General features: G+C 41.1%; 3 protein-coding genes across 8 annotated transcripts in view; 2 read left to right on the top strand and 1 right to left on the bottom strand.

Moving 5' to 3' along the window:
- The window catches only part of LOC120557817, an 81,740-nt gene extending 76,993 nt beyond the window's left edge, over nucleotides 1-4,747 (top strand). For all 4 annotated transcript variants that reach the window (XM_039798444.1, XM_039798443.1, XM_039798447.1 and 1 more), the window contains 2 exons: nucleotides 2,831-2,898; nucleotides 2,980-4,747. In XM_039798444.1, coding sequence (XP_039654378.1) covers nucleotides 2,831-2,898; nucleotides 2,980-4,327 — 1,416 coding nt within the window. In that variant the 3' untranslated portion in view covers nucleotides 4,328-4,747. The remainder of the gene's footprint in view (nucleotides 1-2,830; nucleotides 2,899-2,979) is intronic.
- A 5,362-nt stretch (nucleotides 4,748-10,109) lies between these two features.
- pdrg1 (p53 and DNA-damage regulated 1) lies at nucleotides 10,110-30,472 on the top strand. 2 transcript variants are annotated; one of them, XM_039798465.1, is made up of 5 exons: nucleotides 10,111-10,248; nucleotides 21,859-21,934; nucleotides 22,121-22,195; nucleotides 22,298-22,378; nucleotides 29,399-30,472. In XM_039798465.1, the coding sequence occupies exons 1-5, from the start codon at nucleotides 10,165-10,167 to the stop codon at nucleotides 29,479-29,481; spliced, it is 399 nt and encodes a 132-aa protein (XP_039654399.1). In that variant the 5' UTR covers nucleotides 10,111-10,164; the 3' UTR covers nucleotides 29,482-30,472. The 2 variants fall into 2 exon arrangements, with proteins under 2 accessions (XP_039654400.1, XP_039654399.1); XM_039798466.1 differs by lacking the exon at nucleotides 22,121-22,195 and having other exon boundaries at nucleotides 10,110-10,248.
- Nucleotides 30,473-50,609: 20,137 nt separating this feature from the next.
- Nucleotides 50,610-70,520, bottom strand: LOC120557827 (endothelin-3). 2 transcript variants are annotated; one of them, XM_039798460.1, is made up of 4 exons: nucleotides 70,304-70,520; nucleotides 69,454-69,685; nucleotides 62,048-62,200; nucleotides 50,610-51,616 (listed from the first exon to the last, which is right to left on the bottom strand). In XM_039798460.1, the coding sequence occupies exons 1-4, from the start codon at nucleotides 70,371-70,373 to the stop codon at nucleotides 51,532-51,534; spliced, it is 540 nt and encodes a 179-aa protein (XP_039654394.1). In that variant the 5' UTR covers nucleotides 70,374-70,520; the 3' UTR covers nucleotides 50,610-51,531. The 2 variants fall into 2 exon arrangements, with proteins under 2 accessions (XP_039654394.1, XP_039654395.1); XM_039798461.1 differs by having other exon boundaries at nucleotides 69,454-69,682.
- Nucleotides 70,521-72,089: the final 1,569 nt, after the last annotated feature.

Here is a 72,089-nt window from a genome sequence, read left to right as displayed (position 1 = left end):
CAGATGGAGGTCAACGCTTTTCAGAGCTTTGGAGGTGAAGTCCACGTTTGCACCCCAAGTAATTGCTTCATGTGCCTTTTTGCACAATGTGTGTATGGACAATGGTGACACACTGGTTCCGGATGAAGACATTTTAATGGACGACGCCCAACCTCCCCGTGGACACATGGCATACAATGAAACCTCTGGGAATGATGCAAGACACAGACTGGCTGCCTAAGTTTCAGGCAATGTGCAAGCCCCATGAACATGACCAGTGTATACATTTTATAGTTCTTTTATGTTCTTTTATGTATGTGTACTACTTAGGTCTGTTTGCAATAAACATTTGTATACACAATGCATGGTGTTTTGTATATCTGTGTCAGTTATCATGGTTTTGAATGTCACACATGTTCAGAAACACATTGATTTATTTGACTATTGACTCAGATTTATTCAACTACTAAGTTATGGTTAGTCTCTGTGGTTGTTGTAACCACTGCTTCAGTTAAATGATGTGCTTAAGTAATAAGAAAAAAGTGTTCTGTTGGCATGATTCTATTTGCTTTTATGAAAGGCTCATGATACGCCTTCACACAATATGATTGAATTACTGTAAGATAACACATTGAATAGATTGGGATGAGATGTGCAAAGAAGCGTGTGTTACAATGTGTTTACAGTTATTTCACTCACCAGCTTCATCAGCCGCTTTACATCAGACTTAGCACAATTATTGTCTCTCAATATGAGTCAGTATCCAAACAGTGCTTAGGAATTTCCCCAGTGTGTGATTAATAAAATCTATCTTATCTTAATACATCTCAGTTAGACCTCCCAAAATAGTTAATTAAAGTTTGGATTGCACAAATATGACTTGACCAATGAAAGTAAATGGGCAAAACATTATATAACAATATAGCTTTATTGGCCAGAATAAAAACAGGACATTAGTCAGTGCAAAAAGTCAAACATATACAATAATTGAAAACAGGGAAGGAATAGTGCAATATCGAGTGTACTGAGATTTAAATATGTAAATATGAATGTAGTGCAAGGCAGTTCAGTGCAATGGCAATAATATTAACAATATTGGAATAGTAAAATATACATATGTAGATGACAGTAAAAAAAAAAAGGCACTCAAATGTATTAAACAAAAAAAACTTTGCAAAAGGCAGCCAAAAAAAATAAAAACTATACATGAGGTAGATGACTGTTAAAAAAAAAAAAGCCAGTCAAATGTAGAAAACTCAAAAGAAACTTTGCAAAAAAAGTTGCAAATGGCAGCCATACAAAATAAAAAAACTACTACTACAATTTCTCAACAATCCTCTCAAGGAGGGACAACAACTACCGTGTGTTTGCCTTGTTCTCGGCCTCGCTCTCCTCGTGGCGCTGCTGCTCCCTGTTGGACTCCTCAGTGAGGAAATCCAGGATGGCATTTCTTTTTCTTTTCTTTGCGGGCGAGGGACTTGGCAGTGGTGACCTGCTGACTGCAGAGCTGCTACTGCTGGAGCTGCTAGCTGGGGATGAGGGCTCCTAAAGGAACAAGATAGATCTTGATTTACAACACAACAAACACCAAAATAATGCCTACAACCATACAGTATGCATTCATTGCATTGTATTGAGATTGAAGATGCAGTTTTTTTTTCTCAACCGAACATCACATACCTTGTATTTCTGTTTAAGATTCTCCCACTTCTTTGCTGCCTGTTGGCCAGTCATTTTTCCCTCCAACCCAATTTCTTTCACCAGCGTCCTGTATCATAACCAACAACAATGTACATGTAAATGAACAGGAATGAATTACAAATGATTACAATATAGTAACAGTTACAAATATACAGTACCAATACAATAATGAATGCATGACTCACTCCCAAAGTTGCTTTGCAGCGTATTTGGATTTCAGAAACAGTGGTTCCTTTTTAGACCTAAAGTGGATCAGCTGCCGGGTTTCCTCTGGCGTCCCTGTGTGACACAGGATGGTAGATGTACAGTAAAACGACAAAATAATATTTACGCCTCCCCTTCCCCACATCGTAGCTACAGTTGTCTCTCTCCCCCCCCCCACAACAAAGCACATAGCTAGCTAATGGCTACGGTTACGTCTCCCCCCAAAATAAAACACATCGTGACTAGCTAGAGTTTTCTCTCCCCCCCAGAACAAAGCACATAATGTTAGCTAGCTAGCAGGACTGGACTTGTACAAAAAAGTCCATTCATATGAAATGTGGGGCTGTTGTGCAAATCAGCAATGTAACATTAGCATTAGTAGTTATAGCATAGTTTTTATGTTTTAAAAAAAGGATCTTACTCTTTAACAGAAAGGTTGACCTCCTTAGAAATCCTTTCCATAATGTTGTCAGACACTTAGAATATTAATCTGAGTCTGTCAGCGGCAAAACGAGCACTTTTGTGAGGGTAAATACAAGCAGGACAATTGTCCTATTAACTTACATTGTAGCTTGTTTCTCCGCTGCCGACTGCAGCGATCTCGCTTAATACTGGACCAGTGTCAGAGATTGTTGTTCCCATCAGTGACTCAGACACAAAAACATAGGAACATAGGGTCCAGGTTGAAAATAACGCTAGTTACCCTTTAAGTTTAATATCAATCTGAACTGAATGTTTGGAACTTTTGGTCAGACAAAACAAGTAATTTGAAGACGTCACCGCGAGCTCTAGGAATGCAGTGGGCATCCTAACAATTTTTCAGATGATTCATTGATTAATCAAAAGTGGAATACATTATGAAGTATGTGATGTAATGATGTGTTTAAAGAATGAATATGTATTAGTGATCAGTAGAATGCTTCATAGTGTCTCTCTGTTCTCACAGAGGCCGCAGCAAAGAAGAAAGCAGAAACCGAACACTCCCTCGACCAAACGCCTTACTTCTCAACACAGGTGAGATTCCTGCTTGTGCACATTTCATGCCATTCTGTGCTGCCCGGATGCTAACGTAATATAATTTACTTTTCCCTCTAGTGCTCAGGGAACCTCAGAGTCAAAGGCCCATCCACTGTACCCTGCAGAAGACAAGATGGAGCCAAAGGTGCAGCTGGCTGCTCAGCCCTGCAGCCACGGGGAACACAAGCCCACAAGTTTCAGAGTGAGCAGGCACACAGCTGCCTTTTCCTGCCACCGCCTGTCTGATTCAAGTCCTACTCTGCAGGAGAGCCTGTCACCAAAGGCAGAGGTAGGAGGTCTGGCTGGCCATGGAGAGGGCGACAGCGACACAGACTTGTCTGAGTCAGAGAGACTTCCTGTGTCGCCCTCTGGTGGGGTTCCTCCACAGCTCCAGCTGAGGCCAGAGGTCATCGAGGCTGAACACTGTCCCTCTCGCAGCCACAGGCCCAGAGGACACAACCATGGTGCTTTTGACTTTCCAGACTTCCTCCCTCCACCTTTTAACTCCTGGAGCCTCAGTCAGCTGGCTGTCTTCTACAACATGGAGGGCCGGGGGGGCCCTCAGCCCAGGCCCGTGGGCCCTTTGGAAAGGTACCTTGATAGGCTGCTGCAGCTGGAGTGGCACCAGATTCAGACAGTGCAGGGGGAGGGGGGGAAGTCAACGGGGTCAGATGTCCTTTCCAGCTGCCATAGGTCCCATGCTGCTGCCTCGTCACGCCTCAGCTCTCCAAAGTGCATCCTCCAGTGTCAGCGTGCCTTCTCCCTCACCTTCCTCTCCTGCCTGGCCAGTCACTCTGCCCTGCTCTCCGGCTGTGCCTGCACTCTCTGCCGTATACGCTACTCCACCTGTAGCACATCGTGCTGCCGCTCCTCCCACCACACCCATCAGTCCAGACTGAGTCCCATGCTGGAGCGCATGGGGCCCACGTCGCTCCCCAAAAGGAGCTACAGCGAGAACCGGGTGAAGTCCTCAGACAGGAGCACTGCACCCCGATCTCAGGTGTTCAGCAGCCCTGTGCGGACCAACAGCCACCTGAGGAGAATGCAAGCCTCAGGAAATATCCGCAACCCTGTTAAAGTTGCTAACACCAAGCCTCATTCCACTGCCAGAGGCGGGAGTGTCGGGGCTGGGACGGATCGCGTGGGAGCGTTGGGCGACGTGGTGGACTATAGGACAGGAGGGTTTAGGAGGAGGAGTGGCTCAGAGCAGAGAAGAGGTGGAGTAGAAAGACAACAAGGTGCATCAGAGAAACGACGAAGTGGTTCTGAGTATAGAAGAGGAGGAGCTGAGCGGAAGAGAATAGCTGAGCTCAAGGAACGGGAAATAAAACCAGATGTCACTGCAATAATGGACAATTTACCTGGGCCCAAACATTCTCCAATAAACAGACCAAACAGACAGAAACAGGTGGAATTTGTTACATAACAGCAGGTTGAATACTGTAAGTGCAATCTGTCTGCCACAGCTACAGTTTAATATTTGATTATGAATGTATATTGTCAGTCATTTTTGTGTTATTTGAGCAGGCTGACAGAAGGTGTAGCAAGCAATTGTAAATGTATTTTCTTCATTAGTGGATGGATTTCTCTGTTCTTAGCCAATTATAGTTACATTATTATGTTTTATCCAATGCTGTGATTGCAGTCAAATAAGATATTGCAACAGTGGATGTTTACATGCACTATTGATCATACATAAATCTTATTTTTTATTTAACCAAGTAAGCCTTCGTCGGCACAAAACATACGTACGGAGGTACATGCCGCCAGTTTTACTGGTGATTATGTTTTGGTTTGTTGACAAAAGAGCTGCATAATAAAGGTGATTAAGTTTAAAGTTGTCTAATTAATATAGTATTTCTTCTTTAATATAACACAAATCGCACCATGGCTGTAATGCATGTTTCATTTTAAAATAATAAAGTCCTGTTTAAAAATGCTAGAATCTAATAGTTCAGTGGTTCTGCTTTTTCAATAAAATACTTAAAGGGGTGATAGAATGCAAAACCGATTTTACCCTGTCATAGTTGAATAACGACAGTTCAGTGGGTAAATAGGACATACATAGAAGCTCAAAATCTTATTGACACCCCTTTACTATGAAAATCTCATATTTTGAAACTGCCGCTGAAAACGGGCGAATCTCAACAAAGCTAGTTGCTTACGTAAGCATCTCAAAATCTGGAACCTTTGTCAAGGCCATGGGTGTATTAAGAGAACAGTCACGCCCCAACATTTACATAGGCTACACAACTGACCTGAGATCAGGTAGTCTTCTGAATCTAGGTCGCGCAGATCTCTGCTATTCCATTACAAAATTCACTTCTGAAACTTTTTTATGCTAGAGATATCAACTATGTAAAGCTCAAATGTGGGCCGTTTTACACAAATGGATGGCTAATTGCAAATTTTGTCCAACTGTGTGTCGGAATTCAGTGGCCGGTGCTGCCTGTGTTGTTGCCTCACCGCCTGGCCTGCCTTCCTTCACACACCCCGGCCTGCTGTGAGCTCTATTGAGCTCCATTACGGCTGGCAGCCCACAGCACTCCATACCCGCGCAAAGTCACAGTTTTTTTGGCTAATGGACTACTAAATGCCGCTGCTCTGACAGAGCTCCAGGGCCTGCAGTTCCCCTTTTCCTAATGCCAGGTGTGTGTGAGTGAGAGCTCGGTCAGCGAGCTTGTTACACCAGCAATCTGTTACCATAGGTTCCAGTTAATCTTTTAATGTGTGTAATTATGTGTTGAGTTATTTAAACAAATGATTGGGGAAATAAACGCTGCGTGTCCGTGAGTCTCATTGATAGAGCCTGCGGCTGGATGTAGCTCTATCAATGAGAGCTAGCTAGCCTCTTCTTAGAATTCCTCTGAAATTCACAAATATTCATTAACTTGAAATCAGACACCGTTGTTAGCTTTATAAGACCTTTAGGGAGATGTTGTATAAGTGGCGTGACAAAATTCAAACTGTAAATATACAAATTATGCCAAAAATGAAGCTAACTATCCGTGATTTTTAGCTAGCTACACATAGCTAGGATTGAAGGGGCAGTCATAGCTAACGAAACCCCCACTGTTCACAAAAATTCATTAACTTGAAATCGGACACCGTTGTTAGCTTTATACGACATTTAGGGAGATGTTGTATAAGTGGCGTGACAAAATTCAAACTGTAAATATACACAAATTACGCTGAAAATGAAGCTAACTATCCGTGATTTGTAGCTAGCTACACATAGCTAGGATTGAAGGGACAGTGATAGCTAACGAAACCCCTAATCTTCGCAAAAATTCATTAACTTGAAATTGGACACCGTTGTTAGCTTTATAAGACCTTTAGAGATATGTTGTATAAGTGGCTTGACAAAATTCAAACTGTAAATATAGCTACTCTAGTTATGTTGACAGCCAGCCAAGATTAACTGGAACTGTTGTAAGAGATTGCTGGTGTAACAAGCTCGCTGACCGCGCTATCACTCTCACACACGGGCCATTTAGCTAGCAGGAAGAGGGGAGCTGCAGGCCCTGGAGCTCTGTCAGGGCAGCGGCGTTTGGTCAGCAGGCCGGGGTCTGTGGAGGAAGGCAGGCAGGCCGGGCAGCGAGGCAGCACCGGCAGCTGAACTCCGACACACAGTCTTACCAAATTTGCAATAAGCCATCCATTTTCGTAAAACGGCCCATATTTGAGCTTTATATAGTTGATTTCTCGCTCAAAAAAGTCCCAGAAGTGAATTTAATAACGTAATAGCCTGACAAACAATGTATAACTTTGCAGTGAGACCTGCTGTCGAGTTTCCCATGTGTTTCTATGTAGTTTGCTCAAACCAATCAGCGCGCTGAATATTCATGAGCATACCATATTTGGAAGAAAAGCTCTTGTTCCAAATAGAGCCATATTCACAGGGTAGATAAGGGCCTAATAAAATAGCATTCGGGCAATTTTCAGCCCAACCAATGTTACATACCCCATTAGAAGACCTTAAGGAACAGTGTAAAATACCCTATATAATCATTCTATCACCCCTTTAACACCACCCACAGACTGTAACAATGATTGGACGTAGCAGCAGTGAGGTCACCCATTGATTTGTGGATTGCCGTTTTGAAGCCTTGAGTTTGGCAAAACGGCCGTTGCCATCATGTTTTTAAAAAAAAACTGATATGAGGATACAAGGCATTTTGGAGGAGAGGGTGGAGCTGGGGAGGATGATACAGCCAAGCACAACGTTTATGGTTGCAATGACGGTGCTTGAAGCTAACAGTAAAGGGGAAAAGTTGCTGATTTTCAACCCTTCTGAAGCGAGTCATCCTGCAGAGATTTACCGGCGGGTAAACACAGACCTCTGGGTACTGGAGCCATTCATCTGCATGTACGGCAGAACACAGAGCTGGTTGAAAATCTGCAAACTTTTTCCTAAGTTACCAGCTAACGCTAGCATTAGCTAGCTTGGCTTGCAGAACGCTGAACAACTTTGCTGAAGTGAAAACACACAGTGAGATGGTCAAAGTTTAAGATGAAAACATGGACAACAGCCAGAAACAAGTTGAGGTTTTAATGTACCCAGTGTTAGCATGGTTAGCATCGCTAAGCCTCTGTCCTAATGCATCTTCTGCTTTATTGTCTATTTTAAAATAAACAAGACCATCATTTACTAAATGATCATCATGTTGTATTGAAGAAGACTTGAAACTAGTGATGGAGACCATAAACTCATTATGAAAATGTTTACTGAGGTAATAAATCAAGAGAGAAGTAGGCTCATTTTCTCATAGACTTTTACAGAAACATACTTCTTTTTGGAGCCAGTGGAGTCGCCCCCTGCTGTAAGTTACAGAGAATGCAGCTTTAAGGAGCTTCAGCATTGGCTTCACTTCTCAGGCCTGGAAGTTGGTGCTTGTTTGAAACTCTGTAACCTGATAGGCAAACTTAAATACGCCAAGGTCACTCTTTTTTTTTTCTCCACCTCTTTCTATTTTATATGTCATTGTGTTATGATGCTTACTGAGTCTGATAAAAAAAAAACTAGTTGGTATTATACTATGCCACAGTTGTTTGTTAAGAACTCACAAAACATAAGGGAGCAAAGATCATAGAAGGCATAAGGAAAAGGAATGAGATGCTAAGACAACACATAAGATAACACAGATGTTGTTAATTGTAACTTTCAGTGGAAGAGCTGCGGTGATACATTGGAAATATTGGCACTTATGAATAATGTATGGAAAGATGGAAGGTTTCCATCAGACAGGAAGCAGCAATTTTAAAGCCAGGGAAAGAGGCAGCGCAGCCAGGGTCATATAGACCTATTGCACTGACAACAGTGATGTGTAAAATGGAGTGGTGACCGATAGATTGGTGTATAAACTGGAGAAGGAGGATGCTTAGCTGGATACAGGACTTTTAGGGTGGGAGAGGCGTTATCGAATGGCACATGCATTGAGGATGGAACACCACAGTGAAGCCAAATCTGTCCAGTGATATTCAATGTCCTGATAATGGACTGGGGAAGCAAGTGTGGATTTAAGATATCAACAGAAAAAACAAAATATGTGTATTTGGCAAAATGAAAACTGGAAAGTTTAAATTATTGGGAGTATTTTGTGACAGCATTGTGAGCAAGTGTGAAAAAGTAATAAAAGTGATGCCGTCCTTATCAGGAAGTATGCGGTGTGCTGGCCAGGATACACAATAATGATTTACAGGGCAATAGTCATATCGAGACTAGTTTATGGGGTTTTATGTTATGGGACAGCAGCTAAATCCATTCTCAAGAGACTGGATGTAGTGCAGGCAAGAGCACTGAGAGCCGTTTGTGAGGCCTTCCGTACCATCCCAATTCCGGCCTTACTTGTAGAAATTGGGGAGATCGCATTGGGAATTAGAAGATCCAAATTGGCAATTGTTGAAGTTAAAAAAGTTAAAACCATGTTTACATTTTGAAAACAATGTACTTTTGGTTATGCAGCTTGCAGGTAGATCTAATCAAATAACTACACTAATCAGCATTTGACTGCCTCACCCAAAACCTAGCTTCTTAAGAATTAATCAGGTCATGTCTGACATTTAGCATATGAAGAAGACTCATTGTCCCCACAGGAAAGGTAACTATTGTTTCTGCTTTTGGGGAGCCACTCCCTGCTAGGCCAGATGTGATTAGAACAAAGAATGTGTATTCATATAGTTGGATTGATTGGGAACGTACACCTTTATTTTGAGAGACCTCTGACCAATAGGGGAAGATTTCATTTGAGGAACCACCCAGGTGGAGGGAATAAATGTGTGATCCGGAGACTGTCTCAGGACTTCAATCTGTGACCCCGCAAGGGAAGCAGTTGGAGTCCGCTGTTTACAGTGTATTTGTTTTGTCATGTCGCATGGCTGCAATCTGTGTCCCGACAAGGGGAAGCATGTTTGCAGTCTGCTGCTGACAGTGTTTTCATGTTTTATGTTTAATTGTGTTTTGACTGTTTTCACCGTGTTGTTTTATTAAACCTCTTGCTTAACTTTCAATCCGAACCCCAGCTTCTCCTTCCTCCAGAAATCGAACGATCACGTCTTTTAGAGAATTCTAACACAATGCAATATATATCTAAACTATGGGGACACCAAGGGGAGAACACAGAAAGCTAACTCTGGAAAAGGCTTAGAAATGGGCAGGAGCAAAAGTGAAGATGAAATGTTTTATCTTTGAAATAAATAAGGAGATGGAGAGGATGGAGTTGGACAGGAGGAGGGGGTTGCCCCTAGTTCACTGACCAGCTATATCAACATGGATTTTATCACCATGGGTTTCAGTCCATACAACAGATTTGCTGGCTACATTATGGGCTCTGCAGTGGCTAGAGTATGGGAAAGCAGGGTGAGCAGTGATATGCTCAGACGCTGCAGCATCAGTTCTGATGACACTGAGGGATGGAAAGTTTGGAGCCAAGAAAAGAAGGCATACATACTGGTGGAATGTAACAACAACAGACAGTGACACATCTACTAATGGAATGCACTGGCTCCACAGAAGAAAGAGAAAGACTATATGCGGCAATAAAAAGTCTGAACCACCCTGGGACTATAAAAGCTGTCCTAGAATACATCAAGGCAACCGCATGTATGGCAATAGGATAATAAATGGGAATATATTTTTGCCCTGTGGGAGGCAGCAATGTGCCGTAAAGCCATCCAGTGCCTGGGTGAGAAGAAGAAGAGAAAGAAGAACGTTGTTTCAGACCGGATGTATTTTTATAGCACACACAGACACACACAGCTGACATGGACGCTGTATCCCAGCTTGTTTTGGAGAATTTGACAGAAGTTGAGGAGGCAGCTGAGGATGTTCTGACAACTAAACAACAGGTAAGGTTACCAAATACTTACCTGACAACAGTAAGCTGCGAATAGCTTGCAGAGCACGGCTAACGTTACCTGCGAGGATATGTAACGTTATAGGTTATAGCCGCTAGGCTAACGTTACATTGGTTAACGTTAAAGGGGTGATAGAATGCAAAACCGATTTTACCCTGTCATAGTTGAATAACGACAGTTTGGTGGGTAAATAGGACATACATAGAAGCTCAAAATCCCACTGACACCCCTTTACTATGAAAATCTCATATTTTGAAACTGCCTCTGAAAACGGGCGAATCCCAACAAAGCTGAGTTGCTTGCGCAAGCATCTCAAAATCCGGAACCTTAAGAGAACAGTCACGCCCCAACATTTACATAGGCTACACAACTGACCTGAGATCAGGTAGTTTTCTGAATCTAGCTAGGTCACGCAGATCTCTGCTATTCCATTACAAAATTCACTTATTTTTTTATGCGAGAAATCAACCATATAAAGCTCGAATATGGGCCGCTTTACGAAAATGGATGGCTAATTGCAAATTTTCTCAGACTGTGTGTCGGAGTTTAGTGCCGGTGTTGGTGCTGCCTGGGTTGCTAGCTACATCGCCGCCCTGACCGCAGTGTCAGCGAGCTTGTTACGCCCGCAATCTTTTACGGCAGCCCGCAGGTTCCAGTAAATCTTATAATGGGTATGTGGGTGAGTTATTTAAACAAACAATCGGGGAAATAAACGCCTTTTGTCCGCGAGTCTCATTGATAGAGCCGCGGTGAGATGGAGTCCATCAATGAGAGCTAGCTAGCCTCCTCCTAACTCTGACATTCACAAAAATACATTCAATTGAAATCCAAAATCGGACAAGTGTTAGCTAAGCTTTGTAAGACCTTGAGGAACCTGTAATATTCATGCCATGACGAAATTCAAACTGTAAATATACTTTAGTTATGCGAAAGTGAGCAAGCTGCGGTATTTCCCCATTGTAATGAATGGGACATATAGCAAGCAGCTGTTCGTCCTACAAAGACGCCTTGTGTTCATAAAAATGCCTTAAAATCAAATCGGACACAACGGTTAGCTTTATAAGACATTGGGGAATGATGTTGTATAAGTGGCATGACGAAATTCAAACTGTAAATATAATTTAGTTATGGCGACAATGTAGCTAGCTAGCTGCGGTATTTCCCCATTGTAATGAATGGGACATATAGCAAGCAGCTGCTTGTCCTACAAAGACGCCTCGCGTTCATAAAAATGCCTTAAAATCAAATCGGACACAACGGTTAGCTTTATAAGACATTGGGACATTCAAAACCGTAAATGTATTATTTATAGATATAGTTATGCCGTCAGCTGGCCGCGGAGCCCCGTATGCAGTATCCACAAAGGGTGACTTTGCCCTGGGTATGGAGCCCAGCAGGCTGTCGCTTTCTCGTCAGACTGTGTGGAGCTCCTAAAGTCCGACACGTCTTACCAAATTTGCAATTAGCCATACATTTTTGTAAAACGGCCCATATTTGAGCTTTATATAGTTGATTTCTCGCTTAAAAAAGTCTCAGAAGTGAATTTGTTAATGAAACATTGCAGTGTCTGGAATATGAGATTCTGTCGCTTCTCTAATGTATGTGTATTGGGGATTCGCTCAACCAATCAGCGTGCGTCTCTAATGTCTGCGTATGGCAAGTCACTCAACCAATCACCGCGCAGCTCATCTAAATATTCATGACCATACCATATTTGGAAGAAAAGCTCTTGTTACAAATAGGGCCAAAACACAGGGATGCATAAGGGCCAGTAAAATATCAGCCAGGCCGTTTTCAGCCCAACCAATGTTACATACCCCATTAGGAGACCATAAGGAACAGTGTGAAATACCCTATATAATCATTCTATCACCCCTTTAACGTAACGCAGCATGGTGTGTGTTCATTGTAGCCTATGCCTCATGCGAGCTATAAAATAGTACTTGTAGTCTATTCTTTGATAAAAGCAGTAACGCTACAGTAACTTTTATTTATTTATTTATTTATATATACACATATACACTACCCGTCAAAAGTTTGGGGTCACTTCGAAATTTTCAATCCACTCCATTACAGACAGAATACCAGCTGAGATCAGTTACATCGTTTTTTTTTAAATTATTATCAGGGCAGCAGTTTTCGGATTACATTATGTTCTTACATAATTGCAAAAGGGTTCTTGACTGTTGTAGAAAGAAGTGGCTGATCTGATCTTTAATGCAATATACATTGCCCATTATCAGCAACCATTCATCCAATGTTCCAAAGGCACGTTCTTGTTTACTAATCTGATATCATTTTAAAAGGATAACTGAGAAAACATATATATATATATGTATGTATGTATGTATGTATGTATGTATGTATGTATGTATGTATGTATATATATATATATATATATATATATATATATATATATATATATATATATATATATATATATATATATATATATATATATATATATATATATATATGTGTGTATATGTTTCTCATGTTGTAATTGCTGGTGTTTTATTTTGTCCACAAGGGGCGCACTGGGTTAAACCCATAGACTGTTACTCATATCACTAAAGATGAATAAGCTCATTCAAAAATATCAATAGCTGCTTTGCTGTGTCGGAGTTAGATTTCAGAACAACTTTACATCAGTTTGGATGGAATGATTCGATTAGACACATTACAATGCTTGGTTAATTCGCAGCCAAACTCAAGTAGGTTAACACTGTATTACAAGCCGTTGTTTTGCTAATTCTGAGGTATATATTAGGCTATTATATCCCATACCATATAGGTTACACAAAAGGAGAGACAGTGACTGTAAATCATGAAGACCATGCATTCAAACTGAGTCGTGTAGTAGGCTACACGACGCAGTTTGAATGCATGGTCTTCCTTTCTGTGACACGGTGGTAACTGTGTATATCGACAATATTAGACCACGAGTTATCGTTACTGTTAAAAAATATGTATCAGTCCCAATGTGTGGCTTAGTAGGTGGCTGTGATGAAGTAGTAGTAGTCCATATGGCCGTAGATGTGAGGAAAGAAACGTGAAAACTATCATCGGGTATTTCCTCAACTAAGCCCAGGTAACCAGTTGTTTTGGATCAGCTCAAATCAAAATGTTACCTGGTTGATGACGTAGCTGATAGATACGTGACTGGAAGCGGCTTCATATGCCCTGTCCCAATACCCGCACTTGCGCCCTTGTGCCCCTCAATGCGCGTTCTCGCTAAGGGGTGCAAGACCGTAGGGTGTCCCGATCCTCTAATGGTGTTCTCCAGGGTGCAGGCACACTACGTAACCTTTCGCGCAAGTCTGCATCAGACCTACCTTTGCTTGTAGTATATTACCCAGAATCCTTTGTAGTGTTCGTGACGTTTGAACAGCTAGCCAATGGGGAGCAAAACGGTTGCGCGTATGGACGCCGGAAAACTCAGAAGAAAAAGGAAGAATTATTCGGAATTATACTGCCTTTTGGAAGAGGAAAACCAAGGAAACCAGAGGAAAACCAAAATGGAGAAGAAATTTATTTTTAAGTGTAAGTGAAAATAGTTTTTTTTAATCAGAATATGAGCGATACATAACATAATACATGATGATACAATGATTTCACATTCTTTTTGTCAGGGTCCGACGAGCTGACATTCAGTTTTATGAAGTTCAGGGCAGAGAATGAGCGGCTATTCACGGGGCACAGAAATGCCTCTAGCCAGGGATATGAGTAAGTTAACATGAGCAGAGACAAGTTCAGACAAGTTTGTTGCTCATCTAATGGATGAATGTGTGTGTCTTTCAGGGAAATTAAATTATGGGTCTAGAGGGGAAAGTGACCCAGCAGCAGTGTAAAAAAAAAAAAAGTGGGAAAAAGTACAAGGTAACTGCACTTTCTTGTGTTTTGTAATGCTTATATTGTATTGGTAATATAAACCAATACAATATAGGATATAAACCCATGTATAATAAGAATATAAACCCATGTAAATAATGTTAATTTCCCCCTTCATAACTATTACAATTTACAAAGGACTTAACACTGCCAAAAACTGGGTCAGGGACAGATGCAGGAGAGGTCACTGCTGCCTCGTGGATTTTCTATGCAGCTATGCATGAAGCCATTGGCCAGAGACCCTCAGTCAGGCCATTATATCTCTTCTCATCTGGAAACAGCAGTGTAGAGAGACCCCAGACACCTGTCAGTGAGGTTGAGGATGAAGCAAATTCTCCAACAGAGACAGGAGCAGAGACATCAGCAGAGACAGCAGACCTCCAAGCAGGAAACTCCACAGACCCTCAGAGTGATCAACCAGGTACATCAACTGATGTCAGACCAGGAAAGAGAAAGAGGAAGTGTGAGAATGTAGATTATCTTAAAGACTTCTGTGAGCGGCTAGAGAAAACACAGAAGGAAGAAAATGAAAGGGATAATGCTTGGCTCCAAAAGTCTCAGCAGCAAATGGACAGGATGTTAGATTTATTTGGAAAGCTGGTTGACCACATGACAGAGAAGTAATAACTTTCTGTCAATAAGTTCTGTTATGTTCTGTTTGTTTGCTGTTCCTGCATAAGTGCTCATTGTGTTAACACCACCATTGAGTGATCGAATTTATATTTAAAGTTTCAGAGGACTTTGGCTGTATTTGCTTGGTTTGGACAAGACATTTGGAAATTGTAATTCTGTATAAACGAAATTTATTATTGTTATTTATTATTATAATTTCTGTTTACCAGTAAAAGTCTGTGTCACAAATAAAGAGAAACATTTATCATTTAGAAAAATCACTTTTTTTACTGAAACAAAGTACTTTAAGACAAGTTTATAACAAAATAAATGAGCTGACAATGCAGAGCAATACCACCAGGTACAAGTGTAGGCTTATAACCATAGATGTATTAACATTTTCAGGACAGATACATTTGGTATTTACAGATGCTAGGTAATTGACCACATTTTTCATTTTACAAAATATATACACAGAACTGTAATTAAACAATTTCAAGCAAAATCGGTAGGTACATGTTCATGTGCAATGTCAGAGCAATGGAATAATTAAGTTGTTAACGTTCTACACTCGTGACAAAAATGTGTGTGTTGGAGTATGAGGTACTTTTAATTAAATTGTGTAGTCATGTTCCAAAAGGTGCCCTTGAACATTAAGGGGTGCAGATACATGTGTCCGGAAGTTCGCCTCGGAGCTGGTTGCCACTTGTCTCCTGTCCAGAATCTGGTATTGGTGGTTGTGGTAAGGCATCATAAGCTGGCTCTTGTTCCAGGACATCACTATGGTTAAGGTAGACATTGTGTAAGAATGCACAGGCAGTTACCACCTCTGTGCAGAAGCCAACCTTTACTTCTAAGGCTTTGAAGAGTGTTGCCCTCCAGAGTGCCTTCATCATACCAAAGGCTCGTTCGATAATTGAACGCGACGCGTATGGCTTTGATTGAAGCGTTTCCTCGACCCTTCCTTGAAGTGGCACTTTGTAGGGTGTGATGATGGTTATGGGGAGACTGTATGCAGGAATATCCTCCATCACCAAGAAGAAAAAGCCAGGTGGGGGTACTCAGAATTGACATAAAGTGGGCTGTTTTTAGAACACGGTTTCATGTACAGAGCCAGGAAAACCAACAAAGATGTTGATGAAACATCCCTGAGAGTTACAGATGGCTTGGCATTTGGATAGACTAGAATTGTTTGTAATTAAAATAGTCCTGTTTGTTATGATTTGGAGGCTTAATACCGAATATGGCATCCATCTATTGCCTCTACAGCCTTATCAAATGCTGTATGCCGAAAGCAAGGCGTCCAAATCGCAGACGACTTCTTCAAGTTCATCATGATGTGGATAGCAAATCACTTTACCTGCAATGTCCATAATTTTGTGAGCGCAATACTGTGCAGCACCACGGCACACAGTGGATTTTGGCACAGAGTCTCTGTAAGAGTCCATGTGCAAGCCAATACACAAATATTAGGACTTCCAAATAAGATCCCCAGCCATGGTCCTGGTGCTTGTGCAGAATATCCATCAAGCCATCCATCGATTTTCTTGAAAGGCGGTAGTCGGGTCGAAGGTCTCTCTCAACATCAAAATACACCAGAAGGACAGGCATGGTATGATTCAGCCTGGCATACCTGATCAGTCTGCCAAACTTAAAAAGACAAAAACAATTAGAATGACAGATTTAGGAAAACGTATCACTACATGAAAAAATATTCATTCATTTTATATAATATTTAAAGATTAAATTCTTTAAAATATATTTAAAATTATATTACCTATGTGTTTCACATTCATTTTCTGACATGAGAACATCCCTACAACTTCTCACAGTGAACATCAGTGTTTTACTGTAGCGTAACATCAGTAGTGTAACATCAGTGTAAACCACAAGGTTTAGGGTTTCAGGTTATCCTACATTAGGGTTATTAAACAACAGAAACTGAATAATCAAATGTAAAAATAAAGTACTGCTTAGTTTTCACTGTATGAATGAAATAATTATTAAAGCTACAAAAGTGGTGAGTGATTTCCTCTCTCTTTTGTTCATGAACCCAGTTATTGCAAGCCATTGCGATATGCATATTGCCATATATATATATATATATATATATATATATATACACACACACACACACATTTGCCATATTCCCTAATTTTATAATTGAATTTATTAGAGGGAGTTTATCTATTTTCATTTTGGACACTCACTTGTGGTGGTGGTGATGTAAACTATACTGAGAGCTACGGTGGCCGACAGGGGCAAACGCCCTGCAACTTCAGGAAACACATGCAAATAGACAAAACACAAGCAAATTAAGAAAACAACTACATTAATTTGACAACACATGCGCAGCATTCAGCAAACACGCTGCAAATACACACAACACAACCAAATATAAAAGGCGCTGCATTTAAAAAAACGATGCAAAAAGAAAAGCAAACCCCCGAAAAGAAGCGGTGCAAAAAGAAAACAACTTCATTTAATTGAAAACAGCACTGAAAACACTACCCTAATACATAAACTTGAAAAAAAGCGTGCGAATTAAAAAACGATGCAAAAAGAAAAGCACACAAAACCCCGAAAACAAATGCAAAGAAAAGCGCTGCATCCAGATTTCACAACGGAAGTTCTCCAGACCTCTAGAGGGAACAGCTGATCAGCTGGATTTTCGACCCCTTTTCTGCCTTTTTATTAGTCGGGTATGGCTGCATAGTAAAAGAGAACTCCTGTCTCATGTCCTTATTAATAACATAATATAATATTAGTAATATACAGTCTCTGCTCCCGTCTCAGCAGGGACGGCGCCGCGGCTCGCGAGCTTTCAAAATAAAAGCTCGCGCGTTTGGTCGGCTCGTCTTCCTTTGGTGTTTTGGATGTTTTTGAACTAAACAGTACTGGCAATCATGCTAATGAATACAATAACTTTTCAGGGATGTATTACTTACAACACAATGGAGCAAGCAAAGCAATTTTGTCTTTATGTGCAGGCGGGATTTAGGCTATTCAGTTTGATAAATCCTACGGTAAATTGGCTGGTTTACTAAACAGGGGGGGGGACTATTTTAAATAGTCTATTTTTTGTATTTCAAGCGTATTGCTCCACAATATGAATACAGATTGGTCACTTATTTTGTTGTATAATCACAATATTACACTAGCAGTGGAACAGCTGATTTTTTTGGGGGGGCTGGGGGAAGAGCATAGCCTACTTAGTCTATGAGAGAGAGAGAGAGAGAGAGAGACGTTCAATCTCAGAACGGTGTGCAACGGTGAGATCATAGACTGTAAATATTTAGTCTATGTTTGAGATATGTTTTCTCTCGGTTGGTGGGTGTGTCTCGGCTCGGGTCACAGCTGATAGGCCTACTCTATTTGCAGAGTCTGTAAACGTGTCCGTAAACTCGTGGTAATAAAACATTTAAAACTGTTACAGTGTTTAACGCTGACGTTTGTTTAAGCCACATATGAAAAGGGTTTAATTTCCAGGTCCGAAAGCACATCACTGAAGTGTAGACCTCCTCAAGTGTAATATTGTGATTATACAACAAAATAAGTGACCAATCTGTATTCATATTGTGGAGCAATATGCTCTTGAAATACAAAAAATAGACTATTTAAAATAGTCCCCCCCCCTGTTTAGTAAACCAGCCAATTTACCGTGGGATTTATCAAACTGAATAGCCTAAATCCCGCCTGCAAATAAAGACAAAATTGCTTTGCTTGCTCCATTGTGTTGTAAGTCATACATCCCTGAAAAAGTTATTGTATTCATTAGCATGATTGTCGTACTGTTTAGTTCAAAAACATCCAAAACACCAAAGGAAGACGAGCCGACCAAACGCGAGCTTTTATTTTGAAAGCTCGAGCACGGCACCAGCGTCCCTGCTGAGACGGGAGCAGAGACTGTATATTACTAATATTATATTATGTTATTAATAAGGACATGAGACAGGAGTTCTCTTTTTACTATGCAGCCATACCCGACTCTAATAAAAAGGCAGAAAAGGGGTCGAAAATCCAGCTGTTCCCTCTAGAGGTCTGGAGAACTTCCGTTGTGAAATCTGGATGCAGCGTTTTTCTTTTGCATTTGTTTTCGGGGTTTGTGTGCTTTTCTTTTTGCATCGTTTTTTAAATGCAGCGCATTTTATATTTGGTTGTGTTGTGTGTATTTGCAGCGCGTTTGCTGAATGCTGCGCATGTGTTGTCAAATTAATGTAGTTGTTTTCTTAATTTGCTTGTGTTTTGTCTATTTGCATGTGTTTCCTGAAGTTGCAGGGCGTTTGCCCCTGTCGGCCACCGTAGAGAGCTGTTCTTGATACACACACTCACCAAATTGACAAAATATTAGGAACAGCTCTTAGTATCATCACTTCATAGTTTAGGTTATATCGCAATTTATCTTAGCCACAAACTATTTTAATATGAACAACATTGACAGAAAGGTTAGTAGCTAAGAGTAAAAAAAAAAAGAGATTCATTTTTTCATTCAAATGATTGTGTCATGTTACAGCTATTAGTACCAGCACACACACATTAGCCAAATAAACGTAACGTAAAAAAACGTAAACGTAACGTTTGATGAAATAAAGTTAATTTACCTGTTGGTCGGGCATCAGCATACATGTTTGGATCCGGTGTAGAAGCCTTCTTCTCCTGCGGATCCTAATTCTTCTTATAATAAACTGGTGGTGAGTTCTAATCAATTGTAGCAGGAGTACTGCGAATACCGCAACTGCGGCCAGCGCCATGTTTGCTCTCCTGTAAACAGAAGTGACGTAGAAGTGACGTATATAGTGACGTGTGCAAAACTGTCCCAATTCTGCTCTTCACAGCTTCGAGTCCTTGCGCACTTACTCCCCTAAGTGCACTTTCAACAAGTGTCCACTTCGAGGAAGACCTTAGGGCGTAGTGCGGGTATTGGGACAGGACCATACAGAGCTTCAATAGCTCGCTGCGTAGAGCTGCGGACTCAGGTGTTAACTATTATATTTATGCCACAAGATCGAAACCAGCTCGACCCGAACTTGAATGATTATATTGTTTTTAGATTTTTTTTTTTTTTGGAGGTGGCTGTGATGTGGTAATTACTTAGACAAACATTTTTGCGACAGTAGATCTGGGAAACTATTTGAAAATCGGCAGTAATATGTTTGTGATTGTGTGACGAATCTGGTGACACAGGCGGACCACATCGGCAGCTGTTGGGTAAACACAACATACGGAAACCAGTTAGGGTAGAAACCAGTAGGGCTATAACACCGGCGCGATGCCATAAAATGACGTCACAACAGCTGTCGTTTCCAGCGCAAAGGCTCCGCAATCTTTCGCAGTGCATCGTGCACCTCTGAATTTTTGTAACTACGTGCCCACTGTGCTTTCAGTTCGTGGTCGGCTGGGAAGAGCAGGTTCGCCTCTACAAACATCTGTGTGATTCTTCATGTACAGACCGCAGAGAGTCAAACAGCCTTAAATATGTGGTCAGAGAGACACACCACACTGGGAAAAGAAGAAATTCCGCCGGATGTCCCTCATTTAGGCCGGATGTCCGTCCCCTTCCTCTTTCTTTGTGTTGGCGTTCTAAACTCCGGTGGATTGATGAGGACTATGGTTAACTGCTCCTCAGATCTCTGCAGGGTAAATCCAGACAGCTAGCTAGACTATCTGTCCAATCTGAGTTTTCTGTTGCACGACTAAAACAACTTTTCCATCAAAACAAGTTCCTTGCCAAGGCTCTTCTGAAGAGGCACCGTTGCACTGTCCGGTGCTTAGCACCACTCATGACGATTGTGATTGGTTTAAAGAAATGCCAATAAACCAAAGCACGTTTCTCTCCCATCCCAGAATGGTATGTGGACTAGCCAGACCCTCCTCTAACAGCTACAGTAACGGGACTACAGATGAAAACTATATTCTGGCATTTTTAACCCATGTACTGTATAATCATGCGTTTTGTCATTTGCACTGTCCCCTTCTGAAATAAATTACATTTTCAATTAAATTTTATTTATAGTATCAAATCAAAGGAGGAGTTATCTCGACACGTGACCGATAGAGTAGGTCTAGACCACACTCTATAGTTAAAGTGAATTGAATTTAAAACGGAGCAATTTCACCCTTAAACACTGCATGATATTGCATATTAATATTCCACTGTTTTGTTTTACCTATCAAGCCAGCTAGTGACTTGACTAATGACTTTTTACATTCCATAGTGAAAATGCAAAGTGATGTCGTTATGTATGTGCCTCATTCCTGAGCGAGTAACTGTATGTTTTGAACACAGAGAACTATATTTTGAAGCACATTACACTACATTTTGAACAGAAATTAACACTCGCAAAAAGTAATTTTGTTTGACCAAACAAAAACCCATTCCGTGCTCAATAAATGTATTTGCATGTTTGCTATTATCCATATTAACGTGCAATAATAACCCCTCTCATGCGGTTTACTCATGTGCCCTCTCAAAACCTCTTTCTCTGCGCGCAGGTAGACGCTGCTGCGCTCCGGTAGACGCTGCTGCGCTCCGGTAAACGCTGCAGCGCTCCATTATAGACACTGCTGCGCTCCGGTAGACACTGTTGCGCTCCGGTATAGACACTGCTGCGCTCTGGTAGACTCTGCTGCGATCCGGTATAGACACTGCTGCGCTCTGGTAGACTCTGCTGCGATCCGGTATAGACACTGCTGCGATCCGGTATAGACACTGCTGCGATCCGGTATAGACACTGCTGCGATCCGGTATAGACACTGTTGCGCTCCGGTAGACACTGCTGCGCTCCGATCATGTCTCCCTCACTCTCAACACGCTCAGCTCTTGACACACTCGCTCAAATTTTCACAGCGTTACAAGTGTACCACAAAACCAACCAATCGGAGAATTAAAGGTATATTCTGATTGGCTGTTCGTCTCCAATTAGATCGCAAGTAGCAGGAAACACAAACCTAGGAAGAACAGTCTTTTTCAGTCAACACCTGTTGGTCTGTTAAAAATGTAATGTAATGGGCTTGCAAAATATAGTTCTCTGTGCTCAAAACATACAGTTACGCACATATATAACTATTGTGACGTGGTGTTCTCTGTGGGTATTTCAGATAGTTGACCTGGACACTAGGAGGAACAGGAACAGAGAGGCGCTGAACGCACTGAAAAATGAAATATCAGATTCAGGTGAGTGACAGAATATTGTCAGAGAAGAGAAAAGGCTCTGTAGTGTGGACGTGTCAATCAAACAGTAATATCATAGACATATTGGCTTAGCCTACTGAAACAATTGTCCCGTTGATTTCACAGTGGACATGAGTCAGGTGCATAGTGGTAATACTGTTGTTGACTAAACACTTCTGTCATTTGTAGAGAAAGTGAAGGTTTGTTACGGAAACATGTTCATCAAATTTCCCAAATCAAAGACAAAGGAGATGATTCAGAAAGGTAGAAAAAAATCTAAATGTATTGGATACATTTTCATCATAAAGTAGGATATATGTAGATTTGTTTTGAGATCATCCTTAACACTTTGTTTGTCACCTGTAGACCAAGAGCAGCTCGACCAGGAGATAAACGAACTTCGCAAAGGACTGAAAGCTAAAGTCAACCGTCTAAATGAGATGCAAGGTATGGTTGGCCCACTGCAGCATGCTCATTTACAGGAATAGTCCTATGAAATGCCATTTTATTAAATGTATACATAAATAAAGATGCCTATGAAATACATCCTGAAATAAATCAATGAGTCAATATCAGACATGAAAATCACTCACATTTGGCGAAATTCAACGTTTTGAAACCAAAATAGGTGGCCTACATGAATCGTGTAGATTCGATGAGAAAATGTTTAAGGGGGGGAGAGGGGGTGGGGGGGCTTAAGTACTAAGGCCTGGTGCCCGATTTCTAGCGAATTACTATTTTAGAAAAATAAATAAATTAAAAAGTCCACATGGGATTTGTTTTAATGCGCTGGATTTAACCAATCATCGAACTTCCACCAACCAATGAAACCAGTTATAGCCAATCGGATGCAAAGTAGGGCGGGTCTTTGCCGAAATGTCAGTGTCGTTTTTGGTATTAGTGTTTTTTTTAACGCAATTCGGTGATGACGTCATGTTGGGGAGACGTGTATATCAGCCTAGTACTAGAACTATGGTGACTGACTGGGATGAGGAAGAAGTGTTTTTACTGTCAGTGAATAGCACCAAGTGAAAGTCACTGTTTTCTTTATATCTAGTGACAGTGATCATGTCGTTAGTTCAGCTAAGTACCGACAAACTTGTCTAGATCTAGAAAATAGAAGGCATCATGCCAGCTATGGGCTAACTTGCCAGTCCCACCTGTGAAATCCCCCCGACGGTTGTAAACATATTGATTAGCTAGATATCTCACGTTTTGATGGTAGCTTACTAGCTCCAGTTACAACATATTACTAGCTAGCTGTCTAAGCTAGCTAACGCTACGCCAACGTTTCGCTAACGTTAGCGCAACAGCGTTAGCCTAGACGGCTAGGTAAATATTTCGACTGCCTTCGGAGTTTCCTATATCTGCGTCCACGTCGTCAACATAAGACCTGTGGTGTTAGTGCTCCCTTTGTACCATAACTTTATTGAATGAAACGTTAAAGGTCCAATATGTAATATTTGTACTGTAATAAATCCAAAAATGACACCAATGCCTCATCAGATATTAAGGAAACATGTTAAACTGAAATACTATCTTTTCTGACAACAATGCTAATTTCAGTATTTTTCTTTTTGAAATTTACATTCCGTGACGGAATTTATGTTTATGTTTTGATCTGTGTGTTGTTATCAACGGCCCAGTTTGACAGCCAGGCTGGGTTGCCAGATATACCTGTAAAAACGTAAACCCAGCACGCTACAGCTGTAACGGTAGTACAGCCATGAAAGCAGCAAACAAACGAACAGGATCAACAGAGATAGATTCTACCCGACCTAAAAAAAAAGAAAACAGCATTTTTCTAACAGTTGCGTGACCAGAGACGTAATAACCCCCTGGTAAATATTGGAGATGTATTTGAAAGATGGAGACAGCTTAGAGACCAAAAGGACGCAGAATTGGCTTATTTCCTCCTGAACCGGTAAGCATTAGCTTCAGGCTAATTTATCACAGCTACTAGGGGCATTTTTTGTCATTTCAACATTTGTGTACTCACATTGAATTATATAGCTAGAGTACCGGAGTTGGTTACTTGCAAAAACAATTGAGACAGTAAAGTGATCCCGACTGGTCCTGGCTAACGCTGCCTTGCTAACCCTGCTTACTGCTAACGTTACCGGGGGACCAGGCAAGCCCATGGCTGTTTACAGCATGTAGCCTCTTCAGCGGCTGGAGCCGACAACGGTGAGTTATTTTAAACCACGAGAGGGGGGCTGTAAATCGGAAAGAGAGGACTGTGAGTTTGCAGTGTGTTTAGCGATTGTTGCCGTAATTCTAAGCCAATGAAGTGTGTTCTGTCGGCAAGGTAGTGGTATTTTTAGCGTTTCGTATTGTAATTCTAAGCCGAGGAAGTGTGCCTGACTGGCGTGTGGAGAGGACGGTGAGGTTGTTGTGTTTTTAGCGGTTCATACTGTAATTTTAAACCGAAAAAGTGTGTCTGTCAGTTGGTTACAGAGCCCCGAATGAGCACGGGCTTTTATGACTGTCAATATAGCCAGAATCTAACGTTAGCTACGCTGTGCTGTGGAGTAATGTCTGGCTATGTGAGACTAGCATCTAACGTTAGCTACTCTGCTGTGCTGTGAAGTAATGTCTGGCTATGTGAGAAAAGCATCTAGCAACATTGTTGTGAATGCTGCGGTCTCAGCCTGGCAACCTCCGTGAACTTCGAGTCTGGGCAGGAGGGGGCGGGGGAAACGACTCTCCAGTATTTTGAATTTGTACTGCAGTAACTATTTTAACCGCTAGCTGCCAGTATTACACACAATATTACATATTGCACCTTTAAACTTCGCTCCTACGAAATGGGTGAGTTTTTGTTAGTTACACACAAAGCTAACTGGCTATAGTTAGCATGTATGTATGCTAGCGGACATTAGCTAATGTTACATAGCCAGCCAGCAGCTTCGGCAGTAGTTTCGGCGAGCTAACCACTACAGCTAACACATCCATGTGTCTCCATTTAAAACATCACTGCAGATTGACTGCTTTTAGCAGCAGAGGTTGATTGTAGGCGACATACTGTCTTGGTTAGCTCGCCGAAACTACTGCTGATTGCCGAAGTTGCTGGCTGGCTACACAACGTTAGCTAATCCCGCTAGCATACGTACAGGCTAACTATAGCCAGTTAGCTTTGTGTGTAATGTTACAAAAAAACACCTATTTTGTAGGAGCGAAGCTTAATATTTCATTCAATAAAAGTACGACACAAAAGGAGCACTAATGCCACATGTCTTATGTTGACAACGTGGACGCAGCTCCGAAGGCAGTTGTAATACCGGTATTTAACTAGCAGTCTAGGCTAACGCTGTTGCGCTAACGTTAGCAAACGTCGGCGTAGCGTTAGCTAGCTGTCTAAACTTGTGAAAAGCCGAACAGCATCCCCGTCCAAGCTGTGTTTCACTTTCCCTCCAATATTATTACATCATAAAGACACATTGACTCAGTTGAGACCAAAAGCCATATTTTGCCAGACCAGTGGCAGAAACCGTGACCGTGAACCGAGACGGGGCTTTCGCCTGGTCGTCTCCCGAACGTGACGTCATGCAATGCATTGTGGGGGAAAGGAGAAACCGCTGTAAAATAGTACTACCTTTTCGTATTTTATTCAGTTTTGTGATATGCATTGTATTTGATGTTGTTGGGTAAAAGTTTAAATGTTTATTACCAACAAGCAAATTGCAAAAATTTGTTAGAAAATAAACCCTGCAACATGGGCTTTAAATTGAGGGAGCCGGGTGCTTGCTTCTGCAGCGCATGTTCAAGGAAGACACTGGACGGCAGCAGCGGTAAGAAAGTGCTTGCTAGTTATTAGATGCTAGTCCCAAAGCTTCGGTCCGTGCACTCTGTCATACAAGTACGTTACCGGCAACGACCTCTACCGTTGCGACTGCGCCTTTACTGACCGACCGTGATACGTGTGTGCACGTTCATAGCGGAACATGATTTGTAAAAGCTATCTGAAGTAGAGGTCGACCGATAGTGGATTTTACTGATACCGATAGCTAGGTTGGGCCGTATTTGCCGATAACCGATTAATCGACCGATAGTATTTAGAATTGATACTGGATAAAGGTCAGACAAAATACACTTTTGCCAATAATCAATAATAATAATGTCATATTTATTGATATTACACCCACAGCAATGCTACACAAGCATGTGTGTTGTCTAAAACAGTTCTCCTACATATTTGGAGTCATCCAGTGCAAAAATAAACATAATGAGCATTATAATTATATAAGAGAAATATATACATTTCTAGCTCAGTGACGCCATTCTTCTCTGTAGAACGGTTTAGAACTAGCCGGACGAGGTCCTACTCAGATTCTAGTCAGAATGGGAGTCTGAAACCTTCTACAGAGAAGAATGGCGTCACTGTTTTGAGATTTGGCATACATTTGGGCCTTTTTGAAGAAATGTAAATAGTTTGTCCTTTATATGAATTATAATGCTCATTCACTGGATAGACCTACAACCAATCAGAGCAATGGAAAGCAACTGTCAACAGAACTCAACACTGTGTATCGTCTCCATAGCAACCACTCTTTGCACAATGCATTCGTTCTAACTTCTGACTTTTAGACTTTTTTGAAGCTGGATATATCATTTGTTACGTGTAAATAGAAACGTGGATAAAGTTAGTGATAGTGACATGCTTGCTACAGTCGCATTTCTAGAGCTGAATCGGCGAAAACACGTTTTATTTCAATGAATCACAGCTTTGTTCTAACGCCGCTGGGCGCTCGCTCTCTTCACTCACACTCTATCTCGCTCCACCATATAACGCTACCGTGCTTTCGGGCAGTTGTTGATGCTCCTCCGCTGAGGATTTTAAAATAAATGCGCTGTCGATTCTACACATCTCAATTCTCCAGCGGCAGCCACTAGACGGATCGTGGACGATTTGGGTCAGACTTGCGTTTATTTTTGTCAATGTTTAACCGCTTGAGGTAAGTTAGCCTACTACTAATGTTTAGCGTCATCTCAGCCTCGAAAGCAAACAAACATACTGTTGTGCTGTTCTTTCTCTACTAACGCAGCATCTATTCAACAAATTAATAACTTTATAATGATATGACAAAATGTACTGTATACATACCTTTTTGCTGTCGATGCTTTAAACGCGCATCTGATATCAGCCTTCTCCGCACAGCATGTGCTCTCCGTGCAGCGCGCAGTAACGCGTGTCGAAAATAAACAACACGAGGCATCAGTGATGGTTTTTATTTTGCCTCTAGAGGCCGCTATTGTAATGCATGATGCCAGCAGACCCTTCTCAGCTCTTGTGTACTGTGTAATGAATGACAGCGCTTCTCAGCCGCTCCAGCAACGGACGCAACCAGGAAAAACTATCAGTATGGATTTTTGCCGATAACGATAGTTCCACCAATCAACTATCGGTGCCGATTTATTGGCAAAACCGATGAATCGGTCGACCTCTAATCTGAAGCCCAAACTGCCTTGGCAAAGCTGTCTGTTTGGAATCAGCATGGCAGTTATTTAAACATAACGGCCTTGTCCCAGAGTTTAGACATCTAGCTAGCTATATGAAAAGATAAACAATGCAACGTTTTTAATAAATGTAAATAAAGCAGCTAATATCAACATGGACAAAATCATGAATATATATATATATATATATATATATACTCACCTAAAGTATTATTATGAACACCTGTTCAATTTCTCATTAATGCAATTATCTAATCAATAAATCACATGTGAGCTGCTTCAATGCATTTAGGGGGTGTGGTCCAGGTCTAGACAATCTCCTGAACTCCAAACTGAATGTCAGAATAGGAAAGAAATGTGATCTAAGCAACTTTGAGTGTGGCATGTTCGTTGGTGCCAGACGGGCTGGTTTGAGTATTTCACAATCTGCTCAGTTACTGGGATTCTCACCCACAACCATTTCTAGGGTTTAAAAAGAATGGTCTGAAAAAGGAAAAACATCCAGTATGCTGCAGTCCTGGGGGGCGAAAATACCTTGTTGATGCTAGAGGTCAGAGGAGAATGGGCCGACTGATTCCAGCTGATAGAAGATCAACTTTGACTCAAATAACCACTCATTACAACCGAGGTATGCAGCAAAGCATTTGTGAAGCCACAACACAAACAACCTTGAGCCGGATGGCCTACATCAGCAGAAGACCCCACCGGGTACCACTCATCTCCACTAAAAATAGGAAAATGAGGCTACAATTTGCACGAGCTCACCAAAATTGGACAGTTGAAGACTGTAAAAATGTTGCCTGGTCTGATGAGTCTCAATTTCTGTTCGCCTTCAGAACAGCCTTAATTCTTTGTGTCATTGATTCAACAAGGTGCTGGAAGCATTCTTTAGAAATGTTGGCCCATATTGATAGGTTAGGGTCAAACACAGTATTAGTATGGTGTTCCTAATAATCCTTTTAGGTGAGTGTATATATTAGGGCTGTCAAACGATTCATTTTTTAAAATCGTGATTAATTGCTGAATTTCTAATAGTTAATCGCATGTTTTATCACATGATTAAAATTCTATTACTTTGCATTTCAGAACTGTTTTTAAGTACATATTAACAATGGAAAGCAATCCATACCAGTGTATATTGATTGGGAATCAAATGAATGCAAAGAAAGTGACTTTATGAACTTGATTTTAAGGTTTGTATTTTTTTTTTACTATGGTAACTACCGTTTTTTTCAACCTGGACCCTATTTTCTGCATCGATCTCACTTAATACTGGACCAATGTCAAAGATTGTTGTTCCCATCAGTCACTTAGACACAAAAATATAGGAAAATAGGGTCCAGGTTGAAAAAAAATGGTAGTTACCCTTTAATGAGAGGGGCTGTAGCTGGTGCCGGCTATTTCTTAGCTTAATTTACGTTAGACCAGCTGCTGCTTGGTTTCATAAAGTAATTTGCAATATTTCCCTGTTTCGCCATGACTTGGGCTTTGACCTTCCCGCTTGCTTGTCGCCGTTTGTAGTTTGTAAACCTACGGTAGTCTAGTGAATTCAACCATAGCGCATACAAATAAAGTTTTTCCCTTTATCGCATGCGCTACGGTCTACAGTCATTTAAATGAATAAAACATGACTGTTCATTGTTTTAATAGACCAAATGATATGGAAATCCCTGTGGCCTATTTTAACACATTTCAAATTGAAATTCTTTCCACCGGTCATTCTGTTGATGCTGTGTGAACTCTGAATGTCTCTCAGTGGTTCAGTGACGGCTTGCAACTCAATACTTATTCCTTTGATACACCAGTTGAAAAGGGGAAATCCTTTGTGTTATTTTTGTAAAAAGACCTCCATCACAATTAAATCCAGTGCAAATGGATGGTGTTGCTTTTATTCACTGAATGATACCTCCTTAGAACTTGATGGTAACGGAAGTCAAAGCTGGTCTGTCAGTACTCTGAATGTCCTCCCAGCAGTCTGGGCATGATGCAGGTGTGTTTGTCTGTTTGCAGGGAAAACTGAGCTGAGAGGCTACAATCTTTCTCCTCTGTCCACTGATGAAATCAAAGCTATTAACGGCCTTTTAAAGAGATGACATCAGATCTGAGGACATGAGGACAGAGCCTGATGCTACTGTGACGTGCTAACCTCTGGATGATCTGAAGGCGCTACAGTAACTTCCTGAATCATTTACATCTTCATCACCTGCCTTTTGGACATTTTAGAAATTCATGTCAAACATTGTATCTTAGGTCTCTCAGTAGGGTAACTACAGTTTTTTTCAACCTGGACCCTATTATCCTATGTTTTTGTGTCTAAGTGACTGATGGGAACAACAATCTTTGACATTGGTCCAGTATTAAGAGAGATCGCTGCAGTCGGCAGCAGAGAAACAAGCTACAGTGTAAGTTAATAGGAGGACAACCTTTCTTTAAAAAAAAAAAAAATCTTTTTTTTTCACCATTTGCTGTTTTTCTCGTCCAAGTACTTTTGTTTAAGCTATTGGCTTTATTTCCAACCTGTTTGAGTGACTGCTCATTGGACATATTTGTAGTGATGTCCCCACGTTCACAGATCTCAGGAGTTCACTTTGGTGTGTACAACCTCATAACGTATAGAGCCGAGGACCAGAGCTATGAAGATAAACCCCAAGTTGCAATAAACTGTAGTTTTCCTTTAACCAATCTTTAGAAGTAACATAAATACTCATTGCTCTGTGAGACTGGACAGGAGGAGCGTTGGACAGGACAGGACTGTCTAATCACTATATGTGGTCTGTGAATGGCCACAAGGTGGCAGTGCAAGTGTACGGCACTTAGCAGATGTCTAGTGTGTTTTTCAGTGCATTATGTGAAATGTTTGTTTTCATGGTGTTTAACTTGTTTTGCAGGTTTTTGTCCATTAACTTTATTTACCATCTCTCTATAAATGCATGTTTATGATTTTGGGTCATTTGTATTTATGTTCAGTTACTATATGTGTTTTCAGTATGCCTTTTTGTTTTGCCTGACTAAGACATACCTACATGAGTAGCCAGGGTGCTGTCCTCAGGAATAAACTGTGTAAAATAAAGTATTTGCGTGTAATGGTCTGACATGCTGTTGAGCTTGAGAAGAAATAGACAGCCTCAGGTGTGTGTGTGTGTGTGTGTGTGTGTGTGTGTGTGTGTGTGTGTGTGTGTGTGTGTGTGTGTGTGTGTGTGTGTGTGTGTGTGTGTGTGTGTGTGTGTGTGTGTGTGTGTGTGTGTGTGTGTGTGTGTGTGTGTGTGTGTGTGTGTGTGTGTGTGTGTGTGTGTCCTCAGACATTGGTTGCATGCCACCGCTCTCAACCTAGAACCATGAGTGATGAATTTATGAGTCAAAGGATGGGAACCTGCTGATCAACTCAAATGTTAGACAATTATACCCAACAAGGCACGCAACAGTGCTATGTTGAGAAAATGACTCACTGACACACAGCGTTTGTCTTCCAACTGTGAAACTACAAACTGATGATTGATTATACAAGGTTTGCCTCTACTAGACTACAATAGCTAATTATTTCCTCCCAAGAGCAATGGCATACATCCATAAACTGTAATTATAGTGGGTTCAGCAGTGTAGAGTGGGGAAGTATTAAAGACCATAATGTACATTGTACAATAACATTAACCCCACTTTGAAGGTATGTGTTAATGCTGCAACAGCTGGATTGGCAAGATGTATAATTAACATATCCATCACCTGTCACTCGTTGGGAGAGAACTTGAATTTATCTGCAATTCTTCTAAATCTGGGTGTGGGTGGGTGGTGAGATTGAATTGTTTAATGGCTTTCTAGAGAAAATATCTAATTTGCCTGTCATTCCCATGCCATCCCAATCTGCAGAATGGAGTGATGATTTACTGTAAAGTATTGGCTGTTTGTGAGTGTAGAAACCTCTGCTGTCACTGAGCTGCAGATGTAAATGTGAAGTCAAATCTTGACGTAGTTAGGGGAATTCATTTCATGTGTGGGGCACAGATGCTTATTTTGACACACTTGGCTGTTAACTTGAATGGTGGAGGCTTTTTTACCCCAATCTCTTTATTGTTTTTTCCAAGTTAGTGACATTTGCATAAACAAAGTGTTGTACAGATAAGTGGTAACAAAAGGATCTTCAAACCCATGTACTGGACACACCTGTCTTCATAGCCCACCCACAAAAAAGAAAGCAAAAACCCAGCACTCGCACGCACACACACCAAGGGTCCGTTTCAGAAAGCAGGTTTAGTGAACCCTGAGATGAGGGAAACTCTGGGTTTTCTGTTTCAGAAAGAGAGGGTACTTAACCTCAGAGTCAGTTACTATGGTAACTGAGCCTGTGAACCTAACCTGGTCGGGAGCAGGTATTTTTCAATAGACCTCGAGTTTCTCTCAGTCTCCTCCCTCTGACACAGCACTCTTTCATTTCCTCATTCATTCAGTCTATAGCAGCCACATTTCAGGGCAGTTCATGTTTTTTCTCAAAACATGGCATTTCCTTTAGTTGACGATCCCCTTGATGAAGAAGCTGTATTACTTCGCAGGGTGTTAAACATATGTCGGGAGATGATATTGAGACCCTAGCCTACCTATTTGAGCGGTAACGTTTTTCTTTCCAGTCTATCAGTTATGTAGCCTACATAACTGATTTTATGGATCCCATGCAACTTCTAGGCAAGTCCTGCCCTACGAAGAACCCCGATTGGTTGGGATTAGGCATTGACCTTGAGTAGTTAAGGTTAGGATAGCCGACTGGTCAGGGGATAGGACCTGAACAAATACCTTACATTGACCAGGAGGAGAATCAAGGCTCTCGTTGCAACCACTAATTTAGAATCCTGGCCCATTATTAAAATCGTTATCATTATTATTATTCCAGATCAAATCTGAAATCAAAATATCAATTTATTTTCTATTTTTTAACTGTATAATAATTTCAAGGTCACCCCACAAACTGAAATGCACATGCTTTAAGAGTAGTTTGTACAAGAGGATTTCAACATAAATGTACCTCGTAGATGATATCCCCCCCTCTCTATCCTTAAACATTTAAAGAATGTATTAAGTATAAATTGTGCAGTTTTAAATTTTGACAATGTCCATAAATTTCAACGATTGTGAATTCCACAAACAGATGTTTAGTGTGCTCATGATACCCTGCATGATTTATTATGCTGATTGCTCTTTGTTTGCAATGTAAGGTGCTCTTGTAGGTGGTTCCCCAAACTTCCACACAATAGAAGCGATTGGGAATATCCCAATGCTCCTGGCCATCTTAGTGCACAGATATAGTATATAACAGTAGTCAAGTACGACACCCAGTTTTCATAGACTCTTTCAATTATTTTATTATCAGTTACTATTTTAACTACTATCTGTGTTTATTGTGCAATTTCCAAATAACATTCATTTAGTTTAGTTCAAGTTTAAAGATTACTTTTTTTAAGTTTTAATTTATTTATTTCTTTTGTGACCATTTTCAAGATGTGCTGTAAGTCATCCCCACAACCAAAAAATGTGTCATCTTCAAAAACAATACATTTTAGTAAATTTGATACTTTACAAACTCATTAAGACCCCTGTGGGATGCCACAGGAAATGCTGAGGCGCACTGTTGTGGAAGTTTCCTTTGCAGCAGGGGGGGAAATTTCAGAGTTTAGTGAATTGAAACAAATAAGACAGACTGAGACTAAAACCAAGTTGGGTTTTTGTATTTTTTTAAAAAAGATATGTTTGCAAATAGGATCAACATGATTTCACAAAAGGCCGCAGCCCAGTGTGGAGTCAGTTTCTCAAATGAGTGCACAAGAACACTAGGCTTTTATGCATCTTCAGAGTGACAACACACACGCACTTGGATTATTATGACGCTACAATTTTGACAGGCAATCTGATACACATGAAGACAATCAGAGGAATACAAGAGACATCTTGGAGACATCTCACCTCCTCCTCCCTGTATGACTTTCACCCCCCAGTTACATCTTAACTGGCATGGGAAAACATGAGATAGTTTTAGGGTGACCTTGTACCTTTATCGGTTCAGGCTAACAGTGCTCACATAATGTTCCACTGCATGTCTCACAAAGTTAGAATATAAATCTGCATGTGGGAAATGAGATAAACTCTTTCAGCATTTGTGAGAGCAGGAAAGTACGAATTAAACATAAAAATATAAGGAATTGTGCTTAAATGTAGTTTTCCCATTACAGCACTGACCGTGATGACACATTTGAACAAACCAGTCATAGGCCACACCTCTGATGCCATACCTTTCCATTTTTCCAGTATCAATAGCTTTTTTAAGACCAATGAAACTCCCCACCACGTTTTTATTTTCAATACACTTTGTTCATCTTTCTACTAACTTTTTAGTATGAGTGCAGTAGAGTTGATGTACCTGATCTGAACACATACTGACTGTCCATCAGTAAATTATTTTCATGGATGAAGCTATCCAGCCTTGTGACACAGACTTGTTCAAATATTTTTGAGAACTGAGAAAGCAAAGATGCCGCTCTATAGTTATTGAAAATATATGAACTCTAAGATCACTGGACTTCAGAAACCAGACAAGAGCTCCCTCTGGAAGAAACAGGTATTCCAGAAAGCTAATAGAATCATCGGTAAATATTCTTTCTTGTAAATTCTCTTTAATGCCATTTGCCACACAGGTTGCCACAAATTTGGCAACCTGTGTGTGTTTTGCTGCTCTTGCCTGGGTTACCCATGTGTTGACCGGCTGCTATTGACATGTTGGTTGATTGAATGATTACAATGGTGTTTCTTCTGCTCTGTTTGTTTTCTATGTGACTGATTGACTGGTCAAATGAAGCTTTGTGAATCATTGTCTTTATTTTCTGAGCTCACTAGATGGCGCTCTCTGTTCAAAGAAAAAGGTTAAAGGAATGGTAATTCAGTGTGTTTTCAACCCTTTGTTGAAGAGAGAGCCCCATCAAGTGGGCTCAGAAAAAAGGGAAAATGGTTCACGAAGCTTCATTTGGCCATCACTACCCTTTAGTAGGATAAATAAAGTTGTTTGAATTGAATTGGACCCCAGATTTACGAATCTTCATTACTTTCAACCCATTTCCAGGACAAAGGTCATGGCACGGCAGTTCTTCTATGCAACAAGTAAACTAGAAGAACCAATCACAGTTGAAGACGATGTCCTGACCTTTAAAGGAACACGCCAACTTATTGGGAATTTAGCTTATTCACCGTAACCCCCAGAGTTAGACAAGTCGATACATACCCTTCTCATCTCCGTGCGTGCTGTAACGCTGTCTGACGGCTCCAGCGGCATCAGCCCATAACAGAACAGGCAGGTGAATGGTTCCAGTAATGCTACTGCTCCGAATAAGTGATAGGCAACGCTAACATGTTCCTATTTAGCATGTTATGTTTAGAGTTCGCAGGCGTGTACAAAAAAAACATAACATGAGATACAGATTATTCTAACGTAACAGAACGGGAACTATATTCTCAGGCGGAATAATATAGTACTTGGGCGGAGTGATATACTCGCAGCAAGCCTGTCTGAGAATATAGTTCCCGGTTTGTTTACGGATAGAAGATGGCTGTGTCTCATGTTACATTGTTTTTTGTACACGCTGTGACTCTACAAATCACAACATGTAAACAGGAACATGATGGCGTTATTTTGTCACTTTTGTCACAGTTCGGAGCAGTAGGCTGGTTGGAACCAGTTACCTGCAGGATCTGTGCTGGGCTAAGCTAATGCTGGAGCCGTCAGACAGCGTTACAGCACGCACGGAGATGAGAAGGGTTTGTATCGACTTGTCTTACTCCGGGGGTTACGGTGAATGAGCTAAATTCCCAATAAGTCGGCGTGTTCCTTTAAAGAAATCAAAAGCTAGATCCCAGTTGAGTATGCCAGAGACTGGTGGCTTGGTATGGTGCTGTGTGTTGATCTGAAGCAGCATCAGGTAGAAACCAAACAGACAAACAGGACCAAGACATCCTGATCAACTAGTGGTTGATTTGGCCCATGTGCCATCAGTGGAGCCATGCCCAGCAACAGGCAGAACATACTGTCTAAGTCCAAGTGACATGAGCAAAGCATCATCAGCCAACAACCAGTGGCTTCCAAATATCTTCAGTCTGTCACATCTTCAATTGACTTTTCATGACACATATTTTTTATTTACGATTATTTTTGGGTATTTTAGGCCTTTATTTTGACAGGACAGCTGAAGACATGGGGAACGACATGCAGCAAAGGGCCGCAGGGCGGAGTCGAACCCCCGCCCGCTGCGTCGAGGAGCAAACCTCTACACATGGGCGCCCGTTCTACCAACTGAGCCACCTGGGTGCCCATTGCATGACACATTTGAAATGACCACTTTTTTTATTGATCCTCTAAAATTTAAATACTCAAAAAAGTTGCAGTAAAGTAATAGTTAACCTAAAACCCATGTCTGTTTAACTAGCAACAAATGCTATTACTGTAGTTGTAGGAGCCATTTTCTAAGTTTATCATATATATTTTATTTACATTTATATTTACCGAATTTTTGTTCTATTAGTATGAGATTGCCTGCCTACATTATCAATGGTATAATTATTTACACACTTATTTAGGTTGTTTACTCCCCTGATTATTTTGGTTGATACCCTCTAGTTTCTTATTTGCTAATTATCACATCTGCTACTAGGGAGGGGTTTGGCTTAAACCGGGGGTAGCTATACCAGTTCAACCACACCATCCACAGATTGCATCGCTGTACCTGAAATGGAAATAAATGGTTTTTCGTTTTGGACTTGGTCTTTTGTGCGTTGAAATCATACCCCAATGTTGGTAAGTGGCTCTGGAAGGATTTTATCCCACTATAGTATTCTCAGCACAGAAGCTGATGAAGAGCCAGAGAGACAAAATCACATTTTTAACTTCTTAGGCCAACATATAATCCCTATAAACAGGCTGCATAGGCAGATGGATTACATGCAGTTGTTGGAAGGTAATACAGTTTACAGTTTACACATGAGGTGTTGCTGAGCAGCTGTCAAATTCCGTTACAATATTTTGGACATTTTGACGTTTAGCATTCCACACATTAAGCATTCAATGCACCTAGATGGGGAAATAAATGCCCTTTTCATATGTACACTATGGCTTTTGTGTGCTGACCTATTGCTCACCCTCCCATGTGGGAAAAAAACTCTGCATGTCTCAAATTTAAAGAGAAATAAATACATTGACGTAGAGTATTGATGTAGAGCACAAAAAAACATGCATAACACATTGCCCAGGTGGCTTTCACATCTGATGAATGAGTTCCTGTGGAGACCCAAAGCAGTCATTCATCCAAACATAGAATCAATAGTCTGGTCTGGTCCATCTACCTCAAACATAACTTTATACGGCCTTTAAACAACCACAAGGGATCTGACGTGTTGATGTGGAGGCTTTGGTCTTGTTAGAAGGCACGGTTGACAGAGCTGGCCTGAGCAATGCATAGTAATGTCAGCAATATAAGTAATTAGTTTTTCTGTTGAGTAATGTTTTGTATTTTTTTCTTGCCAAACACTGCCATTCCATAAAATATCCAGCTTAACAGATTGATGATACGTGATGATAGTGTGGTGGCAAATTTTATTTTAACCGTTTGTTTAGTGATGTTAACCATTAGTTTAAAGATTGTTTCTAACCTCCACAATCCTGCTCCTTCCTGTAGACTTTTAAAGCACCAGAAAGGGGAACAGCTACAGCCGTCAACTATAGCCTAGTAGGGTTTTTATTGAGGAACTCCAGCTACTCATTTGTTTTAACTTTTAGCAGATAAAGTGAAGAAGGCCATAGAACTGTCTGAACCGTGTCTCCTTCTGCCTCCTGAGATAAACTGTTGTTTAGGCTAATGAAAAGAACAGGAGCAGAGGGGAAGGTGATCAACTATGGACATGCTAGAAGATACATTTAGAGGGGTGGCTTAACAGAGGTTTTCACTATATGATGTGCGGATCAGAAGACTTTAGGTTAGAAGACTTTTTCAGACGTGCTGCGGTACTTGTGAAACTGTATTTCTCCATTTGCAAATTTAAATAAATACTCAAAGACCAAACTTTGGTTTAATTCTCAAACAGTCGTTATTCATTTTCATTTTGATCATTAATATTACTAAATTCTGCTGCTTCATCGGAAAAATTCCACGACAATAGATAGTACAATTGTAAATAATGGCATTCAGACCTCCAGAAATCTCAAATTTTTTCTCGGGCATATCTAGCCTGCCTCTGACATCCCTTCTTATCTGTCCATCAGTCAGAGGTTTGTGTTGTAAAGACCACAGCTGGGTCAGATTTCCCAGTCAAACTCATTTAAAGGCTGTGTGCAGATTCTCCTGTGATGTTCTCACCGTGCAGGGCTCAAAGCAAAAACGAAAAGAGGAAGAACTAGAGACCATGTTGTGATGGAATCCAGGGTTGTAATCTAACAAAGTACAAATACTTTGTTACTATAGTTTATTTAAATGACTTCGTTATTTAAATCTCTGGAAACTTTTACTCCACTACATTTCCCCTGAGCATCTTAGTTACTCGTTACTACAAAATAAAATCAGAAGAAATTTGTTACACTGGTGCGTGGTCACGGATGGCTTGTATCATGTGGACGCGCCGACAGTGTTGTTGTCATTACTTAGAATTCCTCATGGGGACGACAGAAACTACGCACTATAGCTTGAAGACTTTTACTCAAGTAATATTCTAAAAAGTGACTTTAACTTCTATCAAAGTTATTTTCTGGTAAGATACTTGTACTTTTACTCAAGTATTGCTTTCAAGTACTTTATACAAGACTGATGTGATCACACCAGCCGTCAATCCAGGCCAGGGGCCAATGAGGGGGCCAATGGGGCCCCTTCCCTACTTTCGACGCCCTTGTTCGGACAACACTCATCTTTGATCTCGGCCTTCATTTTGATCTCAACGATACCCCTTTAAATATTGGTGACTGCATCTTACACAGTTGTGATGCTATCACAGTGACAAAATCTCTGCGCAGACAGACAGTGGCAAAGCCAAACAAGCTCTGTGGTAGTTCCCTCTACAGCAGGTGTTTTAGGACCACATTGATCACTCACACAAACACACACACACGCGCACACACACACACACACACACACACACACACACACATACAGAGACTCACCGGGTGAAAACAATACGCTGCGGCTGGTAATAATGTGTCACAGACTTGCAATCTTTATTGTGTTATGAATGGTTTCAGCTCCAGCCAGCAGCAGGGATTTGTACCCAGTAAACACAAGACAGAACTGCTGACTCCTCGGCTGGAATGAATAATAAGTTGGTTGTGTATATATCCTGGCAGAATAAGGATTGCATGCTGATCCTGTAAAAATGTAAAACAAGCAAAGGGACTACCATCAGTGACTTTCAAGCTTTGACAAATGCAGCAAAAACAATCAGATAATAACTAGAACCAGAGCCATAGAGAGAGAAGAGTTGAGACACTCTTTTGTCTCGCTAGCAGGGTGGTCACGTGGTTCACGTAAGCCTGTATAGTTCCAAAACACGCCGCATTGTCATGTTCTTCTATGGGATTGACAGCAGCGATTGCGATATTGAATGGGAAGTATAAATGAAAACACATACCCAAGTACTTTTTTGACTGTTATTGCATTATGGCATATTTGTAAATGTCAGTTTTACATTTGGAGTGGTAGGGTGACAACTGAAAGCTATGTAAAAGTATTACTTAGATACGTTTTTAAGTTTGAGGGAAAGCTTCACCTTCGTGTTAGCATGGGTAGCACTAGGCTACTGGCTTTAGTGGCTTAACCTTAACTCTTACCTTACTACATCTCTGTTTTGAAATCAAAGACGACTCAAGATGTTCTTTTTTGCGCAACTGGACTATTGGATTTCCTTGATTTTAAATGTTATTCCGATTCACTTACCCGTGGTCAGAGAGCGATTGAGAAAGCAGAGTAGCAGAGTAGCAACAGTCCATTCAGCATTTAGTGTCCAGCCCACTTCTTCTGAAGAGGCAGGAGTTGACCACACAACCATGATCATTTTAAGACTAAGCCATACACAAAGTATCTATATATTAAAGAATAACAACTCATTACGCTTGGATGAATGAATGAAATAGTATTTTTTTTTTTATTAAACAATGAATGAGACAACAAGAACAAGTGTGTGTGTGTGTGTGTATCTAACTGGAAAAACAAGAACAAAGTGAAGGAACAGGGATGAATATTGTGTATATATAAGTGTTAAGAAGAGAGGAATACGTTGGGGAAAGGAAACAAAAAATAATTAACTTGGTGCTAAGAAAGAGGAACAATTTAGGTAACCAGAAGTTCACACAAATGTTTACACTACTGTCTGTGTAATAAACATTTTAAAGCTCATTATGGCTTATGATATTTTTTGTGTGGAATAATTTGTATTCATACATGTAATCCAACAGCCCTTTCAAGATGACCTTGAACTAAACAATAATAGTTAGCATTAAATGACTCATGTATTAGAGCTGAAGATCTTTGCCCGAACCCGACGGGACCCGACGGGTTCGGTCGGGTTCGGTCTTAATTTCTATTATTTTCCACGGCTCGGGCCGGGCTCGGGCTTGCGCTTCGGGTTGCATGGTAAATGAGCGGTCAGCTGATGCGTTTCGATTAGCGTGAAAATGGATCCTGAGGAGGTGAAACAGAGGCTGGTCTCTGGAGGACTTAGCCTGTTTCTTTGTTCCAACTTCCAAGTGGCCTATAGCGTCCGTTAGTCATGAATAAATGATGTTACAAAATGTATATATGACAAATATTTTACGAAAGACAAAGGAGCTGTGTGCGTGCGGCGCAGTCTCTTTTTTCTTTCTCTCCCTTTTCCACCAAGTGGTGCGTGTGCCCGCCTTTTGTAGGCCTACAGTCGGGCTGTAAACGGGTTCGGGCTTTTAAAAAGCTGTCAATCAAAATGTACTTGTCGGGCTCGGGCCGAACTCTGTCGGGCTCGTGCCTTTTCGGGCCGTACTTTTAAGGCCCGATTACAGCTCTATCATGTATTGCTCCTCATTTTCCCGGAGGCTTGCAGTACACCGCAGCACCCCAGTCTATCCCACCAGAGGTGTCCACCGTTAGGTGCGCAGCAGTTGGATAACGTCTTAGCCTGTTCCGCTCTGTGCACCCCACGAATCCCCCGATGATCCAACATAAACAAGCAGAACACAAGGATACAATCGTGGCAGATGATCGATCAAGGTGATTGATCATCAGTCTTAGTCTTTCCGCAGCCCAAGACAGTTTCCTGTCAGGGTATAATTAAACAAACGCAACCTTATTTCTACTAGCTAACCCTACTAGCATCAGACACACAGTACTCAGCTGACTAGCTAACACCGTCAGGTTCAGCAGATAAAACCTAAATAAAACCCGTCTTTAATCAACCTTAATGATCCTAGTAATCCAACATCAATAACTAACTAAATAAAAGTTGTCAGAGATTCACTACTGAACTTCGTAATTGTTGGTGTAGCGATACCTTCACAGCTGGCGAAGTCGAGCTAACAAACTAGCAGGCAATCGGTCGTCGACTACCAAGATAAAAATATATATTATTATATTTATAATTACGCTGTGCACATACAAATAAAGATCAGTATATGCATCATAAAGGGCCTCTGATAAAATATAGAGAGTTGACAATTCAAAAGAGGTAGCTATTTAATCAACTTACCTCAGAAGTTACTCGACGGCCAGCAATGGAAATGAATGATGTCCAACGCCATAGAATGGATTTTTGAAACTATGCGAGACCCCGGAAGTAGGCAGCAAAAAGTGCACAACGGAGTCCAATGGGAGTGTCGCCACTCTGTCTTTCTCTATCACTCTGACTAGAACAAATGGGAGAGAGATAAACAGCTCAGCATGACAGCTTTTGAATTCACCTTCCATGCTCAGCTGTGTGGGCAGAAAAGAGCAGCCAGTTATTTTCCAAACGGATTAAATACTTTTTGTTTGTTGTTCAAAGTTTACCATAATGATTCTCTTTGTCTCACAGGATACATACTAAATGAAATTTGCTCACAGCCATCATGTAAAATAACTGAGCCCTTATAAACTCATTAAAAATCATCTTACCCCCAATTTCCACCGGCTGCGTAACGGCTGCGTAATGGCTGCGGAACGGCTCCGGAACGGCTCCGGAACGGCGGCGGAATCATTAGGTTTCCATTAAAGTCAATGTGTGTATTTCCACTGACTGCATAACGGCTGCGTTCCGATTCCGGCACAGCTCCGATCCACAGCCCTCCGGAGCAGATACGCATAGCTTCTATTTTTGCTGGACGCCGGAGACCTCCGCAGCAATTCAGCACACAGCACATAGTACGGGACAGAAAGTCGAGCACAGAAACAAAATAAAATAAAATACACTGTGCTCACGGCGGATCATATTCCCTGCACTACACCTTGAAAACACAGCACAGAGTTGTTTCCCCTCTACTCCTCTGGATGGAAACAAACTGTTGTTGGTTTTGTGGTTCTATTCTACGTGAATTTGTGACTACAGCTGTCAGTCATGGCCGCAGCCGTGCCGCAGACGTTCTGCATTCAGTGGAAATCCGGAGTTAGCCTCAACGGCAACAAAAAAAAAAAATACTTGAAAGTGCCTAAGGAGTCTCCATGATGATCCTCTGAACATGGTACTGTAGCAGTCCCACCCTGTGCTTGTGATTCAGAGTTAACCTCTCCTTTGTCAGTATTTTTACAATCACACCTGAAAACACGTTACTGGGAGAAATCAGGCTACACAGGAAGTGGTAGTATGTGTTTATATGCACTGTATTAATCTAGTAAATGTAAATACTAGGCTAGCTCGAGATGAGTTGTGCCTCGCCTGTAAAGTAGACGAGAGCAGGCGGCAGCAGCAGGGGGCGGTGGCAAAAAGCCACGGTCAAGTCGGACAGTTTCCAGCCGTTTCCAGGAGCCTTCAGGCTGAACAGGAAGTCACAGAAACACTCACATCCTGTTAGGTTCAATTCCAATTTAATAAAATGTTATCAGACCCCAATATCAGCTTGTACACAGTCTACAGTTGTTGTTAATATGACAGAGTAGCTGTAAAAAAGCTCTGCATGCGATCTGTTGCTGATGTTTACAACAGCACACTGTAGATGATCTGTAATCTGAACAGATTTAGTCTCTCTGACTTCTAAACGTCATTATCAGCCACACAAAATTTGTTCTGTACAGAATAGGCCTTTAAATCAGACAAATAGCAATAAAAATCCCTCCAATTCCAAAACTATAACAAGTTTATATAAAACGTCATCATGTTGAGTCAATTCTGAACCAATCAGCTGTTAGATCAGCTGACAGGCAGGGGTTTGCCAGCATGTCCTGGTCTGCCTGGGTCTTGCAGTCTGTAAAAAGCAACTGCGCAACTCAAACCTGCAGCCGCCTTGATCTCGTGAGGTTACCGTTGCCCACGTGTGCATGACTTCAGAGCAAGTCGGGATCAAGTCGGACACAAATCTACCCAGCATGCATTGGATCACCCATGATCGATTCTGCACAGGCCTGTTTGTTTTAGTCAGACTTCAGTCATAATTTAACTATCACTACTACTTATTACTACCAAGAAATTGGCTTTAATCCAGCTGGGGAAATCAGGTTTCTCTAATTCCCTACTGTGAAAATTTAGTTTACTTTAACTAACTGCAGAAAGCCGTCAGTAACAGTCACTTAAACCTGCATTAACTGATTTTTTGGCCACTTCGGTACAGTGGAACATTGACATTGCCTTATAAAACTTATTTATTGAACAGTTGCCCTTTTGTGGAGCAACGTTAGCATTCTTTGAGAGTCATATTTCTGTCCAATATTCACTCTTCGAGCTCTGTTTTGGTCCCCACCAACTCCTGAGGGAAATATCTGGCTCTTTAGCTGCTGAATTCTCCACTATGTTCACCAGCTAGACTCTAACTGTGTCTCAATGCAGGCTGCATGGAGTTCTGCTCGGGTGTGTAGGAAGTGTGTCCCTCCGGTGCTCTTCAGCTTGGGGATCCAAGTGTACAAAGGATTAAGGAAACTGAGGCACTCAGGAGGGTAACGTTTAAAAAGCCTTTCTTAAATTACTTGGCTAAATCATTAAAATAGCAACAGGTTTTGGCCATTGAGGCCTTCATTAGGGCAAGTATAAAATGTTTGCATTTGAACTGTACCTTATATCCAATTGGCCAGTAGTCACATGATTAGTAGGGAAAGAGTCACATGATTGTTATGAACAGGTAGTCACATGACAAACCACGTTCAGCAATTAATCAATCAGCAATAATCAAACACAATTTAAACAAAAATAGCAATTAAAAAGGAAAGAAAACTGTCTGCTGCTGAGCAGCTAGAGTAGACTTTTTCACTGTAAACAGCTACTGCTGCTGAAAAAATATGTGAAAAATGTGCTCTCAATTGTGAAAATGAGTCTTTATTTTATATTGTCACATAGGCAAGCTTGCTGGGTTAATGCAGGTACTGTATGATGGACAATGATCATAGCCAATGAGATGTATGTGTATCTATGGGTCTGTGTCAATAAAGTTTTTCCTCCTACAGAAGTTCCAGTCAGAGCAGAACTGATGCTCCACTGTGTCCATTCCCCCATTAATTATTTCCGTTTAGTACTGAGTATACACGCCAGAATCGCTGAGCCAAAACCAATGGGCTTAATGATGTTCTGATAAGCTGAGAGAAGCTGCTGTCAGTGATAGTTCTCTGTGGGTCCGTCTCTACGAGCGGCTCCTTTCACATTACACACAAGTCTGTGGATGGATAAATATTGCAGAATAAATAAGTGTTAAATAATAATTGTCATTACTTACATATTGATGTCAAAAAACAGTTCTTGCCTCCGTTAACAACACATCAGATTTGGATGAACTGGTTGCTCTCTCCATCTGTATTGACATCTGTCTCAGTGAACAGAGGAGAGAGATGGGTTTGTCTGCCGCTTCGCCAGTCATCCCACCTTCCAGAGCTTCCTTTGGCAACGGTAACCCGGTGAGGCTATGCAGCTAGGGCAGATCCGGCTCTGCTTCGCTGGAACGACGCCGCCTGTTAGAGAACAGCTGTTTGAACTGCGGCTTGGGTGGCCATGTAGTTTCCTCCTGCCCATTAAAAGACATGGCTCAACAGTCAACCAAAGGGTGCTGGTGAGCCAGACCATGAACTCAGAAATGCCCCCCTGCCTTTGATTCAGGGTCACCACACTGTCTCAGTCCTTATTGGCTCTGGTGCAACATTCACCTTATCCATTCACCACAACAGCGTCATTCGGGGTTTCCATGGCTAAGCAGATATAATCCACACATCGACTGGGCTGCAGGAACTATATTGCATTGGAGTGCTGTGGTGTTTCAACCTTAGCGCTAGGTGGCGCTGTGCGCAATGAATCCAGTTTAGAGTATAAGTAGTGAATGTAGTAGAAGAGAGAAGGAGATGAGTCGTGGTCCAGATAGACACACGTATGCTGGCACACTACCTGTTCACGTTGGTTGGAATAAAGTAAAGTGAATAAATCAAGACAGAGTTGTTATTGCTACGACACAACAAGTGCTCATTGTCATGCTGTCTGTCCAAGACCTGCCCTGTCATCTGCTCTTAGTCTATCTGTTACCTTACCTCGGAGTTTCCCGATCTGTCGGGTGTTCCCAAGGATTACATAAATCTTAAGGAGGTCTTTAAAAAGGCCCAGGCCACTTTGATGCAGCTGCATGGCCCGACTGTCTTGTTGACCTCCTCCCGGGTACGTTCCCCTCTAGAGGCCGACTCTTTTCAAAGCAGACTGATCTCATAAAATGGCGTATGTTTGACACGCCAATTCGTATGCCATTTTGCCGTGTTATCAAGACACATAATCGTTTTTTTAGCGTGTTTATCAACACAGTTCAGCCGCCATTGACCTACATTACGTGCAAATTTTTGCCGTAGCGAGTAGTATGAAGGGACGTAAGTCCGCGGATGGGTAAAACACAGGACTTTCACCCAGGAGAGCTGGGATCGCGTCCCGCGTGTGCCGTGTTTCAGCCAAACAACCAACGTCGTTTTTCTTTTGTTTCTTTTTTTTGTTTTAAGCCTTCCCCAATGTTTCTTTCCTAAACCCAACCGTTTATTGTTTTCCTTAGCGTGTTTTTGTCATTTTTTCCGCGTTTTGTCGTTTTTTTGTTCTTTTCCTAAACCCAACCTTTTTTTTTTACATGCGTGACATTGTCCTCGCGATAGTACGTCACGTTCTCACGATAACACGCAACGTGGCAATGCCACGTGGTGTGTATGTTTACATCTGCTGTATACAGCGTAGACATACACGTGGATAGCTCAAAATGCGTACAGATAACACGCCATTTGCCTTTAGGAAAGTGGTGTGTATGTTAACGCAAAGTCATGATGCCATGTTGTTTCAAAGAGTGCTTGCTCTTGGGGAGGATTGTTGTTTCTCTGTAAATGATAGAGTGTGTTTTAGACCTACTCTATCTGTAAACTTTGTTATGATTTGACACTATAAATAAAATTGAATTGACAGTTCATGAAGAAAGTTGGATTCAAAAATCAATGTGAACAGTCTGACTAGACTTTTTAAGACCTTTTTAAGACTATTATGAATGACATTTAAGACCTTTATCATGACATTAAAAACATAACAAAAAAAGATGTCAGAGTCAGGAAACATCATCTGAAACAATTCTCAGATTTCCTCATTCACATTATAATATATATATATATATATATATATATATATATATATATATATATAAGATCTAGTCACCTGTGGAGGACAGAGTAGGGTTGGGTATTGTTTCGTTTTTTTCCGATACCAGTCCTAAAATGATATTTTTGTAAATGGTGTTGGTGCCTAAATCAATATTTTAAAATAAAGAGCACATCTTGTTTACTACTAAGGCCATATGGTCAAATATGACCATATATGGTCAAACAATTTATTTAAAATGTAACATTTATTACAAAACTTATTTTACCAGTCATTTGCAGTTACAACAAAAAGAATAACCACTAGATGACAAAAGGGTATTTTACAATAACCAACTGTACTGAACCAACTGCTTACCAACTGTAGGCCTAATTGAATGTACCATTATGTCCTATCTGTGTTGTTTCTCTGACAACTCTGCTCTGAGCTCCACCAGTGTATGGTGCAGCTACTCTACTACACTTTAAAAGCAGACTGTTGTCCCAGTGTTGCCCTAAATTCAGTTTTTCAAGCCAAGTAGCCTATCACTAAACTTACACTTCCACATACCTAAAGAATAAAATCCGTTTTATGTCTGTGGTAGGCTAGCCTACTATCCGAAAGAGACCTGCACCAATAACGCGGAAGCTGTTTGGCTGCAATTTAAGTTGGTCTCATTTGTATTCGTACTACAGCGAATTATTTTTTAACAAGCGAAAGAAAGACTAACGTGACTAACACCATGGAATAAAAAAAACATTGCTCTGTAACATGGACGTAGGAAAATTAAGACCTGTTGAAAAAAATGTAAGACCTAGAAAACAATACTTATGCTAATTTAAGACTTTTTAAGACCCTGGTGTGTGTGTGTGTGTGTGTGTGTGTGTGTGTGTGTGTGTGTGTGTGTGTGTGTGTGTGTGTGTGTGTGTGTGTGTGTGTGTGTGTGTGTGTGTGTGTGTGTGAGTTTGGTAACCACCATGTCAGTTATAAAATATGTTTCTAAGTTTTTCGCATGACTCGCATTACTGTTTTTTCTTAAACATACACAAAGGATAAACAGTAATTTTTGTGGACAGCTAAAATCCCTCAACAGCTGCTTCCTCACAGTCATGATAGAAATTGTGTGTGTGGTACTACATACTTTATGCACCTGCAAATGAAAGTTGGTTCAGCATCTGATAAGGCTGAGTATGGTCCAAAGGTTTTTATACCAGTGCCAACAAGATATTTTCCAATGCCTTACTTTGCTGAGTATAAACACATTTTTCTGCAAACACTTTACAGAATAAGCAAAACTTATCAGGAAACAACAATAAAAATGTTTGTGTTTACTCATAAAGAATACGGATAAAGGTCAGACAATATCTTATCAAAAAATAAATAAATCTAAGATTAGAAGACAGAGCAGAGCAGCTTTCAGTACTTTAATATTTTTAATAAAGCTATAATTGCAAATACAATTTTTTTTTTCATTTGAGCTTCATGAATGACACTGCATTTGTACCTTGCAACAAACAGTCCCACTTTCACCTCAGAAGCAGCACTCTTACCAGAGTTCTTAGAAGTTGAAAAGATAATGAAAAAGCTCAAGAATGCTCAACTTGATTAAATTTGATCCAGGGCGAATCTGGCATGTTCCCAGATGTCTGAACATGTTAAAGATGATCCTCAAAGAAAACAGAATTTTTGTTTTTATTAACATAATGATTTAATTTATCAATGGTACTCGACCATTTCTGCTGTGTCATTACAACCACTTGTGGGCAAAGTGGGCACAAGAGAATTTGTGAAACATTCTTGAATTGAATATTTTTTTTGCAACAGTGCCAGAATGATCACTAACAGAACTGCCTCTGCCATGCTGAACACAACAGCAGAACATTGATATTAAACCCTTCTGCAAAGTCATAATATTTCACGTTTTTAATTGCCATTGCCAAAACATTTAAAGCAAATATTTCTTCAACATCTGCGCATGGCAACCATCGTGTGTGGTTATCATTATGATTATGGGAAATAAGCACTTGGTTAAGTTAGGGACACTGTGGTACACAGGACACAAAGCATTCACCAGCCCAACCTCCACATCCCGGGGGCCAGGGTTAGCTGAGTAAAACACCTTGTTAATATTGTGCTTACAGTAACACAAAAGTCATAAAGCACATACTACTTCATAAAGCCATTTACCAGAAATCATGCACTTGTCACAACTTGGAATTGCAGGCTTGGACCCAAAATGCAGAATGTATTGACAAAGAGGCAGCAGGAAGAGTTAGAATAAGTCAGGTCAATCCTGAACCAAGTAAACGCAAGATCCAAACAAAATCCAATACACACTGGGAAACTGAAAAGCCAAAACCAATTGGAAGCAACTATGCAGAGACGCAGGGAATGACCACGATCGGACAACAAAGAAAGCACAGAGACTAAATACACAAGGTAGTAACCATAGACTGTAAATATTAATATAAAGGTCTATGGTAGTAACGAAGGACAGGTGACATGAGGGCTAATGAACAGTTGAAACACATCAGGGCAGGGCAGTGTTGAGATATTTCTATTTCTTAGATATGTATTTTACCTAGATGTGACATATTATTCAAGTTATTGTATGATAAGTATATTATGATTTCCGTTGCTTCAGTGGTGTCCAGTCTCTGAGAAAAATTTGGGTGCAGGTTGTCCAGAGGAATCACAAATGACAGGAAACATCTGGTAGGGATGTGCGTGTGTTATAGGCGCCCGGTGGAGAGGTCACGAAGAGGAGAGGAGGAAGACAAGACAATTGGGTTTCTGTCTCATGCTCACCTGGAGTGAAAACAGACATCCTTACTGACTGGGGGGCATGGAGACAGCAACCCCCATGTGCCCACAATCACATCCTGCCTGACGGAGGAAGAGGACAGCCCAGACAGGATAAATAGAATTGTGACTTTTGAATAAGCGCTCAGAACTTGGGAGACATCGGAAGTCTCAGTTGTGGGCCCACGTGTATTGTAATTCTTAAAATACTATTATTAAAAAACTTTATTCTATCGTCTCAGTGATTTATTTTAGTCCACCAGTTGAGAGATCATTCAAAGAATATGCTGAAGAGGGATAGTTTAAAGTATAAGGCAAATTGGAGTCAGAATCAGAGGGCCCGAGTGCCTGAGGTTCCAGAACCACATTTATCGTTCTTCAGCAGACAATCACCAAGGTGGGAAAACACACAAGGCAGGATGTAAAACAAGACATGACACAGGAGAAACAGAGAGACTCCAAAATAAGACAGGAAACTAACAAAACCCAGGATAACAACGGTGGTAACAAGACAACAAGGACCGATCACACAAAGACAGGCTGACAAGGGTAGACACAAAACAGGGGAACAAGGAAAGACATGCAGGGCAGGGCTACAGGGACACATGAGGTACACACAAGCAAAGGAAACTCAAAAACCACAAAAACTCATGGTCACACGGTCCAAAAGATATTACAAACCAAAAGACTAATGGCCATAGAGAAGGACCGTGACAGTGCTGCAATATGAACATAGTTAGGGTCAGAGCAACTTGGATTAAAATTATATACTTTTTAGAGATGCAATGGTGCTGGTCACACCAAACCTAGTCTCGCATTGCCAGACCTCCCTCCACAGCGCTGCGGAGCAAAGTAGCCTTGGGAAGGAACTTGTTTTGTGTACGTTAAAAAGTTGTTTTAGTTGTGCAACAGAAAACTCAGATTGGACAGATAGTCTAGCTAGCTGTCTGCATTTACCCTGCAGAGATCTGAGGAGCAGTTAACCTTAGTCATCATAAATCCACCTGAGTTTAAAATTACAACACAAAAACGGAAGGTGACGGGACATCCGAAAACGGACATCCGAAAAGAGTGACATCTGGCGGAATTTCCGGCAGAATGAGAGCAGTCCTGGAAGTGGAACGTCGTGGATATAGACTATGCCAAACCTACAATGTTATTGTCACATCCAAAGCTATAAATGGGCTTATGCTTATGGGCTTGAGCTGCTATGATCTACACCAAGCTGCTGGATGATGATTTCAAGCCCTTTGCATATGTGGCCTCTCTATAGTTCATATGTATACTATACTGTGGTAATGTTAACTTGGCAGGGAGGCACCAACATATACAATGCATGCATATAGTATAGTTTCAATAGATAATAATTTGATCCTTGTGTGGAGACATAAGTCCATAAGCAGATAATATGAACAGTGTTATTCCGCATTTCTACATATTAAAATGACTGAAGTGCAGGATAACATTATGTATAAGGTGTGCCTGACAGCACTGTGCAATGCATTAGCATTGTGTGCGTCAGTCAGCATAAATCTCGACTACAGCTAGTCTAGTGTCTCCTGATATGAACTGAGAATGGATGTAAAAGGAGCCTCTGATCAAACTAACCAAACATGATTGGTCAGAGTTTGGCCTGAAATTCATCACCATTCTGTCAGGCACATTTAAAAAAAAAAAAAAAAAAGAAGCCAGATGTGCATCAGAATATTTCAAACATTAAGTAAGGAATCAATGTCTTCCTTTTGTCAGACTGAAACTGATTCAGTAGGCTGAGATGCTCGACTTATCTACTAGTTCTTAACATCTTTCCTGTGCAGATGGTCAGTTGATTGGGGAATTGCCTCAGGGCTCAACCATAACAAGACTAAACACAGGATATAATTAATTTACTGTATGGCCCACTGCAATTGTTACTTAAATTGGTTATTTACCACAGAGGACTGTTGATTAGCCTGACCACATGTATAATTATATATACAACATCTTACTTTACACCTTTAATGTACATATAGGTCTTGTACGGAAATATGATTTATAGCCTATATATATTGAAACACATTTCATATTCACAAGACTTGGATACAGCTTAACAAAAGTTCCTTTACCTCCAAAAATCTCACAGAAAAGTAAAATAATAATAGCAATAATAACAATTACTGCTGAAACTAACTGCATTCATAAGGGAACAACCTAATAAAACAATCAGTGACTGTGACAAAATTGTGATTTTTAAAGAAAATACTGCTGAGTTACTGGCTGTGTTGAATGATGTCCATGTGGAGTGATACCGTTCTTGTGTATTTACCAGAATGGGATGAGACGGTAGAGTTGGATGGCAGAAGCTCTTGAAGTGGCCTCCACATCACGCTGCATGGGCATGTGTGTGCTCTACCAAAGTCTGTCATTGTCGCAACAAGCAGGCCATGTAAACCATCCTCAGTCGTGATAGGATACTGAAAAACTATCCACACCTGCCGGACAGACACAGGCAGAGAGTGCTGGTGTCCCTCGCTTTCAGCAGCTCTACACGTTATTCATCCAGCACTCTGATCGCAAGGCACAAAATAACATACAGTATGTCCACCTTCCAGGTCATTAGCATGTCACTTAAATGTTCATTTCATAACAGGCCCACTGCGCAGAGAAGCTGTCCTCTTGTCTGTTTTACGAGCTGCTCTGGGTGGTGGCCTCCTCTGCTTGCTGGGAAAACACACACACACACACACACACACACACACACACACACACACACACACACACACACACACACACACACACACACACACACACACACACACACACACACACTCATCTGATCAGGTGCTGCTAATTTAATCAGTTCAGACACTATTGTGAACCAAAAGCATTTTTATGCATGTATAGTTAGCTACTTAAGGCACCAATATACTTGCTTTTTAACAATGCGGACGTGTAGACAAACAGCATTGTTCACATACTTGCCAGCGTATTTTGCATGTACCTGGAGGATTAAACGTATATAGAGAGGCAAAGTACCTCCCCTTCCGGTGGACCTCATGGGACCTTAATTCAGAAAATATATACATGGTAGTGAACGGGGAGAGACAAATTATTTTTAGATCATGTTTGATTTGAGCCATGGTTTACAAACATGATGTACGTCAATTTAAAAGATTTTTTCAACACAAGAAAGTCTCTGTTTGTCGTATGACCACTTAGTCTTTTTTATTATTTTAAAGATTCTTTTTTGGGGGCTTTTCCCCCTTATTATGAAGTGACAGTGGATAGACTTGAAAGGGGGAGAGAGATGGGGGATGACACGCAGCAAAGGGCAGCAGGTCGGATTCGAACCCGCACCGCTAGAGGCCGCCACATGACCACTTAGTCTTGTGTGAAACCGCTCGGTGAACTACATCGCTTGCAATTTACGTCACCTTGCTGATGGCTCGGCTTGCTCGCTAGCTAGCTAGCTTAGTGCTGTTCCACAACACTAGGGTGAGCAGATTTCCCGGAACTAAAACTGGGACACTTTGCGCGTGTCATGACCGAAAGAACGAGATCCAGGGTGCAAGCGGCCGAAATGGGTTTCCTCAGGAGGGTGGCTGGCGTCTCCCTTAGAGATAGGGTGAGAAGCTCAGTCATCCGTGAGGAGCTCGGAGTAGAGCCGCTGCTCCTTTGTGTCGAAAGGAGCCAGTTGAGGTGGTTCGGGCATCTGGTGAGGATGCCCCTGGGCGCCTCCCTAGGGAGGTGTTCCAGGCATGTCCAGCTGGGAGGAGGCCTCGGGGAAGACCCAGGACTAGGTGGAGGGATTATATCTCCAACCTGGCCTGGGAACGCCTCGGGATCCCCCAGTCGGAGCTGGTTAATGTTGCTCGGGAAAGGGAAGTTTGGGGTCCCCTGCTGGAGCTGCTCCCCCCGCGACCCGACACCGGATAAGTGGACGAAGATGGATGGATGGATGGACTTTGCGCGTGACCATAGTGCTCGTGCACGCTTTTTAACGTGAACATGTGCCAGCCCAGGTCAGACAGACAGAGACAGATCAGACACAATTTTGCCAACAGCACACGTAGGCCTACTGCTCACAACATAATGGGGTATCTCAGTTAATATTCATGAATTTTCTTGGTATGTAGCCTACATATCTAACAAATAATATTAAAAGACATTGAGTGAGTTTGATGTGGGACCAACTTTATTTTTCAGAATTAAAGCATTCTTTTGGAAAATGCACCCACTGAACTTGTGAAAAACTTTGTGAAAAGGTATTTTTCATTGCATGGCACTAAAGGAATTATTTGGAAATGCTGCCACAGGCTTGAACTAAAGTTATGGTAACAATTTACGGTAAGGGTACATGAATTATGAATTCATGCATGAATTAATTCATGATTTGTGCATTACTTCATTCCTTTATATCTTATGAATCATCAGGAATTAACATGAGTTCAGGGCCTCTCATTCATGACCTCATGCCTGAACAACACATCAACTACAGCGTTAGGTAAGGTGGGTAGCCTACATCATTATGCACAAGTTGTGTTCAAATCAGAATTTGTGTAAGTCGCCAAATTAATTTCCTTGTTTCTGATATGAAGACAAGACGTGTGACTCGAACATCTCACATTTACCAACAAAAAGTACAGCGAAAGATCGTGCAAAACATTTCAGACTGTCCTGCCAATCTGTATACATTTTAACATTAATGTAGGCTACACTGTAACGTTTTTTCACTCTAAAGTCGCTGAAGCTGCCGCTGTTTCAATCCTGTCGGCTCTCTGCAGCGGGCGGGGCTGCTGCTCAGTTCCCCATGCGACTGACGTGCACACACACACACAAACACACGGTAGATGCAGGAAAAAGCGGAGATGAAACGATGCAATGACCTAAATTGAGGACAGCTCCCGCAAAATCAGGCCGCAAAATCCTTGAGGGACTGGTTAAAATGAGACAGATAAGAAGAGGCATTGCAACAATGTTTACAAATATACATCGTAACGCTGGCTGCACAGATTATGCAGACCGTTACGATTGACTGACACACACACACACATTGTTAAAATCATACACTGGACGCTTTATTAGTCTTTCTACATGGGTTTAGTTAATGATCAGGCTATAATAAGACCACGTCGGCTATGTGATCGCTGACAACCGGGACAATTTCATAGTGGTTGGTGTAAACCGGGACATTTTAGCATTCCGACAGGCTTTTGTCGGGACTCGGGACACGCGACTCAAAATCGGGACTGTCCCGGTCAAATCGGGGCTGTCCCAGTCAAACTGGAACGTCTGGTCACCCTACACAACACATGTCACGTTATCTTACCTGATGTGTTTTACCCAGTGAAGTGTTATCAGCAGATAAGCAAAAGAACAAGCAAGATCCTCAACTCGTGTGAGTAACGTTACATCCTGGTACGATACACACAGACATCGTAGCTTCAGTGAGATGTCATCCATGCGACTTTGAAGTCTGTAGTCTTTCTAATTAGTTTTTTTTATATACTGCAACGATTTTATTGACTTACAAAATTATCTTTTAAACTGACGTGTAATTCATGGGTCAATTCAACGGGATCAAAAAATAATTTGTCTTTCCCCATTCACCATATTTTTTCTGAATTAAGGTCCCATGGCAGCCCACCAGAAGGAGGGATTTCGCCTCTCTATATCCACTAGGGGGCAGATCAGGGCCATGTCATCCCCGGCCGACACCGGAAGTAATTCCTTGGCTGGAGTGTGGAACAGCTGCTGACCTGCCTGTCAGATGATATACTGCCCCCCCGTTCATGTGCTGAATTGCATCTTGCGGACGTGTAGCGTTAATTTCTGTCATTTTCAATTGAAAGTTCGAAATTAGTGCGATTTTGGCCATTTCCACATGTCGTACTTTAACGAACTCCTCCTAGAGATTTCATCCGATCAACTTCAAACTCGGTCTGTGCCATCTTAAGATGTTAAAGATGAAAAGTTGTTAAAAGAAAAACTTTTCGTCATAGGGCGTGGCCGTGGCAGGGCGGCCATTTTGTGCGTTTCGCCGCCGAAACAAGAAGTGGGTGTAACTCGAGTCTACGTTGTCCAACTGGCTCGAAACTTTTCAGGATTCATAAGAGTCCAACCCTGAGGACAAATAAAGGCCAATATTTACTTAAAGTCATAGCGCCCCCTAGTGGCAACAGGAAGTAGGCCTAAAAGTCAAGGTGCAATACTTTAACGAACTCCTCCTAGAGATTTCATCCGATGGACTTTAAACTTGGTCTGTATCATCTCAACACCTTAACGATGAAAAGTTATTGAAAGAAAAACTTTTTGTCAGACGGTGTGGGCGTGGCGGCCATTTTGAGTGTTTAGCGATGAACAAAGAAGTTGTTGTAACTTGAGTGTACGTTTTCGTATCTGCCCGAAATTTCTCACGATTGACAAGGGTCCAGGCCTGAGGACACCTACAGGCCAAAATTGACTTTTGGTCATAGCGCCCCCCGCTGGTAACAGGAAATGCACCTTATATGACAAACATCATCTGATTTACATGAAACTCATAATGTGTGGTCTAAATGTGATACTGAGCTGCCCCCTATAATTTAACCACGCCCACTTACTCAGGCCATGCCCCCTTTCATAACATTTGAACCGTTTGAGGTAGAGTCTTGTGTGAGGTGTCATTGAACTCAGCAGAGATTTCCTTCTTCAATGGTGATGGTTTGGCCCACCCTCTATGCTTAAGCCACGCCCCCTTTCATAACATTTCAACCGTTTAAGGTATACCCTTGTGTGAGGTATCATTGAACTCGGCAGAGACTTCATTCTTCATTGGTGATGGTTTGAACCGCCCCCTAAGCTTTAGCCACGCCCCCTTTGATAACTAATGACCCGTTTGATGTAGACCCTTGTGTGAGGTATCATTGAACTCAGCAGAGACTTCCTTCTTCATTGGTGATGGTTTAGCCCGCCCCCTATATTCAAGCCACGCCCCCTTTTATAACTAATGACCCGTTTGATGTAGACTCTTGTGTGAGATATCATTGAACTCAGCAGAGAGTTCCTTTTTAATTGGTGATGGTTTGAACCGCCCACTATGCTTAAGCCACACCCCTTTCATAACTGGTGACCCATTTAAGGTAGAGTCTTATGTGAGGTATCAATGAACTCAGCAGAGACTTCCTTGTATATTGGTAAAGGTTTGGCCTGCCCCCTATTCTTTGGCCACGCCCCCTTTCACAGCTAATGAACGGTATGACGTAGAGTCTTGTGTGAGGTATCGTTGAACTCAGCGGGGAGTTCCCTTTTCATTGGTGACGATTTGCAGTGTCTGAGTGCCACGCGAATGCATGGTCGCAAGGAGCGGCGTCCGCCGGTAACCCCGACGTGCGCACAGGCGCGAGGGCCCGTCCATCGCTTCTCGCAGCTTTAATTTCGTTTTGACTTTTTGTTTTCAAATTCAGTTTAGTTTTAATTAGTTTTTAAAGCGGGTTTGCTAGTTTAGTTTAGTTTTTAGTTTTGGAAAATGCTTAGTTTTTATTAGTTTTTGTCAGGGGCAAGATTCAAAAAGGTCAGAAGAAGTATTGTGTAATAATAACTCAACAAAAACATCATACAATTTTAGAAATATGTATTCACAATGTATTCAACAATAACACCAGTACATACAATGTACATATGATGAGCACAAATGTGTAAACACAAGACGCCGCAGTAAGTGCAAAATGTGTAAGTGACGTGTTCCAGGAAAAAACCTAAATAGCGGGACTTCCGGTTTGACGCATGGCGGAGAAGGTCGCAAACTGGGATCACTCTGTTCAAATCCTGGTAAAATCCTAGTCATATCCGTCTGATATTACACAACGAGTTGTGCAAACACTGTACTTAACCTATAACATGAAGAACGCCACTAAAAAGCAAAATCAACTGGCAGACCAACAAATTACGAAAGTAATTCAAGATGACGCAGCTAAGCTAGCTGAACCAGCGGATCCTGATGCTAGCATTAGCCACGCACCGCTAACGCTGTGTGATATGGAGAGGCTGCTGACTTCCATGGAAGAACGCATAGTAGCCAAACTCTCTGCTCAACTGTCTGCTGACCGAGAGATTATTGATCAACACCATGCAACCATTCAACACCTGGAAACCTCGCTCAATGACACGCAGACAAGGCTTGAAAGACTTGATTCTAAACTTGCAGCCCTTTCCACCGATAACGAAGCACTGAAACTTAAAGTGCAGGATTACAGTCTAAGGACTTATGTTGGTAAGCAAGCTCTGATTGCCATATTAGCCCACTTCACCCAACGGTTGGCAAAATTGATGTGTCAGAAATCAGTGTGGTTTTATTTTTTTTTCTCTTCTCTTTTTTGTACTAACCACACTAATTAATGCTTCAAAAGAGTCCAGACGGCGCTATCCCATTGATGGCTATGGAGGCCTGCATCTTTTAGTTGGACTGTATTCCCTTTTTCTTTTTTAAACTTGTACTGTATGGAGATTTGGAACTCTAATGGGCTGATGGGCCAATATTATGTTCAGTTGTGCTCTTTAGGCTAGCCTGCCCAAAACGCCACATTTGTTTATGGTGTTGTGCACAAACTATGTTTTTATTAAGAAATGCATATTAACAGAGTGTAGAGTTTAAGTATCATGAGCACGTGTTCTTTGTGCTGTTTGCTTGAAAGGAGAATTCACCAGTCACCCTGCATATTTTTTATTTTATTTTTTTTTTTTTTCCCTTCTCCCCACCCTACCCCTTGTCATCATTTCAGTTTACATTGGCCTCTCATGGCTGCCTATATGTTCACATGTTAGACTACTCATTTCAAGTGATAGGTAATGACAGCTCAAGTTAACCCCGGTCAGACTAGCTCTATCCAATGCATCTCTCTTAATGCTAAGGGCCTGAATAACACAGTGAAAAGACAGAAAATAGTGTCTTATCTTCAACAATTACAGGCAGATATTGCTTTTATACAGAAAACGATTCTGTTAATTATCTTAAACGAAGCTGGGTGGGACAGCTGTACCACTCACGGTTTAATGCTAAAGCCAGGGGGACAGCAATCCTTATACACGAAAATGTTGCATTTCAGGCAGAGGAGGTGATCGCTGATAGTAATGGGAGATTTATTATTGTAACTGGGCAGTTATTCTCCCTCCCTGTCATTCTTGTCAATATCTATGCCCCAAATTTTGATGATCACATTTTCTTTTAGAGACTATTTTCTTCTATACCTGACCATAATACATACAACCTGATAATAGGAGGTGACTTTAATTGTGTACTCAACACTACATTGGATAGATCCTCCAATACACCTCAGTCTCTTCGTAAATCTGCCAAAATTGTAAATGAATTCTGTACACAGACTGGTCTTTCAGACATCTGGAGATTTAAATATCCTACCAAAAAAGGCTTCTCTTTTTTCTCCAGGGTCCATCATACTTACACCCGTATCGATTATTTTCTTTTAGATAATAGATTATTGGGAAATATAGAGTCATGCCAATATCACACTATTTCTGTCTCAGGCCATGGTGCACTCTCCTTCCAAATGGCATTGTATTACCTAATTGTTTCAAACCTTCACGCCATTGGAGACTTAATGCACTCCTACTCCTAATTTATTATTTTCATCTCATCCCAGATCCAGTACTTTTTAGAAACCAATGTCGCCCCAGAGATTTCCCATTCAATCTTATGGGAGACACTTAAAGCTTTTCTCAGAGGACAAATAATTGGATATTCCTCCAGAATGAAAAAAATAAGAATGGCCAAACTTGGCAACATCTCTCAGGCTTTGGCTAGTATTGATGAACGTTACTCGTCATTCCCATCTCCATCTCTTTATAAAGAAAGACTACGCTTACAAGCGGAATATGACTCACTCACCACAGACAAGGCTACATATCTACTCACAAGGGCCCAACATAATACTTATGAATCAGGTGACAAGGCCGGCAAACTTTTAGCCCAACAAGCCCGTCAAACTGCCTCTTCTCGCCTTATACCTAAGGTTTATAATACAAATGACTAAATTGTGACCGATCACCTGGAGATTAATAGCGCCTTTAAACAATATTACAGTGACCTCTATACCTCTAAATGTGATGAAAACTTTCCGCAAATAAGCAACTTCTTTAACAACCTTGCATTTCCCTCGATCCAATCTGAACACAGTTCTTCATTAGGAGGAAATATTTCTTCTGCAGAGATCTTAGATGCTATTAAATCCCTAAAAAGCAATAAAACTGCTGGCCGATTGGAGAAGGTCTTACCTCGGATAATATCTACTGATCAAACTGGTTTAATTTTAAACAGACATTCTAGCTCAAACTTAAGAAGACTCCTGAACATTGCATATTCCCCTTCAGCATCTGTTCCGGAAATGGTGATCTCACTCGATGCTGAAAAAGCATTTGACCGAGTTGAGTGGCGCTATCTTTTCTCGGTGCTGAAACAATTCGGATTTGACAATGCGTTTATATCTTGGGTTCAACTTCTGTATGCTCAACCCCTGGCCGCGGTGGTTACCAATGGACAGCAGTCCGAATACTTTTCCCTTGGTAGAGGTACCCATCAGGGCTGCCCCCTATCCCCTCTCCTCTTCGCTATAGCCATAGAGCCATTAGCCATCGCCCTGAGACAATCTGCGGAGTTTTCAGGCATAGTGCAAGGTGGGCTTACGCATAAATTATCTCTCTATGCCGATGACTTACTCCTGTATACATCTAACCCTATGACCTCTGTTCCTTATATTGTTAATATTTTAAATCAGTTTGGGAAACTATCTGGTTACAAAATTAATCTCCAGAAAAGTGAGATGTTTCCCCTCAATCAGGCTGCAACCCAAATTCCCCCAACTACTTTTCCATTCAAAATAGTTAAAAAAAGATTTAAATATCTTGGGGTGGAGATCACGCCCACCTTTTCAACACTGTTTCTTAAAAACTTTGGTGCTCTTTTTGATAAATGTAAACAAGATATGACGAGATGGTCGAATCTACCACTATCCATAATTGGTCGCGTTAACCTCATTAAAATGATTGTATTACCAAAATTTCTTTATTTTTTCCAAAAAAATCCTATTTTAATAAGGAAAACGTTTTTCAAAACCTTGGACCAGAGCATAACATCATTCATTTGGAATGGTAAATCACACAGGATCAAAAGGCAGTCTCTTGAGAGACCCAAAGGACTTGCGGGCTTAGCACTACCCAACTTTATTTATTATTACTGGGCTTTTAATATTCAGAAAATGTTGTTTTGGACAGAAAAATACCAACCTGATAGGAGTGAGCCCTGGGTACACCTGGAGTGCACAAGCAGCCCAGTTCACCTAAGTTATGTGCTGTGTGCCCCCTTTCCTCCTGTTCCACTAAGCAAATTCTCCTCAAATCCCATTGTTCTTAATTCAATCAGAATTTAGTCACAATTTAAAAGACATTTTAATTTATCAACAATGTCAACACATTCTCCTATCATGAACAATTATAATTTCCCACCCTCTACCCTGGACTCCTCCTACTAGCCTTTGGGATATGGCTGGCGCAAGGCATTACATCTATTTCCAATCTCTTTATTGAGGGCAGCTTTGGGTCATTTGCACAACTCTCATTTCTTTAGATATCTCCAAGTAAGACATTTTTTTACAAAAAAACGTTGCCTCCTTCCAATACTTTCCAACAGATAATACAATAGACAATTTTCTCTCTTTTTCTCCGCATCAGAAAGGCTTAATTTCAACTCTTTATAATGATATCTGCAACATTTCTCCCCTTTCACTGCAAGGAATAAGACAGCTCTGGGAGGATGACTTTGGGGAAGCAATGAGAGAGGATCAATGGGAGGCAGCACTTGGCCTAGTATACACCTCCTCTCCTTGAGCCAGACACAGCCTAATTCAACTTAAAATCCTTCTTAGAGTACACGGGACCAGGGCTAAACTGGCCAAGATTTTCCCTAGTGCTGATCCTGCTTGTCACCGCTGTAAAAGTCAGCCAGCTGACCACATACATATGTTCTGGTCTTGCCCTTATCTCAAGACATTTTGGGCAGACATATCTGCCTACTCCAAAATGTTTGGTATAGACATCCCTCCAAACCCAATATGTGCCATATTTGGCTTTACACAAGAAACTAAATCTCTTAAAGACAGGGCTTATGCTGTTATAGCATTCACCTCTTTGCTTGCTAGACGCCAGATATTACTCCTGTGGAAGGAACAAACACCACCCACATTCAGTAGATGGATGAGAGACATTATGTTTTTCCTGAAACTGGAGAAAATTAGATACACACTGAAAGGCTCCATAAAGAGCTTTGAAAGGACTTGGACCCCCTTCATGACATACTTTGAGAGCTTACAAAGACCCTTACAGGAAACTGACTAGATGATGACACCCCCCCCTTCTCCCCTTTTCTCACCCCTGTGATTTTGCATTTATTTATTTTTTGGGTAATTTTTTTTTTTTTTAATTTTTTTACTGTGTTTATGTTTATAGGTATTTACTTTATAGTAACATACTTTACTATACATATTAATGTGCCTATTTCTTAGGACAGACTGTAGGGTTTGGACTGGATGGGGTTGAGATTGGGATGAACGGATTGGATGAGGGTGGGGTGGGTGTTTTGATTATTGCTGTTCTATACCACTTGTACTGCACTTTTGTACGGCCAAGATTTGAACTGCTTTTTGTTCAGAATTGTCTTTTTACTGGCAAAAATCAATAAAATGTGTTAAACATAAAAAAACCTAAATAGCGAATAGACTAAAGAAGACAGACATGAACAGGTGTTTGGTTGAGTAAAGAGGCACACTTTTTGAGGTCAGTCGACTCACAATTGTGGGCTGACAAAGATGAAAACTAGGGACATTTACTCGATTATTTTATTTTAGTTAGTTTTGCAAACAGACATTACAGTTTTAGTTAGTTATCGTTTTTTTTGTAATGCCTCGTTTTATAACGATATAAAACGATTATAACCTTGCTTCAGTCTGCAGGTTTTGAGAGGCTATGGTATGAAAAGTGTAATGCTCTGGGTCGAGGACATGTTCACTGTTGGTATCTCCTTTGAGAAGAACATTATTGTATTAATTATGACAAGTACTTGTGGAAATGTCCACTGAACATTAGTACAGACACAGTTAGAGTTACCTGTCCATGCAGAAGCCACTGCAGTCGGAGTCAGCGTGCTGTGCACACACACAGCGCTGGGCCGCCGCCCCCCTCCTCCCCTGCTCAGTCCCAGCCGAGCGCCTCCTGCGCAGGGAACCCTGGTAAGTGGACATACCATACGGTACAGTGTGCCTAAAAAACAAACAAACTCACATTTACAGAGTGCTGAGGGACCATATAGAATGGAAGCCCTGTACATGACATTACACTTCAGGCAGATAGGTTTTGAATGTTCAGGTTTCACACTGTGTCTAGATTCAACTCTACAGCGATTTTAGAGGCTGTGTTCTACTGGACTGCATTATACTGGGATGTGTTTCTAATATTTTGTCCTCAACCATTTGGACAATATGGGGAGAGAATATAGGAAACTCCTTTCAGAATAATGCAGTCCAGTACAACACCACCACAGACTGCAAGCTGCAAAATGACCTGATTTAACCACTCTTAAAATAGTGTCTACGACAATTTAGCATCAGCTTTGCAATGGTATGATTTATTACAGAATTGTTGTTGTATGGTATACATTGTAAAGGTGTAACTACTGAACAGGTAAGTCGGTGTATTTTGAATGTATTACATTAGTAGATTTAAAGTCATCAGATCAAAGGGGAAGTTCTATATTTAGGGTTTAAAAAGATTTGAACTCAGCCAGTAAAGTTTGAGAAGTCAGTAAAGGTCAGGCTGTCTCTTTTATAGTCCCACTGGGATTTAGACAAATAAAGAAAAAGTAAAGCATGAGCAGTTTGTTTCTGAGTGTTCCTTTGGTCTAGCCTGACAAGCCAGACCCACGTCCAGATGTTGGGTCTGGGAACTCACCATTGGCAGGGCTCAATCCGAGGGGCGGGATAAACGGTTGTCTTTCAAATTCTCTCTGCACGCAATAGGATAGCACTACAACCAGGCAGAGCTAGTTGATAGATTAAACTTTTGCTGTATCCGGTCGGCAAAACTCCGAACACATCTTCCTTTTTTAAGAATGACTTCTGTGCCATTCTTTTCTCAAAGAAAAGCTTAACTCAAGTCTTCCAGAAGACCGCTGTTCCCAGCAGCAGAAGCCATAAGCCCGCCCACCCACTCTATACACGATGTGATTGGCCTGACCAGAATTTGGTTTTTCCAGCTCGCAAGCCAACGGAGAGTGCCTAGACCCCCCTGGCTGCAAAATAAATTTGCTGCCACTAGGGTGTGTCTAGATTTCTAGGCTACCTTTGGTCCACTATTGCCGAGAAACGCGAAAGCTTCAGTGAATAGTAGACACGGCTGTGCTAAGGATCTCAGGAAATACTTAGAATATGTCCATCATCGCAACTCAAGGAAAGTCTGATGACATAACATGTACAGTAGCATTAAAAATAAATTTTATTGCCTATTGAGAGCCAGCATCATTATCACTTCCCCTCGCTCCGGTCATCTCATTGCTCAGCCTGAGCTGCCTCACATCACCTTTCCTCACCTTTCGTTATTTTAGGCTAAGTTATTAACTGTCAATGGTAAAATGCACCTCAGCTGGTTTTAGTTATTTATTTATTTAAAAACACAGGAGCATTAGAGAACCAGATACACAGTGTTTGTAGCCAAATGCTAATTTGCAACCCCTGTCTACAGGAGGCTTTTAAACTCTCGTATCCCCAAACAGAAATGTGAAGGGTCCAGCATACATGTAGTGGGCTCATCACATTGACCCTGCCCTTGAGTCTTCTGATCTCCTCTCTACATGGCTGTAAATCGTCACTGAAGAACAAGCTAGCCAAAATAGAAACAATGACAGAACTTCACAGTGAACAAAAAAACCAAGCAGCCCCAGCTGTTGCCTTCGATGTGCACCACTGGTTCTCTTAAAGCTATAGTGCGTAGTTTCTGTCTCCCCCATGAGGAATTCTAAGTAATGACAAGCCCCACCCCTTCTCCACGCAGTTCCTAGTAGCCAAGGAGGACACGGAGGATTAAAAAAACATGATGGACTCTTTAGAAGAGGTCATTATCTTCACTCGAGTTTCTGCGCGGGAAAGTCACCAAATGACACAATCTTCTGAACATAGCCATACTGAGAAATACAGAGAGAGTTGTGTGGAGCTGATAGTCTTAATTAGTTTTGTAGAAACTCATTTGGCAATGGCTTGAATGTAATGTTTAATAATATCAAAACGTTACGCACTAAAGCTTTAAACAACGTGGGTAGTCTTGATGGTGTTGGAGGATCTTCAGGCTGACCCTGAACACCACATTAAACTCACCTCCTTCCAATATGACAAACAGACCTAGCCGGGCGCTGACCCTTTTTTCTTTCTGATCTTTGTTCCTCTGATCCTCAGGTTAGGGCTGCCTTACATTATCTTGTCTTGTGTGCTTGGGGAACAAACTAATGCAATGTATTCTTCATTCAGTTTGTATTTTCTTTTGAGGAGATGAAAGGATTTTGAGGCCGGTTCAAAAAGGATCTGGCATTGTTTAGCCGGTATCTATTTAAACATAGGCTTGCATTGCCAGACTGTGTCAACGCTGGAGTGTGGTCTGGCTACACCACCAATGTATTCTGAAATAGGGGTAAAATGCTTGGGCTTATATTATCGGCCAATAATAGGCATTTTCCAAACTATCGGTATTGGCATTTATAATGGACAATAAATTAATATAAAAAAAAAAAAAAAAGACGAAACACCCTTCAACCATGTTATGAGTGTTGGCGTTGCATAGTTTGTCCACCAGAGGGCACTCTACAACGTCCCTGTTGGCAACACGGTTTTATTTTCTTTTGTTGTTATTGTGTTTTTGTTCAAAGGACTTTAAGTTTCATATCTTAAGTTTTTTTATTTTATACATTTTATTTATCAGAACTTTAATATAATTTGATGTTCCTCTGTTCTGTTGTGACAATAAAACAAACAAGTTTATTTTTAAACTGCATTATCATATTATTTTAGTGAGGACTCATAAACAACTACAAATAACTAATGTTAGGGAAATCTGTTTATGGTTTGTTACACGTTTCTGGATTTAAAAAAAATATATATATATATATATATATATCGTCCAATATATCAGAATATCGGATTTTTAAATCACCAAATATTTGTATCCAAATCGGCCTTAAAAATCCTTTATCGGTCGGGCTCTATTTGTATTTATTTAAACCAATCACAACTTTCCTAGGCGGCGCTAAGCCCCGGATGCAGTGACCATGTACTTGTAAAATAGATAGCGGCGAAAGTGGAAGGGAATGTTCCCTTCCGCTTTCGCCAGATGTCAGGCTTTATCGAGCCGGACTACTTCTTCCTGCTAAACTCCAATTGGACAACATTTTGCACACTGATACAGAGATTTCTGACCTTGTACGTGGTTTATACTCATCATATATTTTTACCAATTAAAATTGTTGTAACTTAAAGGGGCACTTCATGGATTTTACACATGAAGGTATTACTGCCCAGCCTGGGGCTCCTGAGAAAATAACCCTGATGTTACAAAACTGTTAGTTTTCCACTAACTTCCACTGAACAGTAAATGGTTTCAGGTTGACTATTTAAAAGACTACCATCGATGCCAAAGTCGTTCCAATGAATTTATTACTGAAAATGAGCAGATGAGACATGGCAAGACATTTTCTGACCATTTATATGTCTGGAGTGCAAACCTGAAACCACTGTACTGTGATTTATTTAGGGAAGCTGCACCAAGAATTTCACAAAATTTCCCTCAGGAACAATAAAGTCTATCTATCTATCTATCTATCTATCTTACTGAGTTTTCTTCTACTAACAACAGCATCAGTCAGGTTTGTGATCGACAGCTGCTGGTATAAGCCACACGTCTGAAGGCATGTCTTATGTTTGACCTTAGCTTGCACAGTTTTCCTGATTTGTCATTGTGCCGTTTTTCTTCTAGCAGCGAAAGGAACAGATCCAATCGACATTAGCAACAAAACCTAAATCAATCATATTAATAGACAAAAGAATCTGTCACTGAGAACTGAAACGTTTTCACATCCTGTTCTCGCGCCGAGCGTTGAAAAAATTAAACATGATTTCTTTTTTTTATAAGAAAACTTCAATAGTCATAGAAGTAACGTCAAAAGGTCAACTTACTGTAGCAGCTGCAGGTACTTAAGAAGCGGTCCCCTAAGATGCATGAAACCTCAGATAATTAATTTTAGTCTCACTGAATAGTCACCTTCTCACAAACAGGCTCCCACGTGAACCACCAATCACTCGCTACAGCTGTTCCATTAGATCCAGGGTCAACTTTAAAATATTGGTTGCAGACAATCATCAATGATATATATATATATATATATATATATATATATATAATTAAAATCAGCAACAGATCGCATATCAGGACCAGGAATATATATATATATATATATATATATATATATATATATATATATATATATATATATATATATATAACCTTAATCTTAATGTCAAAGGATTGCTTATTGAGACCATATGGCTTAAAGATTTTTCAATTCAAGTAAATATGGAAAAATGGAATTAAAGCTCAGAGGAAAGCTGAGAACTCAAACAGGTTAAAAGGTGAACAGGAACAGATGCAGTACATTATACTGCACTATACTCTGTCCACCATGCTAACATGTACAGTTTCAACTACTCAAAAAATTGAAGTGGAAAAATTTACAAATTTCTATGCCACATCTAAGCAGGAGCTATCATTAGGCTTGTTCGAGATGAGCTGCGCCTCGCCTGTAAAGTAGACGAGAGCAGCCAGGGGTGGTGACAAAAATCCACTGTCAAGTCGGACAGTTTCCAGCCATTTCCAGCAGCCTTCAGGCTGGAAGTGACAGAAACACTGTGGTCCGATTCCGATTTAATAAAATGTTATCAGACCCATATATCAGCTCCTACACAGTCTCCAGTTGTTTTTATTATGAAAGCGTAGCTGTCAAAATGCTTTACATGCGATCTGTTGCTGATTTTAATTAACAACACACTGTGGATGAGCCGTAATCTGAACGGATTTAGTCTCTCTGACTTCTAAACGTAACTATCAGCCACACAACTTGTGGTTTGTACAGAATAAGCCTTTAAATCAGACACATATAATTAAAATTCTGAACCAATCAACTGTTAGATCAGCTGAGAGGCCGGCGTTTCCCAGCATGCCCTGGTTCCGTCTTGGTCTTGCAGTCGGTGGAAAGCAACTGCGCTGCCTGCGTCTCAGAACTGCAGCTGCCTTGATCTCATGAGGTTATTGGTTGCCCACATGTCAGAGCAAGTCAGGATCAAGTTGGACACAAATCTAACCGGCATGCATTGGCTGGCAATCACCGGTGATTGATTCTGCGCAGACCTGGCTCATCTCGAACGAGCGTAATCTTCAGTGAGACATTAGCAATCAATACTTTTGCACAGCGAGCAGCAGGACAGCTGGATTCATTCTAAATGGTATAACCATGGGTACTTCAGGAAGATACATCTAGAAGGCTGTGCACAGGCAATTTTAGCTTCATCTGCAATGTGTTCCCTTATATGGTAGGACACAACGTCTTTGATCTCATCGAGGGTCAGCGAGGGTGGCTGTGGGTCAGATGGTTCTAGAAGGCACGGACCTCTCCAGTCAGCTCTGCAAAATCCATGCTGAATTGTGTATTTTTTCAAATATTAGTTTAGCTTTATGGGGTTGACGTTGGACGGTGATGGCATGTGGCTATGAGTCGCTCATGAGGACCAGGAAATCGACTCAGCAGTCTCCTGCTGACTCTGCTAAAGATCAGAGTGAACAAAGAAGAGAAGGTGGAGATGGCTATTAGCTACGACCTATAGCTACGATCCGCTACATGGAAAAGCAAGTCCATCTCTGCATCCATCTCCATCTCTACATCAGAGAGGCACAGAGGCAAGCGTGGAGGAATTAAACACCGACACTTCTCTGCTGGGAGTCCTGCTGGCTAGACAGTATCTGACGGCCACATTCTGCTTCATGATCAATGATCAATCATGCACTAGTGGAAGGTGCTGATGGGATTACATTTCCCTCGAATTATACCTTGTACGATTTCATGTGATTAATGACTGACTGACTGACTCTCTAACTGATTGACTGACTGATTGACTGACTGACTGACTGACTGACTGACTCTCTAACTGTGTGACTGACTGACTGACTGACTGACTGACTGACTGAATGACTGACTCTCTAACTAACTGACTGACTGACTGACTGACTGACTGACTGATTGACTGACTGACTGACTCTCTAACTGACTGACTGACTGATTGACTAACTGACTGACTGACTGACTCTAACTGACTGTCTCTGACTGACTTACTTATTGACACACTGACAGACTGATAGACTGACAGACTGACTGATTGACTGTGACTGACTGACTGACTGACTGACTGACTCTCTAACTGTCTGACTGACTGATTGACTGATTGACTGACTGACTGACTCTCTAACTGACTGACTGATTGACTGACTGACTGACTGACTCTCTAACTAACTGACTGATTGACTAACTGACTGACTGACTCTCTAACTGACTGACTGACTGGCAGAAAACAATAGCTGCATAGCTCTCTGTAGGCTGAAAACTGGCCACACCTCCGTCATACGCTTTGTAATCTAAGAACTGATTAGCCTGGGTAAACCCTGACGAACTTCCGGCAAATTTGAGATTTGCTCTGCAAGTCAGTCTGGCCAAGAGCCCATTCAAACCCATTTCCAATCTCCCCAAAATCGAGGCACCAATCACAAGTGCTGAGTCGGGCTTTACACGACGACAATAGCGCAGCAGCGGCAAGCAGCTTTTTGTTAACATTCAACATGACGGCTACCGAAGAACAGCGTCACCCGGATCGTTGGTCTGATTGGTTGAAGGACTATCCAATGCGCCCAGAGGCATTTGAGCGGCGTCCGTTGGTAACGCCCCTTTGGAAATGAACTGTCAATGAACCTTTCCCAGACTCACTCTCAGTTACAACTAAGGGTCTGGTGTCAACCAGGCTAAGAACTGATAACTCCCCACTTCAACTCTCAGGCAATAAATCTGTCTGCTAATGCAGGTGAGCTTTTTTCTTTTTGTTGTATGTTTTATGCCAGATATCTAAAACAAGTTCAGAGGGACAAACCTGTGACAAATCAAGTGCAATATTTGAGGTTTTACATTTGCAGATTGTGAAGCTTATTTTAAAAATAAGCGACTGAAGCTGAAGGTCTATGATTACAGACTAGTATTATGAGTTGTGACTACAGCGGACAATGAGGAGATCAGGACATGAAACCATAAGCTGCAGTAACTTTAAAATGATAATATGATGTACGTACATGATGGACAGCACAGACAAACTGAAGATCCCTAAAGAAGCATGGGAATAATACTGCAGCCATACTGAAGGCACACTGAGGATGACTCTTACTCTGGAGTGTTGATCCAGATGATGTCCAGGTGGCAGTAATACACACACTCCTTGTCCTTGTAAGTGTAACACGTGCATCTCTTTGAACGCCTCCTGGCCCCCGGCGGGTCACAGGCAGAGCAGGGTTCTGCTTTCCCGGCAAGCTGGTTCACACCGCCATGCAGCAGCGTGCTCAGATTAACAGCTTCCACCTCATTCCTCTGGCTCACATCTATGCTTGATGAGAAACCTGCTGGATCACAGCGATATGAGTGTTTGACAACATCCAGTCATATCTTTGGTCTGAAACAGCGTTTCTAAATGTCTGCTATACCCTGAGGGGACATACAGTGTGTGTGTTTGTGTTCGTGTGTGTATGTGTGTGTGTTGTGTGTGTGTGTGTGTGTGTGTGTGCTTGTGTGTGTGTGTGTGTGTGTGTGTGTGTGTGTGTGTGTGTGTGTGTGTGTTTGTGGAGTTAAGCATACAGTGCCTTGCCATGATATTTGCATAATGGGAGTGTAAGTGGCAATCTAAACCAGTCCATGGTACATTACTTTTCCAGTTATGAGCACAGTTTTGTTATGGATAAATTAAGATTAATAGTGGCAATCCAACCTCAGTGACTGTAATATCAACACTGGCTGCAATTACTGCTACAAGTGCTGATCTGATAGCATTATCTGATAATAACAATTTCAAATTATGGATGAATTCAAGTAATTTAAACAGTAAAGATACCAAACAGGTCACTGATCCTCTGCTTGTATTCCGTGTCACTTTGGGCTGTCTTACCTTATATTATCTTGTCTTTACATTGTCTAATATACTTCTATATATTATGATATTTTGTATAAATAAAACCTCTACTCACCGTTTGCCAAAGATGCTGTCACCACGATAACAAACACAACTCCCATATCAACAGATGATATATTAGCCATCACACACGAAACATGGGAATGTTAAAAATAAAGAAATTTAAAGAATATGAGAAGAAAAGAAAAAAAAAATGCTGAAATCCTGCAAACAAGATTAAAAGTCCAGTGCGTGTTCTGTGTGTCAAAACGTCATATATCTGCTCATCTATCAGCTGCTGACAGACTGTGCGTGCTTCCCTCAGACACTCTGCTTTATTATAAGATAACAGGTCAGCGACAAGTCACCTGCAATATCACACATGCTTCCTGCTGCAGTTTTCAAAATAAAAGTCAATGCGATGTTTGGGACACCTGGGAGGAGCTGTTTGCTGCTGTTGACCACTGACTTCCGGTCCAGCGGACAATTAATGACATTTGTGGAGAATGCAATTGAATTAGTTGTTGAATTGTTTGTAAGTTGCAGAATTTACATAGGCCTGCGAATGCAGAATTTTAAATTAATTATATTTTCATATTTTAAATCAAAATGAGCAAAACTACAATATAGCTTACAACATATGAAATTAGCTAAAACCACAGATGGCATCCCACACAGACACACCGTTAAGAAGAGTTTTATTTGCTACAGCCTCAGTGTTAAATAAGGCTGACCTCATAAAATGTTATGAATGAGTTTGATCATCCAAGCGCCCAGATACAGTTGCTAACACAAAGCTCTCTGCAAACTGAGTTTAAAACTATGGCTACTTTAGCTACTTAGTCACACATTACACAAAACACTGTTTATGCCAGGTAAACATTCATCTTTTACTTTCTCCAACCAAACAGATAATCAAACAAATCTTCCTATCACAAACTTAGGTTTCCAACCCATTAAGATTAAAGACAAAAACGGTATTTAATACTTTAATACAATTAAATATCATTAATACAAAGCAAAGTGAAATGAAAGATTACAAATGCAAATAATGAATGCAAAATGGTCTCTCAACAGTCACGGTTTAGGTGTTCTGTGCCTGATCACCTTTCCAAGAAATACCATTGTAATTCCTGAAAAAGACAAATCGTATTTAATTAAGTTATTCATATATATATATATATATATATATATAGATAGATATATATAGATATATATTATAGTTTACATGTATTCATGAAATTGACTTTACACTGTTGCATTTTCACTAAGGCGAATTTCTTTTAGGTGCTTTTATTTTGAAAGCGAAGTTATTGCTGTGGTTATTTGCAGATGGTTTGTCGATGCAGAGCACCACCTCCTGGAGGTAGGGCTTCAATTATGCCAGAGGGCTGAAGTCAGCAGCGAATCTTCAGGGATTCAGTCTATCACAATGGTTTCCAAGCCATGGTTCAGGGACCTGCAGGGGGCTTTAGTAGGAGTTGCAGGGGTCACTTATTAATAAGGATGAGAAGAACAGGGAAGTAAGTAGAAACGTACCACGGCAACCTGCAGTCAATGTGAACGTGTTAACAAAAGAAGCGGCACGTGTTTGTCCTTCCAATGTTTTTGCTGTAGATGATGTCATTACTTTTAGCTATTTCTGCCATTTATTCATTACCTAAACATCTTCTTACATAACTGCAACATGTAGTGTGTATGTGTTACTGTTGACTTAAAGATGCTCTAAGCGATGTCACACGTTTTTAAGGCTACAACATTTTTTGTCACTTACAGCAAACATCTCCTCACTATCCGCTAGCTGCCTGTCCTCTGAACACACTGTTAAAAAAACGCGGTCTCTGTAGACAGCCCAGGCTCCA

Source organism: Perca fluviatilis, chromosome 4, assembly GCF_010015445.1.
Source record: "Perca fluviatilis chromosome 4, GENO_Pfluv_1.0, whole genome shotgun sequence".
Classification (NCBI taxonomy): Eukaryota; Metazoa; Chordata; class Actinopteri; order Perciformes; family Percidae; genus Perca; species Perca fluviatilis.
The sequence above is the reverse complement of the archived record's forward strand: the minus strand, read 5'-3'. Positions and strand labels throughout refer to the sequence as shown.

Excerpts from the sequence above, each read along its gene's own strand:
- pdrg1 (XM_039798465.1), top strand. The coding sequence starts at position 10,165 with ATGGACGCTGTATCCCAGCTTGTTTTGGAGAATTTGACAGAAGTTGAG. Across the intron at positions 10,249-21,858 it reads TTCTGACAACTAAACAACAG|ATAGTTGACCTGGACACTAG; the intron begins GTAAGGTTACCA and ends TGGGTATTTCAG. Across the intron at positions 21,935-22,120 it reads AAATGAAATATCAGATTCAG|AGAAAGTGAAGGTTTGTTAC; the intron begins GTGAGTGACAGA and ends TGTCATTTGTAG.
- LOC120557827 (XM_039798460.1), bottom strand. The coding sequence starts at position 70,373 with ATGGCTAATATATCATCTGTTGATATGGGAGTTGTGTTTGTTATCGTG. Across the intron at positions 69,686-70,303 it reads GACAGCATCTTTGGCAAACG|CAGGTTTCTCATCAAGCATA; the intron begins GTGAGTAGAGGT and ends GCTGTGATCCAG. Across the intron at positions 51,617-62,047 it reads AGTGGCTTCTGCATGGACAG|CAAGCAGAGGAGGCCACCAC; the intron begins GTAACTCTAACT and ends GTGTTTTCCCAG.